This window comes from Eucalyptus grandis, chromosome 2, assembly GCF_016545825.1.
Source record: "Eucalyptus grandis isolate ANBG69807.140 chromosome 2, ASM1654582v1, whole genome shotgun sequence".
Taxonomy (NCBI): Eukaryota; Viridiplantae; Streptophyta; class Magnoliopsida; order Myrtales; family Myrtaceae; genus Eucalyptus; species Eucalyptus grandis.
The window spans coordinates 8,584,494-8,653,802 of NC_052613.1; the positions used below are offsets into that span (position 1 = coordinate 8,584,494).

General features: G+C 40.9%; 9 protein-coding genes and 2 long non-coding RNA genes across 13 annotated transcripts in view; 6 read left to right on the forward strand and 5 right to left on the reverse strand.

Annotated features, from left to right (window-relative positions):
• Nucleotides 1–1,083: 1,083 nt before the first annotated feature.
• LOC104456772 lies at nt 1,084–1,933 on the forward strand. Its single transcript, XR_005548337.1, has 2 exons — nt 1,084–1,160; nt 1,641–1,933. It is a non-coding gene; the product is annotated as an uncharacterized LOC104456772 (long non-coding RNA).
• A 231-nt stretch (nt 1,934–2,164) lies between these two features.
• Nucleotides 2,165–2,638, forward strand: LOC120290465 (receptor like protein 27-like). Its single transcript, XM_039306739.1, has one exon. It carries the CDS (start codon nt 2,165–2,167, stop codon nt 2,636–2,638), a length of 474 nt encoding a protein of 157 aa, XP_039162673.1.
• Nucleotides 2,639–4,133: 1,495 nt separating this feature from the next.
• On the reverse strand, nt 4,134–5,156 carry LOC104421376 (coatomer subunit beta'-2). Its single transcript, XM_039306740.1, has 5 exons — nt 5,088–5,156; nt 4,862–4,993; nt 4,622–4,770; nt 4,249–4,438; nt 4,134–4,184 (listed from the first exon to the last, which is right to left on the reverse strand). The coding sequence occupies exons 1-5, from the start codon at nt 5,154–5,156 to the stop codon at nt 4,134–4,136; spliced, it is 591 nt and encodes a 196-aa protein (XP_039162674.1).
• Nucleotides 5,157–13,136: 7,980 nt separating this feature from the next.
• LOC104421383 (hypothetical protein) lies at nt 13,137–34,253 on the forward strand. Of its 2 annotated transcripts, XR_005547783.1 has the most exons (5): nt 13,137–13,584; nt 13,683–13,804; nt 15,437–15,601; nt 15,748–15,912; nt 34,221–34,253. XR_005547783.1 is itself a non-coding variant. In XM_010033307.3 (4 exons), exons 1-4 carry the CDS (start codon nt 13,357–13,359, stop codon nt 15,857–15,859), a joined length of 627 nt encoding a protein of 208 aa, XP_010031609.2. In that variant the 5' UTR covers nt 13,137–13,356; the 3' UTR covers nt 15,860–16,107. The 2 variants fall into 2 exon arrangements, 1 of the variants encoding a protein (XP_010031609.2); XM_010033307.3 differs by lacking the exon at nt 34,221–34,253 and having other exon boundaries at nt 15,748–16,107.
• Nucleotides 20,432–25,229, forward strand: LOC104421400 (zinc finger BED domain-containing protein RICESLEEPER 2). Of its 2 annotated transcripts, none has more exons than XM_010033332.3 (5): nt 20,432–20,970; nt 21,058–21,387; nt 22,154–22,375; nt 22,687–23,564; nt 24,068–25,229. In XM_010033332.3, exons 2-5 carry the CDS (start codon nt 21,348–21,350, stop codon nt 24,983–24,985), a joined length of 2,058 nt encoding a protein of 685 aa, XP_010031634.2. In that variant the 5' UTR covers nt 20,432–20,970; nt 21,058–21,347; the 3' UTR covers nt 24,986–25,229. The 2 variants fall into 2 exon arrangements, with proteins under 2 accessions (XP_010031634.2, XP_018723284.2); XM_018867739.2 differs by having other exon boundaries at nt 20,432–20,655.
• On the reverse strand, nt 25,374–30,174 carry LOC104421391 (translation initiation factor eIF-2B subunit delta). Its single transcript, XM_010033320.3, has 8 exons — nt 30,058–30,174; nt 28,825–29,452; nt 28,117–28,251; nt 27,386–27,747; nt 26,310–27,054; nt 26,127–26,223; nt 25,988–26,042; nt 25,374–25,844 (listed from the first exon to the last, which is right to left on the reverse strand). Exons 1-8 carry the CDS (start codon nt 30,172–30,174, stop codon nt 25,782–25,784), a joined length of 2,202 nt encoding a protein of 733 aa, XP_010031622.2. The 3' UTR covers nt 25,374–25,781.
• Nucleotides 32,924–35,586, reverse strand: LOC104421407 (glutathione S-transferase U10). Its single transcript, XM_010033344.3, has 6 exons — nt 35,451–35,586; nt 35,119–35,300; nt 34,797–34,889; nt 34,633–34,650; nt 33,909–34,250; nt 32,924–33,421 (listed from the first exon to the last, which is right to left on the reverse strand). Exons 1-6 carry the CDS (start codon nt 35,584–35,586, stop codon nt 33,047–33,049), a joined length of 1,146 nt encoding a protein of 381 aa, XP_010031646.2. The 3' UTR covers nt 32,924–33,046.
• A 4,920-nt stretch (nt 35,587–40,506) lies between these two features.
• Nucleotides 40,507–40,941, forward strand: LOC104434395 (oleosin). Its single transcript, XM_010047332.3, has one exon. It carries the CDS (start codon nt 40,507–40,509, stop codon nt 40,939–40,941), a length of 435 nt encoding a protein of 144 aa, XP_010045634.2.
• A 1,797-nt stretch (nt 40,942–42,738) lies between these two features.
• LOC104421416 lies at nt 42,739–43,733 on the reverse strand. Its single transcript, XM_010033356.3, has one exon. It carries the CDS (start codon nt 43,629–43,631, stop codon nt 43,041–43,043), a length of 591 nt encoding a protein of 196 aa, XP_010031658.2. The 5' UTR covers nt 43,632–43,733; the 3' UTR covers nt 42,739–43,040.
• A 12,307-nt stretch (nt 43,734–56,040) lies between these two features.
• LOC104421424 (transcription initiation factor IIE subunit alpha) lies at nt 56,041–62,934 on the reverse strand. The gene is made up of 10 exons (XM_010033369.3): nt 62,660–62,934; nt 62,365–62,487; nt 61,453–61,573; nt 59,910–60,032; nt 59,642–59,751; nt 59,352–59,535; nt 58,159–58,356; nt 57,261–57,497; nt 56,970–57,165; nt 56,041–56,539 (listed from the first exon to the last, which is right to left on the reverse strand). The coding sequence occupies exons 1-10, from the start codon at nt 62,680–62,682 to the stop codon at nt 56,445–56,447; spliced, it is 1,410 nt and encodes a 469-aa protein (XP_010031671.2). The 5' UTR covers nt 62,683–62,934; the 3' UTR covers nt 56,041–56,444.
• A 3,747-nt stretch (nt 62,935–66,681) lies between these two features.
• LOC104421445 overlaps nt 66,682–69,309 on the forward strand; it is a 7,223-nt gene continuing 4,595 nt past the window's right edge. Inside the window, exons 1-2 of the long non-coding RNA XR_005548355.1 lie at nt 66,682–68,632; nt 68,725–69,033. This is a non-coding gene — a long non-coding RNA (uncharacterized LOC104421445). The remainder of the gene's footprint in view (nt 68,633–68,724; nt 69,034–69,309) is intronic.

Sequence of the window (69,309 nt, forward strand, 5' to 3'; positions counted from 1 at the left end):
TCCCGGTTCTAAGAGGGCCGGTTCCAGTCCGGTTCTCTTTTTCTGGGAACCGCGGTTCCAGTTCGGTTCCGGTTCCATAGGAACCGGAACGGCCAAAAAAAAAAAACCCTAATCCCCTCCACGTCATTTCCCCCTTTTGTTCAACCTTCCCCCTTTCCCTTTCTTTTTCTCTCTCCATCTTTTCTCCCCTTTTTCCTCCTCACGTCACTTCCCCTGTCCTCCAACTTTTTTCTTTTCCTCTCTCTCTCTCTCTCTCTCTCTCTCTCTCTCCTCCTTTCCACCTCTCTCGGCCGAAACCCCTTCTTCTTCCTTCCTCTCGACCGAAACCCCCCTTCTTCTTCTTCTTCTTCCTTCCTCTCGGCCGAAACCCCCCTTCTTCTCTTCTTCTTCTTCTTCTTCTTCTTCCTTCCTCTCGCCGGCCGCCGCTTCACCCACCACCACACCGCCGCCCCACGCCCTACTCACCACCATCTCTTGGCCACCGAACCCCCACCACCCACTGCTCGTCCGACGAGCCGTCTCGCCTTCCATGTTGTCGTGAGGTACCGCCGCTGTCCCCAAGCCACCGTCACCACCTCTTGCCACCGCTCGCTCGGCCGTCCGGGTCGTCGTTGCTCCGAACCGTCACCACCTCCGCCCGAACCGAGCTCTTCCCCCTTGGTCGTGGGTTGAGCTGCGACCGCCGCTGCTCTACCTTCGCCGTGCCCCCAAATTACTCTCACAACACTCAATCTCACTGTCTCACGACACTCTACCCTCTTCTCTCTTCGCCCTCTGCTCGACGCCACCAAGTAGCATCCCCGCCGCACCTCGCCTCGCCTGCAGCTCGCACCGACGTCGCTCCTGCTCCGCCCGTTGCTGCCTTCACCGCTGCTCCGCCTTCGCCGTGCCCCGAAGCCCGCGACGCCACTGTTCTCCCTTCGCCGTGCCCGAAGCCCGCGACGCGTCGCGCTTTGCCGCCATTTGTGCCCCGAAGCCCATGATGCCACAACTCGCCCGCCGTGCCCCCGAAGCACGCGACCGCAGCACCTCGCTTAGCTCCAAGCTTTCCCCAAGCGACGCTGCCGTAGCTCGCCACTTGCCCTCGACGCCATTGTCGCTCGCCCTCAACCACCGCCGCTCGCCCTCGCCACCGCTAACCTCTATGCTTTCCTCTTCTTGTGAGTGTTCTCTCTCTGTCATTTTGAAACTCATATTTGTTTGTTCTTTGTTGCTCATAAGTTGTGTGGAAGATGTTTGGGGTAGAACACATGTTATAATTTGTAACAGTTTGCTAGCCGGAACAACTCTAATAGTTCATTGTAAATCCAAAGACGACGATCTCGGGATCCATTATATAACGAGCAGCTAGGAGTTCAAATTCAGACCTAGTTTGTTAGGGAAAACTTTATTTTTTTGTAGCTTTGCATGGCCGAATAATTTTCAGCGGTTTGATATATATGAATGTGTCGATTTGTTAAGTGCCATTTATAGCTCCTAAGTGGCTCGAGTATGGGGAAACTCCCTGTTATGTGACATTTAAGCCAACAATGGTGGTGAATAAGGAATTCGTCTTATAGTGTCTGACTTTTTAATTGCATTCGTTATCGCTTATGATCGGAGGGGAAGAGGCTAATGGGTGCACCTGGCTAATTGAGCAGGTGAGGGTCTTGGAAGCTCCAGAAGTGGTATTGTTGATCCAATCATGGCTGGTGAAGTGAAGAAAAACAATTTGGGCATTGGTGCTCATAATTCTGGAGAGGTGGCGCCAGAAGATGATATATACGAGCAATTATGGTCACTTTGTTAGAGTACATTTCATCCATCATGTGCTCGAACTACTGGATTGTTCGTGAGTGTAAAAACAGTTTGTTTATTATTGCTTCTAAAATGTTGTTTGCTGGTTGTGTTATATTCTCTTTGATGAATGAGAAGTTTGTGTATTATTGCTGCATTTATTTCCATTTTTTTTAACTAAAAAAAGAAAAAAAAGAACATGTCGGAACCTGTTGGAACTGGAACCGACCCGGAACTGTGACGGGGTAGGTTCCGGAGTTCTTGGTTCGACGGGTAGATTCCGGTGTTCCAAAAATGAGAAACCTGTACCCAATGAGTAGGTTCCAGGTTCCAAGCGGAACCTGTAAGGAACAGAGAACTGCTCACCCCTAAAAAGTATGACTACTCAATGACAATAATCAACAAAGGCATTTTAATGGAGTACGAAAAGATATTGTCTTACCTCCACGTGATTGATCTTTCGAGCAATAACTTCATTGGGGAAATCCCAAATACTATTAGAAGTTTAACTAAACTTCGTATGCTCAATCTCTCCAACAATGCTCTTACTGGCTCTATCCCTTTGTCCCTGGCGAATTTGACCGAACTGGAATCTCTTGACCTTTTAAGCAATAAGCTCTCGGGAATGATCCCTCCAGCACTAGCCCAGACATGCGGAAATCCCGTTGAAGTGCCCCCAACACCACCATCTGATGCATCCACTAAAGAGCTTGACTGGAAGATTGTCCTAATGGGTTTTGGAAGTGGGCTAGTCATCGGCGCAGTTATGGGGCTACACACGACTTCCAAAATTGAGCATCGGTTCCTGAGGTTCTTCATGGCATGGCAACGAAGACGGATGCACGAAATAAGGTTTGTGTGACTTACGGTCTGTTGTGAAACTAAATCGCTCATTGCTAGGTGCGCATCATGACATACCTTTTCAATATGTTTTGTGCTTCACGATAGCATCCAAGTATCTACCATCTAGATATAAGATTTCAAATAAAGTGTCTCCAGTTTCACCAAGTAAACAATATATGAGTGATCATTTCCACGAAATTGACTTGATGTACTCATTAGATAGCTAAGAATACAATTTCTCATGCCGGCTAGAAAAGGTTTTAGCTTTATTCGTTTTGGACAAACCATTATGCATAAGTTTCCTTCGCCTCATTTCTCTTATGTCGATCAAACAAGGTAATGAGCCATGGCCTCCATGTTTTGGAGGAATCAGCATAACGAGGCCCTCTTTGTTATAAATTTGTCTAGTTTTCCGTTTAAATTCAAATCAAAAGAGCACACCAAAATTGTTTTCGGCCACAACCGAACATTGTAGTGGAGTATATGGATTGAAGAACTAGACTGGAAAATTGTCTGCTGTATCGCGGAATCAGACTGATCATTGGAGTGGTTACGGGACACAACCCAAACACGAGAGTTCAGCCTGGGATCGTGAAGAAGATTTTCAGGCAAAGGCAAAGAACCCGGAGGCATACTAAGAAGTTTTGTACAAATTTACACCTCAATAACTCAAAAAGTTGCAATAGCATTGCATTCCACTTTAGTCTTTTTGACTGGTGATGAAGCTCGTTGAAAGGCTTTCATCTCAGTATTAATTTAGCTAAATGGCCCCAAATATACGTTCGATAAGTCTTTTGAGTTGCTCCTGACGCTATCCGAGATCCCATCCATGCTTTCGTTCGCGCACAAAATGAATCTGCTTTTTCAATAATATTAGCATGATGTGAACCCCCTTCATATTCCATTTGCCGCAGATTTATTAAAACTTGCGTTGGGGAAATGGGACAAAGATCGAGTCAAATCCCTCACAGCTTTAGGAGTATCGCCTTGTTGTGGACATGAGTTATGCAGAAGCATTCCAAGTCATTAGAGATTAAGAATCGTTTCAAGTCATATTTACAAGTATCAACCTGCTTGATATGCATCTTCCTTGTTTTACTTGTAAATAAGGTCTTGAAACATGCCTTGCCACATATATTACTAAAGTTGTCTCCTAGATCGTTGCTTTCATGTTTCGAAGCTGCATTATTTCCCTTTTTTCTTTTGTTTTTTGGGTGATTTTAGTAATCTTCACGAAACATTTATTCCACAAGGAGCATGATACGCCGCAGATCATATTAACTTTCTCCAGGACACACCACAAAAGGAAAGTATGATATCTTTGGGTTACACGGGAAAATCCTATCATTGGCAGGACGCAAAGAGTATACACATAAACTAGTACAAAGCGACACTTTCTTCCTTTGACAGAAGAACGATATGCACTTTTATTTGAACTTCAAATTGAAAGTAGCAGTTACAGTGGTCGGGATCTGTTTTATTCAACATAAAATTTGGCTTATGGCTCCACGCTATCAACACACTATCTCAACCACGGCTATTCTCTTGTCACAAGGAACTGCAACCTGGCAGAGCAAAGGCCACGAAAAAGTGAGACAATTATCTTTGTACTTAAACCGCAGGGCCTACATGTATGTCTATAACAGCAATGGAAAACCCCAGGCCATCACAACAGCTTATTATTGTCAAAGCATGGATATAACGAGGAAATGAAACATTTTTAGCAGGCATGAATGGTACTGGTGTGATCCTTTCTGATCCTTTCTGATATGCAATATCCCAAATCCTTCCATGACCGAATTTCAGCACATGCTTAAGCCTGTATGCAACATAACGTCGAAGTTATTCATGAAACAGCAAAGATTCCAGGGACATAAAGTCTTATCCTATGGCAACTTTTGGAAAATCTGGGAAAGATAGAGGCGGTATTTTCATTTGACTGGTGTAATTGAAGCTGCATTCCACAGTATGCTATGACTGTACAAACTTCCACAATGCATACCCGAAGCCATTTGCATCCCATATGCATAGAGTCTCATCCTCTGAACCAGTGATTACTGTAGGCAGCTGAGGAAGGGCACGTACAGCGGCAACATTGTGCTCGTGTCCCTGGAGTGTTTGTACACAGCTTCTGCCATTATCGTCCCAAACCTGTACTTGTTATTTAACGGATCATATATCGATTGATCTCTTTCTAATAATGCACTGATATATTAAATTAAGAAAAATAAATTTTGCAAACCTTAGCAGTGTAATCATTCAAACCACTCAGTAAATACAGCATATCATCCCTCAAGAAGTCATCAACAAAGTTCAGCCCCTTTTCATGCGCACCCAAAGTAAACTTAGGTGCAGAGGAATAAACATTCCAAATCTGCAACTAATGGGAATCATACTGAGAGTATAAATAGCGTATTTGGAAATTGAAATATGTATTTTACTAAGAGCAAGACCTCCAAAATGAGTACCTTTATAGTTCCATCAATTGACGCACTTGCAGAAGCATTAGGATCTTGAGGATCAAAAGCTACTCGCATCACATAATGTGAATGTCCTTCAATTGTCCGAGTTCACATCCAGTCCTTCTCCACGAGACTCTTTATATTGCTCCACGAGACGTTCCCCTCCTCCTTCAAACACATTACAAATAATTCTTCATAAAATTCAGCTTAGTCACATTAGTAAGTATAAGAGAGGAAATATATTTTGTATAAAAACAAACCGAAAATAAGAAAGGGTAGTGGAACAAATAACATTATTTCGATAAAAATAGAAAGTCTAGTGCAATATTTGTATTTTCAATAAATACAACTTTATGCTGAGCTCTTGAAGTTTTTTTCGTCATTTAAGTACGTTAGTGTGTTATTACCATTTAGGGTGCGGAACTACATATATGTATAAATTGCCTTGATCAACTTGTCCTCTTGAGGTTATTAGATTGCGAAATTAACAAAGACAAGTTAGGGATTGTTGTTGATTTGTTATCATCATCAATGTCTAATACTAAGCTAAAGCTTTCTCCTCTTTTAACAAAGGCAAAGAGGATTTATATTCAAAATATTAGGGAATGCATACACTTTATCGAGATAAAGTGTAACGACCCGGGCTCCTCCAGTATTTACTGGTTAAGCAAGACAAACTCAAACCGGGATCGGCCTTTTCATCATTTGTTCTCAGCCGATAATGAAGTTCGCTCGTGGAAGATGATACGCAAGTTGACAAATACAGGAACATATGAGGAAGCTTTATATGTATCGAGATATAGTATATGATTCCTGCCATCTCTAATAGCTTAACCTTCCAAAGAGATGGCCAAATTAAATTTCTCCCGCCCTCTTTCACACATTTATGCGTCCTCTTCTCCGTCTCTTGGGTTTCTACAAATTCTTCTGCAATCTCTCTCTCCCCCTACGGTTTACTAAGAATTTCTACATACCTAAATATTTCGTGTGCTTATACTTGTATTGTATGTTTTTTGTTTTTGCACTGTCAAATTTCTACCTGATCAACAGAGCTGATTCTAGGACTCTTCAAATCACTAAGAGCAAATCAGGGGAAAGGGGAAACAGGGTATACAAATACTTCTCAATATTCTTGTCATTTCTGCCACTATCACTTAATTTGAAGATATTTAAGGAAAAGTGCAGTTGATTCTTTTCATTCCATGTTACCACGTATCTCAGATGACTAAGGCTGAGTCAAGAACTAACCAAAACACGAAAGCAATTCAGGGAATGGAGGAAAGAAGATAATACTGCTAATACTCGATATCTTTTTGTTTGAGATTTCTCATGTACTTTCCTCTTCACCTCAAAGCTGTTCGTATGTTTTTTTTTTTTGGTAAGGCGTTCGTATGTTATCTTTGATTCTGCGCCTTTCCATATTTCCTGGGTAGTTCCAGATAGTTGATACTTTAGCAGCAATTAGCAAGACGCATGTAGAAATCAACAAACGATGTAGAAAGCTAAAAAGGTGTAAGACGCATTAACTTTAAAATGTAGACAGCACTTCCTCATACTAAGAGCCCAGAAAAGAGATTTGGTTTCAAAGATGTTAAAAGCAAATGGATGAAAATCTTAAAGATGAATATCCATCGAATTTTATTTATTTTTTTTTTTTTTGACATTCCTTAGGATCTTATTACACTTTATGGGTTGTTTCTCTGTTCTTGCTTGACTTTCCAGATTTCACAATTGCAGAATGAAGCTCACCTAAAGACAAAAGTGGATGCTTGTGATCTTCCTGCTGAGGATGCTAACCATGTAGATGCTGCAATGAAATCGGATAAGAAGGTGAGTCATTAGCAAGCTTAAAGAGTTATAGGTTCTCTTTCATTCTTTTTTTTGAGATGGAGATGTCTTTTTTTTCCTTTTGGGTGGTAGCCTGGTTATGTGAAGGACGACTTTTTCGGCTTGCTTTCGACCGGTCCACCTGGGCCAGTTGATAAGGAGGGATCACTTCATGAAAAATATCTTGTTATTTCCAAATTTTCAAAGAAAGTATTTCCAGGGATCAAAAGAGAGGGAACATCAAGGCTTGGCAATGTCTTTTCTTCCAATGATTATAGGGCAATGTATCAATGTTTGTTAAGGAGGATCACTTCATGATTCTTCCAATGATTATCCAATGTTTGTTCTCTTGTTATTTTCCAACATTTTCTTGACTTGGTCCTCAGACATTTGGGTATTTCCAGGTGCATCAAAGAGTCACAGTAGCCGAACATCAAGGCTTGGTGGCAATCCAAAGGTCTTTTCCGATGGAAGAGAAAATGGTACCGGCAAATTGGAAGTTTATAGGGCATTGTATCAAATTTTAAGCGAGACGCCACTTAGCATTTCTAGAATGCAATGTCAGGCTGGGAAACCCAAACTCATACTGAGATGGGCATACTAAGATGGGCGACTGAGAAAATTCAACTAGGGAGGTACTCAGGTCTCTGTGAAAGGAGACTTGTCAGTGAGTCGAGTCGTGCATGATAGGAACTTCTGTGTGTTTCCCTAGTTGTTTTACGTTTCGAAACGTCGTTTGCTAGGCTCCTAGTCGAAAGACACTAGTGACAGCCTTCCGTGACAACGCTCGAGCGAAGGCAGAGTACAGTGAGACCGCCAGGACGCTCTGATAACATCTTGGGTCCGATAGGTGCTGTTGTTTCGTGAAAGCACGACAGCTTCACGAGCTGCACATCGGAAGTCAAGAGTCAATGCGTTGGCGTCTTATCTTTTTTACTCATTTTCACCGGCCAATGTAGAGTCTTAGCTGGTCCGTGCTATGAACTACTTTTATCATGTCGGATTCGTCACCAGAAAGTTTTTTTCCGGTTCAACAACATTGTTTTGATCACTAGGCACACGAATCCCTCTGCTTTTCTCTTTGTGGTAATTAGTCAAACACACAAATACATATGTATAGGCACGTTACATTTGTAGGAGTTGGTGAGTGTGTTGACCTTTCTATGCTCAAACTCATTTTATTTAGGGGCTAGCTAGGAGGACAAATGGAGGGAGAAAGAAAGGGAAAAAAATGGTTAATTCCACCAAAAAGTTGAAATTTCGCTCCTTGCAATTGTCAAAAGAGTCATAAATTCATTGTGTTTATGTCAATTCGGTTATAAATTATTTGGACAATTGAGTTACAAGGCTTTTTTATATTTTGTCAATGGAGTCCTTCCACTAATGTGGATGACGGTCATCTTACGTGGCATAATCAACAATTTTTAAGATTTTTTTGAATTTTTTTATTTTTCCTTTTTTTTTACGAGGGTGTAGAAGCCCTCACCAATTATGGTTATAAAAAAAAATTTATAAAAATAAAAAATATTAAAATATTATTAAAAATTATATACGTCAGCGCTGGTCATGCTATGTAGGATGCCTAGCATATGTATTAGTGATTTCCAAACAAAATTGATCAGATAAACTCAATTAGCAAACGTAAAAAGGTTTATAACTCAATTGACATGATAATTTATGATTAAATTGATAAAAATGTAATATAATACACAACTATTTTTTTTGTCTCAACCACGCTAATATCCTAAAACAAAAAAATACCTTCGAATCCTTTTAAAATCTTATATGGCGTCGTTGATATAAGTTGTCATGTCAGTTTTTAACAGTTATAATTCACAGTATTTCTAGGTCAATCGTGTAAGGTTAATGATATAAAATTGGTATATCCATGTCTCAGAAGATAAGTTTAGCATTTCTTGTGAAATTATTATAATAATAATTAATAATAATAATAACAGAGTACGAGAGAAGGGGGCTTTGTCCCCACAGCAATGTCTCTATTACCATAAAAAAACGAATCATAAACGAATCACTTCCTCAGTGGTGGTGGGAACCAAAACGGAGCGCAGTTTTTGAACAAAGTGTCGGAATCACTGTAGGGGCTTTTGTTTCAGCTGGGTCGTCGGATCAAGCGACCTGGTGGGGCCCGACGGTGACGTGGACTGCGGAGATACCCTCGTTTCGTTGAGCTTTCTATTTGTCTGATGATGATAAACTTCTGCCTTTTTTTTTTTTCTTGGGTTTGCACATAAAGCTCAGAAAGAACCGCACTACAACGTAAAGCGACATATGCAAGAAAACAGGGGAACACTATCATTTTCGAACTGAGGAAAATTCAAAACTGAAAAATAAATAAAATAATAAAACAAAGCCGACACGACAATACCTTTTTTAATTTTTTTATGACAATAGCATTTTTAATAATTGATGCACACGTATTTGCCTTGCCGTGCAAGTGGGACCCATGTGTTTGTCAGCTGATGACGCGACCCTCCCACTAACCTCATTTTCTTAAGAGCTTGCTTAAAGGATTTTCGGGATTTGAATTTTGATTCTAGACCGCTCCAATCTATTACTTTTTTTTACGTTTTGATTACCATGTCATGCTTCCGTAAATATTTTAGAATGGAAATGTAATTTTTCAAATCTTGACAAGAAGGTAAAGAGTTGCTTTTGGGAGTACAAAAAAGAGTGCTTTTGAGAAAGTATAAAGGTTAAAAATTACTAACTAACACATTAATGTATTTATCCCGAACTAATGTCCATCTCATTAAAAATCTTAAATCGATGCTCCATGAAGCATTTGTCTCAAATATAATTCCTATCGCACAAAACATTTCAAACCAGTATTTCATAATACATTCATTTCAAATCTACTCGCTATTTGTAATTTTAGATTTGAAGCAATAGGCAAATTTGGAGTCAAGGTAACCTTGAGAATTTTCGTGAGAATATCAATTTGGGAGTTTTCAAATGTATTAACTCAAAATTCAAGGCAGACTAAATGAATCGAACTCAATTGGTATTCCATAAAACATTTATGGCAAACCTAATTTTCATCTCACAAAACATTTCAAACCAATATTCCGTAATGCATTTACCTCAAATTTACCCTCTATCTACAATTTTAGATTTGACGTGGTAGGTGGATTGAGTAAATGTGTCGTGAAAACATCAATTTGAGAATTTTTTGATGGTTTTGACACGAAATTCAAGGCCGAAGCAACGGAGTGGGCGCTAACACTCTATTGATCTTTCTTATTGACTAATTGCCTGCTCAAGAAGTATTAGAGTGCGAAACGTATAAGCATCACTTGGGTAAAATTTGCACTCTTAGAAAGCATCATGAGAATGCGACAAGAGTAAGCCAAGAAGCCTTGGGGGCGTGTCGTTGCTTTTGTTGTTTCGTTGTCTCATTAAAAATGAAATTTGTAATATATTTGGGGTCCGGTAGCATGTATTAACTTCCCCAGAAAAATCATCATTAACATTTCTTTTTGAGCTGGAGATTTATTATTTTACTTATTTACCTATTTATGTACTTAATTAATTTATGATTTCTACGTTAATGAAATCGGAAAATTTAGTGCTCTCGACAATTGGCAACGGCAAAAGGACGGTGATGGTTGACTTAAGTATTGGCGTGAATCGAGTCAATCGAGAATCTGTACTTGAATCCAAAAATTAAAATGAAAATAGTATATTTATTAGGGTATCATCCATAAGTGATAGAATATTAAAATAAAATGAGAAAAAAAATTGATTACGTATACCGAGAGAATATTAAATATAAATTTTGTTATTTAACTTAATTGCTTGATCGGATTCTTAGGATGCTCTTTTAAAAATATCCTAATTAATTACTGCTGAAATACGTAATCCTAAGAACTGCCACTTGCTGTCTGTGTCTGGGTAACGGAAAAGAAAAATGAGTTGTCCTTTTTGTTTCCATCTGTGCAATTTCCGGAGTACATAGATTGTCGAGAGCCAATGCCATTTCTTTTTTCTTTTTCTTTTTTCTTTTTTCTTTTTTCTATAATTTATTATTAAGTGCCATGGATTATTCTTTTTGAGTTTGTACTTCTAATATTTATGATTGGGATCACAAATAACATTTATAATGGCTCGGATGGTATTGGATGTAATATACCCAACATCGCTCGTTTACAAAATTTATATCTCCTTTATGGGTGCGTTTATTTTAGTGAAAGAGATTTTCGAGAGTTAATTTTCCAAACTTTCATGCAGTTTGATTTATTGAAAATGATTATTCATTCAAAATTCTTTTATGATCAAAAGAAAGTTCACATTGTTTCCCCCTGTTATTAGCTCTCGATATTCCCTTCCCATTGAATTAATAACATTATCCCTTACGAGTGCCGTTGTTGGCTTAAGATTATTTCTTGCATTTTTTTCTTCTTTTTTCTTTTGTTTCAATTTTACTAGAGACAGAATTATCCATACTCCTCTCAAATAATATTAACTAAGGTTAAATGTGGGGTTTACTCTTGATGTAAGATTATCACTTGCCTTTTTTTCTTTTTTTTTTTTTTTTTTTTTTCTTTCTTCATTTGAAACAAAATTGGCATTTTTATTTTTCCAAAAAAAAAAATATTAGATAGATAATAACTAATTATTTGACCAAAAAGAGCTAATTATTGTGTTAATGAACTATACATTTTTTTTTGTACTAGGAAAATATTATTCAAAAAATAACCTAAGCACGAGTAAGAGTGAAAAAAACCAACTAGTTTTAATTTGCATTCCATTTAATTATAACTTTAATATGTCTCATTACATTGTAGTTTGTGTATCTCAATTGCTCAACTTTCATCTTATTTGGTGAATAATAATCAAATTTTTAATTATTTGTTGTGCGATGCTTTAAATATTTTAAGTGAACCCGATCCATGTTTAAAGCAAAAAACTTAAGAAGGTAGTCAATCAAACAATATCTGGTCTTTAGTCAATCAAACAATATCTGGTCTTTCTTTTTATAACGTGCAATAGAAATATTATGTTAATCACAATAGTTACCTCTCTTATCGCAACTAAGAAGAACATATTTGTCTCTCTTTAACCTTATTTATAGAGACAACATAACTTTGAGTAAGAAAATATATCCGCACACTAGTCAAAAGATCCTCTCGTTTTATAAAATTATTTGGTAAAGTTTCGAATGAACATGATAAATTGATGTTCTTCATTTGTACTTTCATCATTAAAAGATGCATTTAAGCAAAAAAAAAAAAAACAATGTTGTATTCCATAGTAACGAAAGATGAGTAAATTGTGTAAAATGCATACATCACCCATAGTATCGAAGTGCAAAAATCCACAATCTTGAGACTAATCAAGAGAAATAAAGTAAACAATTTAAAAAATAGAACTAAGATTTATTTACTAGATATATGATTAGTGCTTGTTCATATTACAACAATGGTGAATGAGTTTAGAAAAAGATAAACATGAAGAAAATATTGGAATGTAATTGGTGTGGAAGAAGTGGTTAGGGTGAAAAAAAAAATTGTTTGAAATGGATGTGTGTAGTTTTGTCTTTTAGTAAAATTGAAACGGAAGAAGAAAAAAATTAAGAAATAATCTTAAATCAAGAGTGAGACTTTGTGGTTAATTTGGGTGTAAAAAATTAGTGTAAATAGAGTGAGCCTCAAAAGAAATATCTATGCTTAGTAGAAAAAGGAATTTTTTATATGAAAAAGGAAAACATTTTCCCAAAAAATGAATTTCTAGGATACCATTTTTCTTTTTATCATAAAATCTTCTCAAAAACAAATACAGGTTATACACACGTAGTTTCTCTTCATTTATCCTCTAGACTATTTTGTGCACGCGGTCCCCTTGTTCATTGAAATCCACACATCATATCTAATCCAATTTGTTGAACTTTCTAACATAGCCAGCGTGAGCTCAATCTAATGGTCCAGAACAAAGTACATAAACTTAAGGTTAAAAAAAAAAAAATGGACAATAAAATCCATACCGTAAAAAGAAAAGGCAAGAACATCACATGCCATAAAATAAGGGCTTAATTAACGCCATAATCCCAAATTTAATCAAGAAGACAAATGAATAATCTACTCAAAATGGCCGGTTGTGGTACGTCACATCGCCCACTCGATCCAGCAATAATGCTTCATGCCAAGGTCACCCTCCTTCCCTCGTAGCCCCGAAAACATTAATTTAATGATCCAGTTCGATCCATCCTCATATAAACCAAACACCCCTCCCTCCTCAACCTCTCCAATCCCATCCTCGTCCCCACCTAGGCATCTCCCTCTTCCCTGTCCTAGAGATAGAGAGAGAGAAAGAGAGAGGGGCCGCATTGTCCTAGAGAGAGAAAGGCCGCAAGGTGTGCGGAGTTCGTGACGGACCCAACTCCCCAGAAGGGTAAAATTCCAGGGAGGGGGAGGGGGAGGGGGAGAGGGGGATGGATGTGAGGAAGATAGCGGTGGTGGTGGAGGACGCGGAGGCGGCGAGGACGGCGCTCGGGTGGGCCCTCCGCAACCTGCTCCGCTGCGGCGACGTGATCACCCTCCTCCACGTCTACTCCGCCGCCGCCGGCGGCTCCAGGAGCAGGAAGAAGCTGCGGCTCCTCCGCCTCCGGGGCTACCAGCTGGCCCTCTCCTTCAAGGACATCTGCAGCAGCTTCCCCAACGTAAGCTCCATTTTGCTCGGCTCCGCTCTTCCTCCTTATAAAAGTCCCCACTGGGTTCGGTTCGGTTCGGTCCAGTGATCGGAGAATTTGTTTTGCAGACCAATATAGAGATTGTGGTCGCGGAGGGCGACCAGGAGGGCGCGAAGATCGCGTCGCTGGTGAGGGAGATGGGCGCGTCGGCCCTCGTCGTCGGGCTCCACGACCGGAGCTTCCTCTACAAGTAAGCCTCTCCCTTCCTGCGGAAACTTCCCGGTTCCATCGCTCTTGCTCTGTTTCCCGAAGCAGAGCTCGTCGACTCTGCAAAATTCGAGCCCTGCGCTTGATGGGTTTTTAGCTGCGATCGATTTGAACGCCTGCGAATCGCGAAACTCCGTTCTTGTGCGGCGAATTGAGAGAGGAAGAGAGAGGGAGAGATGACTCGAGAACAGGTCAACCTACCCGGCGGACGACGTGCAATCTAATGTCAAGTTCGACCACCTAATCTTCCATCTTTCTCTTCTTTTTTTTCTTTTGGGTTTTGCTTGACTCGAACAGGATGGAGCCAATGATGGAGCAGGGCAAGCCCTTGTTGACCGACCATGTGCTTGTGCTCGTTCATTCATTTCGTTCTATTTTTCCCCCCTTTTTCACTTCTGTCTTTTTGTTCCATTATTGAAGTTAATTTGCACTCATGCTAGATTTTATCACGATTTCAAAATTGAATCTTTTTTTTTTTTTTTTTCATTTCGATGGAAAAGCAATAAATGGTTTTTTTTTTTTTTTTTTTTTAACTTCGAAAAGGGTACGAAAAAGGGCGTCGACAAAATGAGTGGGCAATGTCAGACATGAAAACGAAATAAGACAAAGCACGGCAAAAAGGTTCGAGTACCAGACGATGCGACTCGTCTGTTTTATATATTTGTACTAATCAACACATTCTCATCGATCATTAGAGGCCAATTGCTCGGCTAATGGAAGGAAAATGATGTTTGACTATGCCATCACCACACATCAATGGAAATTGCCATAGGCTCTTTTTTTTTTTTGGTGAAAAATGAATAATTTGAAAATTATTTTTTAAAAGTAATTGCTTGAAATAATTAGTCGATGAAATTTCCATAGTCAATAACAATTTTTTTCTTCCATTCTTTCACTTCCGCAAAAGATAAAAACCATCATTTAAAAAATATATTTTTAAATTATTTATTTTTCGCAAAATATAAAGGACCTTAGTATAGAATGTGCAGTGAATTTTTCTCTATAATGGGTTTGACCGAGGCTAGGGGATTAGGATCATGGTGGATGGCCTGATCAAACTCATACAGAGCTCACGTGTTATGTTCATTGGAGGCAAGCTAAGACACTGTGTACTGGGTTCCACATCCATAAAGGCTTTGTCAAGTGGGGGATTTGGTGAACCATCGTGAGCAACTGTAGCATCTTTTACACTGTTTGTCCATCATATTACTATCGTTAGCTTGTCCGAGAGCGGGAAAAGAGCTGATCGATTTGATTCTCATTCGCGGGACAAAGAGAACCGACTCGTTGTGTTTGGTTCAACATTTCCAAGAGGCTTTCAGGCTGAAAGTCCAATGCTGGACCGTTTGGTTCAACTTTGAAGTCAGCTTTCAACTTTCAACTTGCCTTAAAAATGCCGAAAGCCCAAAATGTCATTGTGTTATGCACCGAGACGGGGGATTAGAAGCTCTTTATTGCTTCTAAGTGGCCTGCTAATTACGGAAATTGGGTTTGGTGAAGCATCATGCAGAATCCTAGTACCTGCAAAAGGGCAAATGCATTGATTTTTCTTTGAGGTACTTCCAACTGCTCGAAAACCTAAAACCGGACATTCTTGTTTGGGCATGCGTTGCAGGTTGGCCATGACCCACGACGACATTGCGAGCAACTTCAACTGCAGAGTCCTAGCCATCAGGCAACCACCTTCTTCCCCGTTCAGCAGCACCAAGACTCATGTGATTACGACGGACGCTTCATCGATCAACTTGGACTTTTCCCAGGTCGATATGACCCCGTTGGAGTAAGATTTCGTCCCCTTAAAGTTCTTGAACGTATCGAACACTTCCATGATATCAATACAATAAGGAGAAAAAGAATCCTGCACTTTAGACTTTTTTCTCAGATGAGGTTCTAAACAGTGCATTTGCTTGAATGGACATATTGCAGCCTACCTGATATTCATCCGCCTAAAATCCCTTACCGGTTATGCCCAAATCCCTCGGCCATCATCTGGAGATCGAGGAAACCGAGGAGAAGACGAGGCGGTTCTTCAAGATGACCCTATCAAAGCTGGTCGAACCCATTTACACACAGTTCTCTCTATCTCTCTCTTTGTCCCCTTCCTCATTGGAGAGCTGGATGGACTGGCATTTAGTTCTGGTCCATGGCATGATCCTTCTCTCATCAACTCACTCTCACAGATGATACAACACCCTCAGATTACAGAAGACTGAAAATAGATGAAGATTGACAACACACCCTTACTGTTTTGATTGATTAGCTCATCTCACTTTCCTACTCTTCTCTTCATAGCCATTTAGACTCTTCTAATCTTTCACACAGTTCATCTTCATAGTTCATAACTCGAGATCGGTACTTTGACATTGCTAAGGAACTGACCTCTCTGTTCCGGGACTGACTCCTAAAGCGCACACCAGTAAGATTGCAATCGCACCGCAATCAGTGAACGCTTACATTAACCTGCACGCGCATGTGTTGGGAATGTGCCAAACGATGAGTATCGGTCGGTGAAAGCGTTGCTGTTCAACGATGCTCTGAAGAAAATCGAGTGGTGTTAGATTCTGCTATCAAAGGCAAGAATAACAGGAAGGATATCATGACCAATTGAGTCTTCTTGGTTCTTGGCCAAGAAAGGAGGACAAATCCTCTGAACTCTTGCCTGTTGCCTGAGTTTCGGCTTCCCTCTTTCTTATCCATGAGTTTAAGGTATTATTCACCGAGTTCGCGGATTTAAGCAAAACGCAGTTCCTCGTAGAATCGAGTAGTAATAACGCCGCAAGAACTTGAATTTTCGTATCTTATACAATTGAGCATTTAAAATTTTTGTTTGTTCAATCAAGTTACTTAAGTTTTTAAATTTGGGTCAAAATGAGACGTTCCTTAAAATCGCAGATGGAAAATGTTGACGTGTACAGTAATGCCGTTAAAAAGTCATTGACCATCCACATTGGCATTTAAAATAACCTCTTGAAATGATGTGACGTCAGTAAGACATCGGATGGCAAAAATCATGTAAGCCTACACTTTCTCCCTCACCTAATTACCCAAAAACCTCCACAGAAATGGTTGTTGGGTAAGAGATCCACATCATTAATTATGCGCAAATTTCGCTGGGTAAGTTTTTCAATAGATGCATCACATCGAGCTAATTTGAAAAGTTGAGGTTCTTCTATTAAATAAGATAAAAATTTAGATACTCGATTATAAGACAAATGAAAGTTCACATACTTACACTATTGCTACCCTAAATTGGTGCATCGCAACATTTTCTTACTACATAAATGTCATGCAAGATGAACAATGCACAAGTCTTACGAAAAAAAAAAAAAAAAAAAACTGCCATTGTAAGAAACAAGGATGAAATAAACAATTGAATCAATGACATGTTTCAACAGCATTCTCCATTCGGTAATTCATGCAAAAAAAAAAAAAATACTTCGTAAGACTCTCGATAAATTTCATACATCTAGCGATAATAATCCTATATCTCCAACCTCTTAAATTAGAGAGAGAGAGAAAAAAGCGCAAAGATACAAATGACAAAATGATTTTTCTAGAGAAAAAACAAAGGAAAAATAAAATAAAATTAGATACTTGATTATAAGAGAGATAAAAGTTCGTATACCTACGCTATTGTTGCCCTAAATTGAAGCATCACAATAAATGTCATGAAAGATGGATAATACACAAGTCTTACGAAAAATTAAACAATTGAATCGATGGCATATTCTGGTAGCGTTTTTCTCTTGCTAATACATGCAAAAATATAGTTCGTAAGACTGTCGACAAATTTCATATATCTAGGAATCGGAATCTTGTATCTCCAACCTCTTAAATTAAAGAAACACAAAACAATTCGGGAAATACAAAAATACCAAAATGATTTTTCTAGAGAAAACAACAAAAGAGAAAAACAAAAACAAAAAAAATTAGATACTGGACTATATGACAAATAAAAGTTTGTATACTGACGCTATCATTACCCTAAATTGATGCATCATAACTTTTTAAAACTACATAAATGTTATGAAAGACGGACGATACACAAGTGTTACTACGAAACAAGTAGTTGAATCGATAACATGTTTCAGTATCGTTTTTCGCTTGGTAATTCATGCAAAAAGATACTTCATAAGACTCTTGACAAATTTCATACATCTAGCGATTGGAATCTGGTATCTCCAACTCCAACCTCTTAAATTAGAGAAACAGAAAAAAAAATTCACAAAATATAAAATATGCCAAAATGATTTTTCTAGAGAAAAAAACAAAGGGAAAAGAAAGGAAAAAAACAAAAAAAAATTAGATACTCATTTATAAGACATATAAAAGTTTGTGTACTTACGTTATCGTTGCCCTAAATTGGTACATCACAAGATTTTATTATTATATAAATGTCGGGAAAGACGGAAAATACACAAATCTTACAACGAAATAAGCAATTGAATCAATGACATGTTTCAATAGTGTTTTTCACTTGATAATTTGTACAAAAAGATATTTTGTAAGACTCTGGACAAATTTTATTACATCTAGCGATCGGAATTTAGTATCTCCAACCTCTTAAATTAAAGAAACAGAAAAAAAAATTAAGGAAATAAAAAAATGCCAAAAATGATTTCATTTAGAAAAAAAAAAAGGAAAGGAACCAAAAAAATTTGGATACACGATTATAAAACAGATAAAAGTTCGTCTAATTACGTTGCTCTAAATCTATGCATCACAACATTTTATTACCACATAAATGTTATGAAAGACGGACAATACACAAGTCTTAGGATGAAATAAGTAATTGAATCGATGACATATTTTGCTAGCGTTTTTTGCTTAGTAATTCGTGCAAAAAAAAAAATTTAGATGACTCGACAAATTTCATACATCTAGCAATCGGAATCTGGTATCTCCAACTTCTTAAATTAATAAAACAAAAAAAAAATTGTGAAATACAAAAATGCCAAAATGATTTTTCTAGAGAAAAAAAAAAAAAATATTATATACTCAATTATAAGACAGGCAAAAGTTCATATACCTACGCTAAATCATTGCCCTAGATTGATGCATCACAATATTTTATTACTACATAAATGTCATGAAAGACGAACAATATACAAGTCTTACAACGAAATAAGCAATTGAATCGATGACATGTTTTGGTAGCATTTTTTGCTTAGTAATCCATGCAAAAAGATACTTCCTAAGACTCTCGACAAATTTCATACATCTAGCAATCAAAATCCTATATCTCCAACCTCTTAAATTAAATAAACAGAAAAAAAAATCAGGAAATACAAAAATGGCAAAATGACTTTTCTGAGAGAAAAAATCAAAAGAAAAAATCAAAAAAATTTAGATACTCTACTATAAGACAGATAAAAGTTCATATACTTACGCTATCATGGCCCCAAATTGATGCATCACAACATTTTATTACTACAAAAATCTAATGAAAGACAAATAATAAACAAGTGTTACGACTAAATAAGCAATTGAACCGATAACATCTTTCGGTAGCATTTTTCGCTTGTTTAATTCGTGCAAAAAGATACTTCATAGGACTTTTGACAAATTTCATACATCTAGTGATCAAAATCTGGTATCTTCAACCTCTTAAATTAAAGAGACAGAAAAAAAATTGCGAAGATACAAACATGCCAAAATGATTTTTTTTTTAATAAAGAAAAAAAAGGAAAGAAACCAAAAAAAGTTAGATACTTGGTTATAAGATAGATTTGTTCGCATACTTACGCTATCATTGCCCTAAATTAATGCATTACAATATTTATTACTACATATATGTCATGAAAAAAAGACGATACACACATCTTACAACGAATACACTAACAAAAAAATTGTCTGTCATTGGAACCAAATATATATGATATAAGTAAACCCACCCACGCATGTCTAGTTGAGGCCCGACCTTCTGACCGCCAAGTCAGGGGTTTGACTCTCAAAGTTCACCACAACTCCCAGAGCAGTTCTATGACTTAAGAGGGCACCTCGGCTGGTGGGTTGCTAGGCTAGTTTTCCTCGAGGTATAGTTGGTGTTATGCTCCCGTAAGATGAGCTAGGTCGGATCCTCGGCATAAAATATATATATATATATATATATATATATATATATATATGATATAAGTAATTGATACCATTGAAATGAGAATTGAATTCTTAATATGTTTCTGCAATGTTCTTTGCTTGTGCCAAAAATCAATTGTAAAAACTTTCAATAAATTTTTTATATTTAATAGTTGAAACTTGAAACCTGGTATCTCTAGTATCTTAAATTGAAGAAACTGAAAAAGGGGAAGAAGGCGTGAAGAGACAAATTGAACAAAATGATTTTCCTAACAAAGCAATAACAAAAAGGAGAAAAAAAAGGAAAAAAAAAAAAAACTAAAGATTGGCTCGACCGTTTAATTTGAATTGTTAAAAACGGAGTCAAAAAACGAGCGAGTTGAAGCTGAAGCTCAGAGCCAGCGTGGCAGCAAGCTGGGCCTGGGGCTCGGCAAACAGACCGAGCAAAGCTGAATACGAAAAAGGCTGAGCTGACTCGTCTCGACTCGACTCGACTCGAGTCCAAACCCATCCCCCTTTAGCCGCTGAGTCAAATCCGCCCCCGCTCGAGTCAACTCAGCCGCCGCCGCCGCCGCTCAATTATTGTTTTCCTCGTCGCCGCTCCAATCCTCCCCTTCCCTTCCCAGTTCGCGGCTTCACTCGGAGTCGAATCGCAACTCAACTCAACTCAACTCAACTCGCCGAAGCCGTCGACGCCGCCGCCGCATCGCCGCCGAGGATCGCCCCCCCAGATCCCGCGGCTCCTTCGAGCTGATCTCTGTCTCTCTTTCTCTCTCTATCTTTTCTCGGCTTCGATTCGGCTCGGTCGTTTTCGGTTTTCGGTTTTTTCTTCTCGGCTTCAATCTCCCTCCCTCCTTTCTCCTTCGTTTTCCCTCTCTTTCTCTTTCCCTCCGCCCTGCAAATTTTCCCGGAAAACGGAAGTCCCGACGATCCCTCGAATCTCTCCCTCTTCCCGAGCTCCGGCCGAGCTCCGGCCGATCGGGTGTGACCATCGTTCGGCTCCTCTGGAGAGAGAGAGAGAGAGAGAGAGGACTCCATGGACGAAGAGCGCTCTCGGTTGCGTCCGCCGGCGAGGTGAGCGCGCGCTCCGGCGAGATCGCGAATCGAAAGCCCTAATTTTTTTTGCTTTCGATGGACTTACCGTCGCTTGCCCTTTTGCAGTCGCTGCGTCCGACCGTGAGCTGCGCTGCCGCCGGAGCCGGCGCTCCGCCCCGCCAGTTCGATTTCGCGCGAATTTCTCAGTGAGGGATCCGAAATTCTCGTCCTTTTTGTCTGCGCGGTTCGAAATGTTCATGCTTTGAAGCTCGTTCGAGAAGTGATTTCGAGGGAGGCATCGGCGGCTTCGGATTTCGTCTCCTCGCTTCGCTTCCTTGTGAGGATAGATTTCTGGAATTGGCGCTGCGACTGGTCTGCTAGACGGGAGCTCTTGGTGGGGAAGAAGGGCGAATCAGATGGACTGGAATGTCAATAGTGCGTACAAAACTTACAAAGGTAACGATCTCTCCCATTTGTTCTGGCGGCAGTTGTTCTTTCGTGAGCTTATGGTAATCTGCAGATTGTGTCATATGGTTATCTAGTTCGACTTTAATGTGTACTGTCTTCAACTGAATTCGTCGAAACCCCGACATTGAAATCTCAGGTGTTTCGTGATTGCGTGTAAAACCCGAGTGTCGGGGCAGACAATTGCATTTTGATCTTACACATGTTAAGGACTGCATTGCATGAGTGTGGATCAGTAGTTCCCCTGCACTTTTACTGGGAGCATTACTTCCTGAGTTTAAGTTTTAGCAGGGCTCGATGGTTCGCTGCAGTGTCCGCGTTGTGATGTTCATTTAAATTCGTATGGAAATTTCACCACTTTTGTCCCCAAAGACTGAATTGCTATCGGTGGACTTGTTAACTGCGTTCTAAGCCATGGCAATGGACTGGAATTTTGCTTGCATTGTGAGGGACCGGGTAAGGGTGTTTTGGCTCAATGACATGTCCATGGTGGCGCGGCAAAATTTCTGCAGAAGCTTTTTGTCTGTCGCTTTATGCAGTTCATGGTATTTCTGCATCAAAGATCCATCTTCTTTACCTAAATCCCTTTCCATCCTTCTCATTTTGCTGAATCGATTTAAATCATTTCGGTCCTATCATCCCAAATGTGATTCTTTATCTCAAATACTTTTGGACATTGAATTTCTCTGTACCAGAAGAGCATCACTTTTGTTTTTCACTAGGTTTGTGATTCTCTTAATCTTGTTTCCTGGAATAGATATGGAGCCGAAATCCGTGATGGACATACCAGTTCCATCGACAATGGATTCACTAGATAGTGGGCTGGGTTCTTCAGAAAAGGGAAATGCTGTTCCTTCATCAAAACCGAGAAAGAAGACAATGACGTCGGTTTATCTCAAGTACTTTGAGACTGCTGCTGATCAGAAAAGTAGAAGTTGCAAATTCTGCGGGCAGAACTACTCCATTGCCACAGCCACTGGTATAATTACCGTATTTCTTTTTCAATTTCTTCTCAATGATGCAAAATCACATAGTTCAGGGCTCTAAAGTGTGATGTTCAAAACCATCATTTCCTTATTCCTTTTTAGCATCATCAGGACAGTCTCTTGCTAACTTGTGGTCCATTTTATTGAAGCAACAAGATCAAGCTTTTCTCCAATTATCTGTGTGGTGTAGACAATGGTTTAAGTCACTTCGTTTTTTATAACAAGCATATAGCAATAGTAGAGGCCATGATATAGTGGCACATTAGTCAAACTATCTCACCCATCTATCCTTTCGTTGGTGAAGGAAATTTGGGGAGGCACCTTAGCAATCGCCATCCGGGATATGACAAGGCAGGGGATGGTCTCACCAATTCAACCCCTCAGCCAGTTGTCACCATTGCTAAAAAACCTCTGCCCCAGGGGAAACCAACCATTCAGGTGGATTATGATCACTTAAACTGGTTGATCATGAAGTGGCTCATTCTAACTTCTCTACCTCCCTCGACCTTGGAAGAGAAGTGGCTTGTGAATTCCTACAAATTTTTAAACCCCTCCATACATCTCTGGCCTGGAGACAAATACAAAGTTGTACTTCGTGAAGTTTTTAGGAGCATGCAGGAAGATGTTAAGGGGGCTTTAGAGCAGGTTTCTTCTAAGATATCAATCACCCTTGACTTCTGGACTTCTTATCAAAAAATCCTCTATATGAGTGTCACTAGCCAGTGGATTGATGAGACTTGGTCCTTCCAGAGGATGCTTCTCGATATCTGTCATGTACCTCATCCTTGTGGGAGCACTGAAATTTACCACTCTCTGGTGAAGGTTCTCAAAACATATGAGATCGAAGGAAGAGCCCTCTCCTGCACCCACGATAACAGTACAAATGCCTTGCATGCTTGTCATACACTGAAAGAAGATTTAGATGGTAGGAAAATGGGGCCCTTCTGTTATATTCCCTGTGCTGCTCGTACTTTGAACTCGATCATTGATGATGGATTGAAAACAACCAAGCCAATACTATTCAAGGTCCGGGAATTTGTTCTCGAGCTGAATGCTTCTTCAGAGATCTCAGAGGATTTCATTCAACTGACAACTGCTTATCAAGAAGGAAGTTGGAAATTGCCCTTCGATGCATCACCACGGTGGAGTGGCAGTTACCAGATGCTTGATATGGTCCGCAAGGTACTATTCTGAGATTTCCTGTGCAGTATGAAAAAAAGGGTGAAAGGGGCTGTTAACGTATAATCCAATGTGTACGGATTACAACAATATTAAGCCTCGGTCTCGCCTATGATTGCTTTTAGGGATATGGCATTGTCTATCTTTGTCTGTCTAGGCATCTAAACACTATCCATATTTGAAGATGGAAGCATTAGGTCGAATTGCAGCCCAAAAAACTAATTTTTTAACATAAGACACAGTAAAAATCACATTTTCTTTTTGTCTTTCTTGACAATTACCATCACTTAGCATCATTATTGAAGGTATATTTCCCTCTGATTAACGAAATGGAACAATTAGATAGAGCTCATCACATTTCTCTTTGGCTTATGTTAGTTTAGGAATTCGGCAAAATTGTGCAGTGAGGTTGCATTGTGGTCCCAATTTCTTTTCATCCTATTGTTCCTCCAGCAGAAGTCCTGTATTCACATTGTGTTCTTTTTGGTGGTGCTTACAAAACACAGGCTAGTAAGGCTATGGATGCTATAATCAGAAAGCACGATGAAACTCTAGGCACTAAATTGCTGTTGAACTCTGCGGAGAAGAATGCTGTGAGCGTCGTCCATGCTTATCTCGAGCCTTTCTACAAGACCACAAACAACATATGCACGAACAAAGTCCCCACCATCGGGCTGGTTCTCTTCTTCATGGAGCACATATCTGAGATGATCGCTTCCTGCAGAGACTCGCGACACAACCCGGACTGGCTAAAGAGCGTGGCAGAGGATATGGTGAACAAGTCGAGGAGTTACAGCGGCCAAGTCTGCAACATCTTCACTTACATGACGGCGATTCTGGATCCCCGAATCAAGTGCGAACTAATTCCTGAGAGTCTCAACTTGGACAATTATCTAGAAGAAGCAAGAACCTACTTCATGAGAAATTACTCAGCTAGCCATTTCGCTTCTCTGGCTAGCGCATACGGTCCTCATGATGTTGAAGACGGAGGAAGCGTTTCTTTTGCGGAGGAAATCGCTCGAAAGAAACGGAGGGCAAGCATGAATGCCACAACTGATGAGCTCACCCAGTATCTGTCGGAATCTCCCGCTCCATTATCAACCGACGTTTTGGAATGGTGGAAGGTCAATAGTACACGGTATCCCCGTCTCTGTCTCATGGCGCGGGATTTCTTGGCCATCCAGGCGACCTCAGTTTCTGCTGAAGATATATTCTGCGGTAAGGGCGACGAGATAGATAGACAGAGGTATACAATGCCGCATGATAACACCCAGGCTCTACTGTGCATAAGGTCATGGTCTCAGGGTGGGATCAAGTTGAAGTACAAGTCGGCCGAAATAGATTATGAGAGGTTGATGGAGATGGCAGCCGCCGCCGCCGCCACCGCAGAAAGCAGCACCTGTATTGACAAGAAACCCAAATGATGACGAGATACGCAACAGCAGCATATGAGAAAGAATAATTAAGATAATGCCCAAAACGCCTTCGTGATACTTTCACATCATCAAGCAGGAAAACCCCAAGAGCTAACTTTTTTTTTCCACCCTTAGGTCTCTGTTGTATGCAAGAAGAGAATGGTGTACTCATACTGAGGAAAACTACTGATTGATGTACAGTGTTAATGTTATGCGAATGCTAACCCCCCAAGGAAAAACTGAAGATTTCTCATGCTCCTAATGGTACATACTCTGCTCTTACGATGTGAAATCCCCGTCAGAGTCTCCATCGCCGAATGGGAGAGACAAGGAGTAGAAGAAACCCTCTCTTGACAACCACACCGAGATTTACTAATTGAGTTCACGACACAGGTTCTTTGAAACAGAATTCAACATCGTATTCGCTGAAAGTTTTATTCACCTTACCGTACATACAGAGATCGAAAATCGACCAACCAAAGGATCTTTGACAAGCCTAACAAAATCATCGGTATATACAAAGAATGGACTATTCAATTACAAGACCTTAACTTCACTTCCAATATAACCCACAAGTAAAACATGGGCAGCTCAGCTTTTGCCAAACAAAGAAAAGATGACTTAGAAAGAAACATCATTTAGAAACTAAAAGCCACAACGTAAACCTAGAGTTAGCAAATCCCGCCATGCTTATTTACGCTTATTTCTGTTGGTGCACCGCTTGAGAGTCCAAATGAAAGCAAGAGATCTCCCCATTATCCAGCCTATCGAGCTCCAAAATTGTGGAATTACTGCTCCAATGAGTCTATATTAATAACTGCTCCCTCCGATATTCTCGGACAATCACAGGCACACTTGTTGGAGGAATCTGCGACCATAAAAATAAGGTGAATGGCAAAACTTTCCATAGCACCATAACTACGAGTTGGGGATCATGATTTGGACAAAATCCTTGAAAGGTTCTCTATTACAATTCGAATTTCAACAATTCAAGGAGTACATAGAACTTACCATGCCATAGTCTGTGACAATCATGGACACATATTCTGAAGGAGTAGCATCATACCTATTGAGCATCACATCAAAAAGCCAAGAATCAAATCAACCTATGACGAATGACGTCCTCACTCCAAAAACACTGAAAGCTTACATGAGATTCAGCAATTGAAGATTTTCCCTATTCTGCAAGTTACTCAAATAATTCACATCCATTCTTCCAGGAACCTTTAAAACGGCATCCGGGTCACCTGCAAGCAACTTAAGAGTTTCACTAGATGACTTTATGAGGAAATTATAGGAGTGTAAAAGAATCATAAAAGAGGCCAAAATGTACCCAATTCATTGAAGCAAATTGAATCCAGCTGCACTCTTTCGTGAAATTTATATGCTTCACAGCATATAATAACGGGAACACGGAAAGCATTAGCAACCATTGCCACACTTGCAGTTCCAACCCTTGAATATACAGTACCATTAGACAATACAGAAGAAGCCCCCAAGAAAACTCCTGTCACTTCATGCATTATATAAGAAACTGCATTTATATGTGTATATGTACAACTCAGCCCTTTAGCTATCAGCCTACGTAGTAATGATTGGCCTTCAAGTTTGGGGCGCGAATCAATTACCACTACACGGAATTGTTTCCCAATTTCATGGGCGTACAGCAAAATCATCTCAACGATACATGATGCACCGTATGTAAGAAGAACATCCCCATCTCTGATCTTAGTCGTCGCATGTCTGACTATTACCTGGTCCGCCACTATAATCTTCTCATTTATAAAGCGATCTATATCAGAGCAAAGCAAAGTCTTTGCGTCTGATTCGGAAAGAGACAATGGTAACTTGGCAATTCGATTCTTTATAAATCTAATTGCATTTCCCATGCTGATTGAAAGTGGTCTGCACTCAGTAAAAAACGAAACATAACTGCTAATTTTTGCTGTCAAATCTCTGTTGAGATTTTTCTCAGTTGGCGTTACATAGTCTTTGATGGCCTCTTGAAAGGCTTGCACCATTGCAATACAACGAGCATTGCCGCCCGAAATATCTCCTGCTAAATACTGTAACCCAACCTGTAAATTACATGAACAAGCTTAGCAGGACATTGAGCATATACCTATTTCTGTAGATAACCACTCAGTACACTTTGTTGCATAGAGTTCATATCAAAAAATAGAACCAAGCAGTGACATCCAATTTAAACAAGAGGACATAATCACATCTCTTGAGACACATAGGTCCCTAATAGTGGTGCTCTGGAGTTGCATAGCAAAACTGATTTTTATTACATGCTGCACATCTTGTCTAACTATCTTAAGGGTTTTGCTGAGATCTCAACAATATTCCAAGATCCACCTCCAAGAAGTTCAGGAAATACAACAAGCACTGTGTTCTTAGAAGTACCTTGTAAATAGCAGGATGCATAGGCTCGTGCAGAAAAAACTTTGACTCGAGATCAGGAAGTTGTGTTCCCTGTTCATATTGAGGCAAATGTCTAAACAACTCAACTCTATTTCTAGCTTCAGTTTGATTGACAACAGCTCTCCTTTTAGCCTTTTCCACCCGACTCTTGTCATCAAATTGCATGCGTGGAGCAGGGGCATCTTTCTTCTTGTCCTTCTCCGGTGCACGGTCACTTCCTTTCTTCTCAGAAGCTGCCACAGAGGGTGCAGCTGAAGCAACATCTTTCTTTTGTGTAGGTTGCTTTGCTGCTTTAGCAGAAGTGACTCTGCCAGATGCAGCGGCAGTAGACTTATTTCCCTCCACTGCAACAAAGAATTTCTTTTGAAATGAATTGGCTGCTCTATAAGTAATCACCAACAATAAATTGTAGCCAGGGAGCAAGACTGATGCTTGGAGCTTTGAACTTGTTACACCCTCTTTCTATTTCTCCTTACCACTCAAAATTGTTATAAAAGATAAAAGCAGCCTCAACCTGAAAGGTGCCTCCTAATGGATTATGCTACAGCTAAAAATCAGATTTAAGCAGTATTTCCATACATCATGTCATGGGCGCATTATGCATTATTCATGCAAAGCCAACCAATGTCAAAACTTGATTCCACGTGGCCCAAAATAAGGAGCTTGGCCTCTGCAATTCTAATGGTCCACAAATTAAAGGTCATAGAAATAACCTCTTCCAGCAACTTTTGCAGCTCGCTGAGACTCCTGCAAGGCCCGCCTTTCAGATTTTGTAGTTTTTGCCTTCAGCGGCTTTGAACTAGGTATTGCTTCATTTTTCACCTCCAGAGCACTCCCCTTACTCTTCTCTGCAAAAAGCCATGAATAAACAGAGGCGCGTCAGAGGTGAAGATTCAGGATATATACATACATACATACATAAATTATATATATATATATATATATATGGCCGAGACACCTTGGAAGGTCTTTTTACATCACGAGAAGTCTATATGATATATCTAATCCCTTTCCCAATGCCCCCAGCTTACTGCATAGTTCTGAAACATAACCTCCAGAGCAACCTGCCTTTCACATCACTTCCCATGACACCATACTAACTCCGCACCAACAGATCAAATGGAATTGGAATGTGCAGAAACTAGCATACGCTATAGCATCATGCTGCCGTAACACCTATGACCCATTAGGGACCAGGGAATTCCTAAATAAGCCAAAGACAAAAGCACGCGACAAACAAACGGGACTTGTCCATACTGCCTATGATGCTCAATTCAAACGCCGACATGCACGAATTGCAAATGCTGTCAGCCAAAAAGCAATCTTCCCGGTACAGAACCATCCTTGACAAGCTACTGATTATAGGACACAAAGATTCAAGAAAACAACGCATCAACTGAAAGACAGAAATCAAAACTCACCGGTCGTCTTCTTCACATTCGCATCGGACGCGAGGTCAGCCGCGGAGACCGCCTTCACGGCGGTCAAATCGAACCCCCCACCCGGGAAGCTCGACGCGAACTTCGCCGAGTTGCTCCGCCGCAGCAGCCACGACTCGTCCGAGAACTCCCCATCGCCGATCAGCCTGCCGCTCGACGGCGGCGACGGGGCCGGCGACGACGTCCCGAGGAGCGACTCCGCCGGGTCGTAGCTCCCGACGACCGGCGAGTGGCCCGCGCGCCGGCGCGCCGTCTCGGGCACGGGCACGGCGGGCGTGCGGTAGGCGGCGAGGTTGTCGGAGAGGTGCCGCGGCGGCGGGATCATGACCGGGGAGAGGGAGTTGCCGGCGGGGGAGTCGGAGAGCGGGGGCGAGCTGGCCTCCGCCGGGTAGGACTGGGACCGGGCCGGCGGCTCCGGCGGGGCGTTGCGGGGCACGAAGCCGACCTGCCGGACCTTCGGCTTGATGGCGGCGTGGGGATCCGCCGCGGATCCATCGTCGGAATCTGCTCCTCCGTCCGGCGACGGCCGATCGGTGCTTGAGCGAGAGAGAATTGGGATTGCTAGGGTTTGGAAAGGTCCAGGAATTGAAATCGATTTATGATCTTTACGCTAGCATAATCGTATTGCCGTGTAAGATTATTCGACTTAGGAATATTATTTATTTATTATAAGTAAAGAACCTTTTCCGCGCATAAAAGCGATATTCCGAGATTAAAAGTTTTATCTTTGGCAAAACAAAGATTAAAAATTTATCGAATTACTTTATAGATTGAGAGTGTTGACAGATCTTACACCAAATCCAGACAAACGACCCTTTTTAACTTTCGGGAAAATGACGCAACTAATTTCAATTGACTTTTAATTTTTAATTTATTCAACATAATCCTGAATTTTAACTTAATATACCAAAAAATTTAATATGTCCAATATGATTTGTAAATTTTTAGTACATATTCAATATAGTTTCTAAACTTATATGTGAACAATTTTTTTTTAAACTATTTACTTGAACTTGAATTAATGACAAATTAATATTGGACATTTTCATATAGGTGTGGGATTAGATTAAATATTTATCAAAAATTCATAGATTATAATGAATAAATTAAAAATTCAAGAACGATTTTGCATATTGATTTAAAGTTCAACGATCATTTATATAATTATCCCTTCAACTTATATTTCAGCATGGGAAGCGCAACATCGGAACTTACGTTGTAACTCAAACCAGCTCGGGCCATAGCCACCTCGTTCGCAACTTGAGGAGCAAGCTTTAGCGGCCAACCACCATGGCGAACCCCGATTCGCGGCGCGAGACTTGTAACTGCCATTCTCGACAGTTGATTTCCTCCATCATCTGCACAAAAATCTCATGGCTTGGCGGCAAAAAGATCTTCAAGGATTGAAGAAAGGATGGATGACACGGACACAATATCTACTTTTGCACGCCCTTCTTCTTCAAACGGAATTCGTCCAAAAGGGCATTTTAATGTTCGCGGTCCGCAGCGAAAATCAACCGCCGATTGGCGATGAGATTCGTCCGCATCAGCTGCACAGCAGATCGAATGAACGAATGGCAGTGTCATTTTCACGGCGAAACTGTGCAGATTGGAGCTGAATTCACGAGCTTTCCGAGGCCCCGTCGGAGGCAAAAAGCTGCCGGGTTTGCATTACATGATACTCAGAGCGAGCTTGCTGATTCTCGCCACCGTCGCAGCTCTTGCGGTCTCTGGTAATGGCGTCGTCAAGCCTTCGAGGAAGCGGAAACCGCATCTTGAATCATCAGGTCATTCCTTCTTTCTTTTCGGGAAATGATGGTGTTTGCATGGTTTCAGACGACGAAGATGCGAACCGGGGAAGTCGCCATGCTGAGGAAGAGGCGGAAGCCGAGGCTGCAAATGCAAACCGGCAACGGGTGATTGCCCGGGGAGATGAGAATCCAAATGCTGTCGACGAAGCGGAAGAGACAAAGCATCTGCTTGACGAGCTGAGGAGAAGAGAGATAGCAGTTGAGCATAAGCTCAAGGATTGGAGTCTCGGGTTGCGGCAGGAAGCGAAATCCACCGGCCATGCCGCATCAGACAGCAGTGGTTCATCCCAGACCTCCTTGGAGAGCCACGAGATCGATGACACGAGCTCGACCCTCGGAAGCACCTCGGGTAGCCAGAGCAGCATGAGCAAGAGGTCTAGCCTGATCACTAAGATAAAGAGGTGGAGGAACAAGAGCAAGAGGGACATTATGGTGGATCCATCACCGGAGAGGTCTCCTGGCAAAAGATTTCCAGCGAGGCCGGGATTAACCCGAAGGACTTTCGAAAGCGAGGTGGAATTTCGGCATCGATTCTTCCAGGAAGACGAGCAAGAACAATCTTTTAGAGTCCCCGACCCCGGAGATTCCATCCCGCCTGAGTAGAGTATCTTTCAACGATTGCATCGGCGTCAGGAATCTAGAACTGGCGTTTGAAGATACGTTAACGCCGGCTGAAACGGAACCCTTTAGCCACGGAAAATACGACAGGACCTCGAGTCGGATGCTCACTGCTACAGAGTCGAGGGACAATGCAGCGATGGTTACGGCGGAAGAAAAGGCGCGAAAGCATGGGGATGTAACCGCATCGGAGGCGACCAGTTCGAGTGAGCATCGGAGCGGGAATGAATCAGAACAAAGGGAGACGAGTGGAAGAGTGGCCTGACAAGATCGGGCCGGCCCGATCGCCGGAGGCAGCACATGGGCTGATGAACCAGATCAAAGCTCGCTCGCCGGGGCTTGTTTCTGCCTTCATCATCTTCATCTTCATGCTGCTGCTCGTACCAAGATTGTGCTCTTGGTTGTATTTCACGTTGATGGCGCATTGATCTTCTGATTATATGACTGTAAATTCTAGCAACATCGCAGGATGATGCTGACCAGGAAGTTCGTGGAGTCAGTTTTTGTTTCATTGGGCCGCTGGGAAGTAAAGCCATGGGCCCATGCGCTCTCTTGTAATAGTCCAAACGTTCTCGCTCATGACAGTCGTTCCACGTGGCGCGAATATATCAACCTGCGAACTACATAATTTCTCCAAACTTCTAAAACTTAAAAAGTTCTACCGTATACCTATCAAATGGGCGGATTGGATCCGGTTTGGGACAAGTCGGAAACGGTTTAATCCAAATTGATTCATTTAACATGTTTTAATCCATTTTCATATAATATAAATCTAGTAATTCATACAAAATCCATACTCAACTAGACTCATGTTATTAAAACATTTCCATATCTAACTCAATTTAAGAAAAATCATATCTAAACTAAGATCGTAGTGCGGAGTGAAAGTGAAGAGAGGGCCATAAAAGTGAATTAAGTTTGAATAAGTTATAGATCCATTTAACAACCAAATTAATTTTAGGTTTTATCATTCTAAATCTATTTATAATCATTTAGTGAATACAATTAACTCATATGATAATTCAACCCATCAATTATGGGTTAAGGGATTATTATATAACCTATTTTGACATGTCTAGTTCCACATAACATAATATAACAGGCTACACAAAATGATAAAATAACCTAATTATCCAACTGTGAGAGGATTTCGAAGTCATCAAAATAAATTAATCTAAGAGCAAGTACCTATCTTTCACATACGATGATGCTATGCCAATGCCACACTTTTGTAAGATCGATCTCTCCAAATCTCCGCAAATTACCACTCCACCTCGTGCCTTAGCAAAAGAAAAAAAATTAATTTCAGATTAGCTTGGAAAATGGAAAGAATGTTTTTGGGCAATTCACATTGAAAATATCCCTAGTGATACAAAGATCAGCTATCCAATAGCATGATCTAAATCGCCTAATTCATCTGACTTCAAGAAGAAATCTTCCCAGCAATGAACTATATTGATCAAAGCTATATCATTTGTTGTGTTTGGCCAAGTTGCAAGTTGCAAGCAGCCAGATTTCTATGCAGCTAGTAGTATCAATAATTAATAGCTACATAACGTAGCCCAGTAGGATGGATCAAATAGCTAGTTCAGTGTTATCGCAGTAAAATAATTGAAAAAGAGATAGAGACGTAGTGAAACATTTGAAGTAAAATTTATTGGGCATTAGCTTTTTTCTCAAATACATTCAGAAGACATAGAAGTGCAATCAAACATGATACGTAAGATTGACTGACAAAGTTCCCACCCTTATTATCAAGGAGACCCTTATATGCATTAAGCTGTTGCAGATTTAAGAGCCCTAGCCCTAAAAAACTGAAGAAAGCCGACCATCTTCTCATGAGGAGGCGCTGCCTCTTTCACCAACGGAAACTCAGTTAGAGCTGTCACCCAGGAGGTCACCCTTGGATACTTCTCCGGGTCCAGAAATTTTACACCAAGGACTTCTTCATGAACCTTATGAGCACCCAATATTGAGTGGACAACAATGTCTAGGAGTCCCACGCTGTCACCGTTGACAAATAGGGATCCTTCGGGATAATTGCCCTTGATTCCCTCTTCCAACACCTTCAGTTTCTCGTGCACTTCCTTGACAGCTCTCTCTTGCGCTTCTCCATCAGTTTTGACCACAGTGATTATGGCCTCAAACAACTACAGTTAACAACTTCCAAACTTAAAACTTGCTTGAACTATGGTTTCATCTTACTTTTGTTTTATCGCTCGATCTTGCAAAGAGAAATTATTTTGTCATGACGTAATTTTGAAATATTTTCATGCTTCATGAATGACAATTAGGCAGCAGCCTACCTAGGTAATGGCAATTAAAGACAGCAGCATGTGGATATAACTATTGTATTAGCGTCATCTTATGATCATAGTTACAGAAAGCTCCCTGGGTCATGGCCAGATTTTACTGGGAAAAAAGAAAACTTGTCCTCAATTCCTACTCCATGTCATTTAATCGATTATCACTACGGACAAGTGCGCAAACTGATTGATAAACAACATGGTAAATAATGTAGAGATGAGAACAAAAAGGCATAATCTATTTGTGCTGTGACGGTGGATTAATGCAAGATATGATTATGTGCACGTTGAGGAACTTCCTCAAACATTTTGCTAAAAAATTTGCACTGACCTGCTGCTGGCAAAAGCCAGCCCAGAAGCGAACTTTCGCTCTCTCGTAGGGATCTTGGGGCAAGAGGCGAGGACCATCCGTCCAAGTCTCATCGATGTACTCGATAATGACCAGTGACTCGGCGATGGGCTTGCCATCGTGAACAAGAACAGGGACTTTCTTGTGAACAGGATTGTACCTCAAAAGTGCTTCACTCTTGTTCGTCAAATCTTCTTCCACGAACTCATACTCGATCCCTTTCACTTTCAGAGCTAGCTCCACCCTGTTGCTGTACGGACTAGCCCACATTCCGTGAAGAACTACTTTGCCCGCCTCTCTCTCTCTCTCTCTCGGCGTCTCTCTCTGAATTTGAGATTGGATGTGGAGATCTCATGGGTTCAGTGCTTTAATATACTTGAAGCCGGAGGCATCTGGCTTGTTTTTCAAGAACTACCCCAGTTGGAAATATATCTTGAAGATTCCAATTTAGTCAATTGTGATTTAGTCAATTGTGAATTAGTTTGGTAAATAGAAAAATAGGAAAGTAGTGATTCATTTATTATTTTTTCCTATTTTATTCTATTGTCTCTTACACTATAAATTTACCAATGTAAATGTATACAATAAATAGAGAGAAAGCATTTTTCCAAATCTCCATTACGCTTTCTGTCATGGTATCAAAGCCGTTCTTTTTGGGCAAGCTTCCGCATCCTTAAGAATGGCCATCATTTTTCTTTTCTCTGACTTGTTGACGCAGATTTTCCTGCAAAGACAATAAGCCAAGCCAAATGATTAGGAATTCACTTTCTTGATACCATGGAGAAAGACAAGAACATTGAGAGTGCCCTAGTAGAGGAGTCTTCATCCCAAAACCAAACACCAATGCTTTCTGCTCCTGAAGATACTCACATTACTTCTGCTCCTGCTCCAGCACAGATCTCTGGCCCAATTCAATGGCCCATAATTCCATGGTATTTTGTCCCAAGCCAATGGGCCACCAGGCTGGGACAAACATAGATTGAACCACAATTTTCATACAACTCGTTTGGAGAGGAACTTCCTTGTAGCTTCTCGGCCTAGTGGTGGTGGGCCATTCTCTCAGTCAACCCAGTTTCAAGAGATCAACCCAAGAAGTGGGTCAGGCCAAGGAAACCCAAATCAAGGATTCGGGTCCATACCGAGTCAAGGAACGAATCCCAACCTGGTTCCTCAACTCGGGTACATACCTTACCTTTTTCCCGTCGCCGACAATGGCTGTCTCGAACCTAAGGATCCCCTCTACATGTCGCTGGCCGACGGACCCGAATTGAAACTCATCAGGATGCAGCTTACCAGACCGGAGAATTACACAGCCTGGGCTCGAGACCTCCAACGCCCTTGTCACCAAAGACAAGGATGGTTTCCTCAACGGAGCTATCCCATTTCCAGTCGACAAACGGCTTCAACGGTAGTGGCGCAAGTGCAAACAACTAGTTTGCACATGGCTTGGCAACTGCCTCACCCTAGAAATTGCAGCCAAGCTACCACCTACCGAAGACTCCCGAACTCTTTGGAATAGCATACGCAAGATGTATGGACGCCTTGACCGAGCAAAGATGTTCACCATCACCCAAGCTCTATCGGAGTTGAAGTAAAGGAACCTCTCGCTTACCTCTTTCTTTAACCACCTCTCAGCTCTATGGAATGAGCTTGAGGCCATCGAAGAGTGACTCAAAGGGCCCGAGAACACCCTAAAACAGTATCGCGAAATCAAAGAACGAGAAAAAACAACAAGATTCTTACTAATTCTCAATGAGTCATTCTCGGCTTTTCGGTCATAGATCCTTGCGATGGATCCTCCACCACCGCTCGGCCGCATCTACTAGTTGGTTGTTCAATAGGAGCACCATCAGATGGCCGCTACCGAACACGCTTGATTAGGTAAGGGCATGAGCCTTGCCATCCTTCCCTCCGGCAAGATGACCTATGGCGGAACTTCCCAGATCTGGAAAGACAAAGAGTCGTGGCTGCACCAAGAAGAAACGGAGGAAACCCTAAGCCATTACAAACGAACGGCTCAGATCATAGACCTGGAGTGGATGGCTGGGATCGTCAATCTAAAATGGACAGTCCAGATAAACACACTGGGTCCGACGACTGGGATCTCAACGCTAAAATGGACAGACGAGATCGACGCGCTGGATCAGACAGTTATCATTTGTCCGCGGCTTCAACAGAATTGGACGGATGGGATCGTGCCACGTCAGTGCCTCCTTACAACAGAGCCTATGGGCTGCGAAATGCCACATCAGCAAGAAAAGTCAGTGGGCAAAATTCCCGATTCAAAAATAAATATTGCGACTATTGTAAACATCTGCATCATATTATTTAAACATGTTGGAAGCTGCATGGAAAATCTAATGACAATGACAAAAAAAGAGAATTCACAGTTTCTCAGGTTTCTGCACAAAAGGCTGATGGATCACCTCATCAAATGATCAATCCAAGAACAATATCAAGATATTGTGTAGATGTTGGATCAATTCAAAACCAGCAATAAGGGTGCAGGATTCTCAGGTACCTTCCTCTACAACAAGAATTCGTTTTCAGTTGATGTATGGATTATCGATTCAAGTGCTAGTGACCACATAGTATACAACAAAAATTTGTTTTCTCACATATATAAAATACCAGATTCCCCTGTCACAGTGCGTCTTCCAAATGGGAACATCACAAATGTTACCACAATTGACACAGTACATCTTGTTCAAAATTTAATCCTCACAAATGTCCTATATATTCTAGAGTTTGAATTCAATCTTCTATCGGTCTCAAGAGTATGTGAGGATAACTCTTGCCATGCCATATTCAATTCAAACAATTGTCTCTTTCAAGACCATTCAACTGGCAAAGTGATGGGCTTGGGTAGTATGGCACACGGACTTTATTTATGGAACAATTCCCCAGGAGATTTAGAATTATTAAATAAGATGTTTCTTGTAATGCCATTATTAAAAATAAAAATCTCATTTATCATCAATGATTGGGTCAGAGTGCAATTTTTCCTCATCCAAAATGTTTAATATGTCCTTTAGCTAAGCAATCTCGAGCACCCTTTCCAAAAGCACATCTCATGCAACAAATCCTTTTTTCATTGCTTCATATGGACATCTAGGGACCTCATCATGCACCTCACCATGACGGATCTCGATTCTTCCTTACAATTGTTGATGATTATACTCATGCCACTTGGGATATATTCTATGCAATCAAAAAGCCAAACTTTTGGTCATTTATCAAATTTCCTTTCCATAATTAGGAATCGGTTTGGTAAATCTGTACGATGAATTCATATAGATAATTGGCATGAATTTTTCACTTCTGATTGCAACACATTATTATCATCTAATGACATACTTCATGAAAGCTCATGCACTTACACTCCACAACAAAATGGAGTCGTTGAGTGCAAACATAGGCACCTATTAGAGGTTGTCCGTGCTCTAAAATATCACACTTCTATTCCATAAATTTTTAGGGAGATTGTGTGGTCACAGCAACCTACTTGATTAATCGCATGCCAACTCGGATTCTTAATAGTAGGACTCCTTTTGAGATGTTTTATAACAGACAACATGATAATAATCACCTTAAAGTATTTGGTTGTTTATGTTATGCAACAAATGTAGGTCCTTGAGATAAAATGGGCCCTTGGGCCACTCAGTGCGTTTTCAGAGGATATCCTCCTCTTCAAAAAGGATATCGAGTTATGGAGATTTCTACAGAGACTTTCTTCATTAGCAGGAATGTTGTATTTCACGAATATGTATTTTCGTTTGAAGAAATGGTTTCTTCATCACAGCCCTCTTTACCATCAGGGCATGGCAGATATTTTTTGTCTAATGAATCTTTATTTCTAGCACCAAGGTTCCTTATCGCACTAGGACCATCTATATCATTGAAACCATCTCTGTATGTACCAATGGAATCTACATCTCCAGAAACAACATCGCCAAGTTTATCTAAAGACATTTCTCAGTCTCCTTCAACAATAGCTGCTTCACCAGTTCTTTCTGAATCATCGGATCCTCCAACACATACGATCGAGCGGCCTCAACATTTCGAACGACACACTCATCCACCTAAATGAAGCCAAGATTACATATGTTTTGCGACAAATTCTTCAAGTACACAATATCCCATTACCTCATATGTGTCATTTAATCAGTTATCGCTAGGACACGTGTTGTATCAGTCGTTTATCAGAAGAACAAGAACCATCCTCATTCGCTGAGGTAGCACAAGATCCTAGATGGTGACATGCGATGGAATCCGAACTTACTGCTTTAATGGAGAATCACACTTGGGATATTATCCCATTGCCCTCAAGACAGAAATCGATTGGCTGCAAATGGGTTTATAAGATCAAGTTCAAGGCAGATGGTTCTATTGAGCGCTATAAAGCTCAAATAGTCACCAATGGATTCACTCAAAAAGAAGGCTTTAACTACCATGAGACTTTTTCTCCAATAGCTAAAGAAGTCACTATACGTTCCTTCTTGTCCGTTGCAGCCATTCGGAATTGGTCTCTCCATCAAATGAAGGTGCATAATGCTTTTCTCCACGGTGATCTCGATGAAGAAATCTACATGGATATTCCTCAAGGATTACGCGATGGGGAGTCTCAATGGAGTTCAAAATATGTCGTCTTCAAAAATTGAATTTTAATAAATCATTATATGGATTAAAACAGACATCTAGACAATGGTATGTCAAATTCACTACTGCACTAACCAATGCAGGTTTTCAGCATTCTAAGTATGATTATGCCTTGTTTACACAAACTACAAAAGACTCATCAATTTACTTGTTGATATATGTCGATGCCATACTCGTCATGAGAAATAATGATTCTGATGTTGCCAAGTTCAAAAGGTATTTGCACTCCACTCATATCAAAAACTTGGGACCACCAAAATATTTTCTCGGTATTGAGATTGCCCGATCCAATGAAGGAATTTACCTTAGTCAAAGGAAGTTCATCTTGGAGATTATTTCTGAAGCGGGGTTATCAGGATGTAAACCAACAATCATTCCAATTGGGCAGAATGTCAAATTGACAATGCATGAGTATGACCTTAATTCCCCTTCAACCATCAAGAACTCAATGCTCAAAGATCCTTCTGAATATCAGTGACTTGTCGGGAAATTGATACATCTTACAATGACAAGACCTAACATATCTTATGCAATACAAATACTTCGTCAATTCATGCATATGTCAAAGCAATCACATATGAATGCGGTGTTGAAGGTTGTGAAGTATTTGAAGGGATGTCCAGGCCTTGATATATTTCTATCTCGTGACTACAATATGAAGATGAGAGCTTTTTGTGACACAGATTATGCTACTTGTCCAATGACCAAAAGATCCATTACTGGTTTATGCATAAAGCTAGGAAAGTCATTAATATCTTGGAAGATGAAGAAGCAGCCAACTGTATCACTATCATCTGCGGAATCAGAGTATCGAGCCATGGCAAAGGCTACTTGTGAAATAGTCTGGATACAATGACTTCTCTTGGATCTTGGAGTATAGGTTAGTGGACCAAGTGAATTGTTTTGTGATAATGATGATGCACTCAAATTAGTAGCAAATCTTGTTTTTCATGAGATAACAAAACACATAGAAGTTGATCGTCACTTCACTTGGGATAAAATCAAAGATGGAGTTATTGTGACAAAGGGAATTAGAACAACAGAGCAACCTGCGGACATCTTCACTAAAGCATTATGTCGGAAACAACATAGGTACTTATTGAGCAAGCTAGGTATCATTGACATCTACAAGCCGCCAATTTGAGGGGGAGTGTTGGAAATATATCTTGAAGATTCCGATTCTGTCAATTGTGATTGACTGTCAATCGTGAATTAGTTTGGTAAATAGGAAAATAGGAAAATAGTGATTCATTTATTATTTTTTTCCTGTTTTATTCTTTTGTCTCTTACACTATAAATTTACCAATGTAAATGTATACAATCAATAGAGAGAAAACATTTTCCCAAATCTCCATTACGCTTTTTGTCAACCCCATTATTGAAGCTTTCTGATGATAACAGGAGGCTTTCTCCGCAAGAAATGAAGAGAAAATATTGAACTGAGAGTTTCTTGGACGGTATACAATTGAGAAAAAATTATCTACTACGGAACTTATTCATTAAAAGATGGAAAAGAAAAGGAGAAAAAATGTCCGAAGATGAGATCCTTCTTCCTCCTCGTTGACCCAGATCGTTTCTTGAGCACGGCGAAACCTCCCGTCGAGCATGATTTGAAAATCGAATGGAGAATTGCACTTTGGTCCTCAAGTTAATCCTTCTAATTAAATCCTGGCCTTGTTCAAAAAAAAAAAATTAAATCCTGGCCAAAAAGGAAAAATATTCCCCTCGTCACAGGCGGGGCATGATCCCCATTCCCCACCGTGTGCTCCACAGTTCCCACACGTGTCGACTCGCATGCCTCCACCGGAGCGCCTCCTCCACACGTGTCCGGAAAAACCTCTTTCCGCCCCCCCTCGCCTCTTCCCCGTCCTACTTCGCTCCTCTCCTCTCCTCGAAGCTGCTAAGCTCTCGATCCTCGACAATGGCCGACCTCCACAGACCTCCCCGCCCCTCCGCCGCCGCCGCCGCCCCCCACGGCGCCTCCGTCTTCGGCAAGCCGCACGAGCGGGCCCCCGGCTCGCCCCACCTCTTCGGCTTCCTCGCCCTCGTCGTCTCCGACGCCGTCTTGCTCCTCCTGATCGGCCTCACCATCACCGCCGCCGTCATGGGCCTGATCATCCTGGCGCCGCTGCTCATCGTCTCGAGCCCGATATGGGTCCCCGTCGCCGTCGTCCTCTTCGCGGCCGTCGCCGCCGCGCTGTCCGCGTGCGGGTTCGGGGTCATAGCGCTGGCCGGCCTGTCGTGGCTGTACAAGTACTTCAGAGGGTCCGACCTGTCTGGCCTTGGCCGGGGGAGCAATGCTGCCGGGACCGGTCACGCTAAGGACTACGCCAGAGAGGGATATGCAAAGCAGTAAAAGGTCAAAGACGAGAGGCTATTCATGGTTTTCGGCCTGTCCTTTCCGGGGTGCTGCTATAGTCATTTTGCTTTCCTTTTCGTCGTCTTAATCTCGTCGCACATGCATCATGCATGGTTCCTTTCCGGGTTATTTCTCTTTCGCTGCTTTTGCAAGAGTTTCCTGCCCGTGATGGTAGGGGTTTGTCCTTGTGGAAATGGAGAAACGCAGCAAGGAAATGCAGACAAAGGACGTCGTCGCATCGACCCTGTCCTTGTTCTTGTAAGAAAAACAGGAAAGTCTTGACAATTGAGAATGTGAAAAAAGAAAGCATTTTGTTCTTGTCTGATTCCTAATCGGTTCTGTCCTGAGTTGACTCCGACCTCGATTTGTTGAACCTGCTCTAATGGCCCCATCGAGTCAACTCCAAAAAGTCGAAGTCAACCGACGAGCTGCGGCCGTGTAGGACCGAGGATAAACATTCATGAGCAGGCCCTTTTTTCTTGTACTTTGACTCGAATTCTGGGCTTGTTTGTGCGGTCAGAGCGTCGGCGAGTCCCACCGAAGCCCTCCTAGTTTTACCGCTCTAGAAGCTGAAAAAGCTGGTCTTCCCGCTAGGGTCGTGGAGGCGTTGAAGCGTATCGCAACCGCTGTTTACTTGCTTGTCGAGCTTGAACGAAATCATTTTCCATGGCGATGGCGTGAAACGCACTGCGTGGCTCGACGGAAAGATTGCTGGAAAACGTTTCTTGGCCGTCCTCCTGGTTTTCCACGAGGCAAAGGGTAGAAGAATGCGAAACCGGGTCGTTCTTGCTTAAGACCGCCATTTTCGCCGATTGAATGTAGAATCAGCAGCTGTTGAATCACAGTGAAAGCGCTCTGTCTGAAGATTCACGGGCCTTCCCGCTGTTCTTCGGCCGGAATTGCCCACGGTACACGCTTCCGCCGTTGGATCACGGAAGGGAAGATGTGAGCCGTTGAAATTATGACAGGCCGAAAACCACTCCGACCGTTCACACAAATCATCAACGTTGATCTTCTCTTAGTGCGATCTGAACCGTGTGTTCGTTAGCGACGGCGACATCACCAATTTTTATTTTTTTTCCAAATTATAATCACTTGTTTGGAGTAACCAAAATCAAAAACGCTATCGTCAATTGTTAAAACTTACAAATGCATTTGGAAATCATCCTTTGTCACCTGATATAATCTACCAAGGCATTTAAAAATTACCATCTAAATAGAAATTACTGCCGCGTTTGGAAAATTACCGCCATTTTGCTGACGGGATAAAATTTTGGAGGCGAATCGAAGATGCCATCGCCATGTACGTGATTTAGCCTTGGCGGGACACATAACAAAAGGGTTGGCAATTTGTGATTTTTGTAACTTAATCGCGTTTGCAATTCGCATAACTGCGACTCTAATTCAATTTTACCTAAATTTACGATGAAAACGTGTTAATTTTGACATTAACATGGCACGAATCTTCTCTGCAATTCGTGAGCAGAACAGTCATCCCTAATTCCCTAGACTTCCGGCCTTGATATAAATCATCCCACACGTCAGCAAGTATCGAATGGGTGTACAGCGCGAATTTTTCAATAGTGGCGGCGCTGGAACAGGAAATGTCGCCTTCTGGGGCTGTGCTCTCGCGCCAGTCTGAAACGAAAACCGGTCGTTTTGACTCGGTCTTTCTCGCATCCGGTTAAAAAAAAAAAAAAAAAAGGGCTAGGCTGAGGAACTTCTGCTGTCTCTTTCTCTGCTAATGGAAGCAACCTCGAGCTTTTGACGATTCGTATCACTCGGTTTAATCGATTGCAAACGAAAGCTGGATTATAGTTCGTAAATGGGTTCGAAAGAAAACAGAGATCAAGGTGAAGGGCTAGCCAGAAAAACACCATGGGAACTACCACAGTTCCTGTCTGAATCATTTTGTACAGACAAATCCTCAAAACCTCATCTAATCACAAGGCGAAACAGACGACCAAAGCTCCAAAACCCAAGACGGAAAAAGGAAGAAAGTTGAACTACAGAACAGCCCTTTGTCACCCTTTCCTGATCAAACGCTGACAGGGGATCGTGCTGGTTTCGGTATTGCTATGGAGCTTTTTTGGCGGCTACTTCCCTAGCCCGCCGAAGTCGAACTTGCTGACCGGCCTCTCCGCCGGGCGTGCGCGGGCGAGGTACCCGGGCATGGGGCTGGCGCGCGGCGACCGGACGGGCACCTGGTTGAGCTTCTTCCCGTTCTCGTCGTAGTAGATCACGCCGGAGAAGTCCAGCGGCTGGCACTTGTCCCCCATCAGGATGTTCCTCTGCCACACCCCGCCGTCCCCGAAGCCGAACTCCTCGGACTCCGCCTCCGACTCCTCCCCGCCGCCGCCGCCGCCGCCGCCGCCGCCGCGGCCCTGGCCCTTCTTGCCCCTGTGCACGAACGCGATCGCCTTGTTGCTTATGTTCGAGAGGAGCTTCTTCGGGCGCCTCAGCGGCGACGCCGTCCCCGCCGCCGTGGCCGCCTCCAACGAGGGCGATCGCGGCGAGAACTTGCACCGGTCGTGCCCGCGGTGCGTGAGCTTCTTGGAGACTTGGCCGGCCTTCTTCGCGCAGAGGGTCACGAGGGCCGAGACGGAGACGACGAGGCCGAGGCCGAGGCGCCGGTGATGGGAGGCGACGGAGTCCGTCTCCGACTGCTCCCCCTGAGCCTGGACCATTTTCCGGCGCCGGAGAAGCAGAGCGAATCGACGCTAAGGAAAATGGAGAGTGCGGAGGGGAGATTAGTATTAGGTTGAAGAGTTTAGGTTTGGATTTGAACGGAGTAGTGTTATATATATATAGGAGAAATGAGAGAGAGAGAATGAAGAAGGGTGTAGGTGACCGGCGATAACCGGTGCTTCCGGTTCGACTCCACCTTCTTGAAGGATTTATTTACTAATTTAGTACGATTTCGTGGATATAATTAGAGGAAGGTGAATAATCATAAGGCTACTATGAGAATAAGGCTTGTCATGACCTATAAATTTTCGAAAAAGTGGATTCTATAATAATTTATGATTATTTATTATTTGATTTTTGCGGTTCGGAATCGACCGTTATTGTCACGTTAAATCAAAATTATTTCTCAAAAAATAAATAAGAATTTTGATTTTCTATCCGTATGTTTTTTAGCATTTATGGGGGCAATAAGTTAATGCACAATCACATACCAAACAACGCTATAGAAACGACACGAACAGGAGCTGCGTTTTTCTTGGTGCGTGTTGACTCTGATGTTTGGGGTTCTCTAAATCTTGTGCCCAACTGCCAACTTAACCGGTGATGCTTGCATTAAAATTTTCTTTCCCAAGAAGAGCCGAGCCAATCCGACAATCTCAAAAAGTCCAATATGAAAATTTAATTGAGAAGTGACACTAAACGCTTTAATGCCTCGTCTTACGTCTAAATCAGATTAGGAATGATATGTGAAATTTGACAAACAGAAAAATGAGGCAAAAATTAGTTCTTTTACCTTGTTAATCAGTAGATTGACAATTAAGATGTTCCTAGCATTAATTTTAACTCTTCGATTAATCATTGCGACTGAAAATGTTCCCGATGGTAAATAATAAATGCAAAAAAAAAATTCTCTTTGAAGCATTTATGAAGGTTCAAATAAAGTAAAATTTGGGAAGTGGGGGCCTATCGAATTTTTTTTTTTTTTTTTTTTTTTTTTTTTTTTTTTGTTCAGTATTTTCCCCTCATGGTGTCTCAATAATTGTTTTGTCGGTCTTTATTTACTTTATCGGTGCTTTGACAATGGGTTATTGGTCGGGAACCTAATGGAGAAATTCAGTGCCACTTCGACCGCAATAAGGATTAGATGTTAAAATGTGGGTGGAAGTCGGCGTAGGCCACAAATGTTGCCAGGTAGGCTCCACGTGTTTGGGCCTGATTGGGACAGGTGAATTTCAAGAGCACACGGAAGCGAAGCACCAGAGATATAAGTGGTATTCCACGCACCATTAGCACTGACGGGGAGACTTCCATTTTGCGCCCAAAATTTTTAAGATCGTGGCAAATTGCCCATTGAATTTTATATTCTTGCAACTTTACCCCCAGCTTTTCAAAGTTGGTGGCAATTTCACACCCCCCCCCCCCCAAACTAGTATTCACTCCAACAAAATCTTTCTAGCATACACAACCATACGATTGCACACACATTTATATTAGGGGTGTGTAACGGAAACTACCCGAACCAGGAACCATTCGAATCGGCCGGTTTTTGGTAGTTTCTAAAGAGGGCAGTCCGATTCATGATTCCCACTTTTGGAACCGGTCACTCTGATTTTCAGTTCCAAGGTGGGAACCAGACTAGTCGAACCAAACTAGTTAATTTTAAATATAACATATATATATATATATAATTTTAAATTTCTTTAAAAACAAATCTTAATTCCTCCCAATTTCTCCCATTTTTTAATTTTATTTTTTGCCCAAAACAGCAAATTTACTAATTCCACTAGACCGAACTAGTTGGTCAGTTGGTTTGATTCCCGATTCTAGGACCAATTCGTCTGATTCCCGATCTCGGAATCTGGATACCGGATTAGATCGGGAATCGATCGGTCCTAATCGTATGCAAGTGATTAAAATATAAATACTAAAACAACATATTTATCTAATAACTTAAACTTTCGGAATAATAAGTAATATTACCACTAAATCTCACTTAATGAAATATTTCCACTCTTAGAATTAAGCATAAAGATCAGATTAAGTGTGATGCGAAATGATAAAATACTTAGATATCAAAACTACATCTTTATCTAATACTTAAGTTTTTAGAAGAATCATCAAATCTCAAAGTAAGTGACAATATTGATTATTAATATTTTTTTTTAAAACTATACCGAATTGCATTCGGCGTTGACTCCGGTCAATTCCCACTAGAACTTTAGTCACATTTTCTCGCTAGCATTATTTTCATGAACTACTCCTCTACTTTTGTACGTGTATACACCTATATGACAAAGTTGGCCTTTTTAATCAATTACATGCTTTCACGTGCTTAGAGCTCCAAGCAAATTTGATCGGAGTCAACGTCAGAAGACACGCTGCGACGGATTTCTGAAACGCAGGGGTGAAATTGCAAATATCGAAACGTCAGGAAGGCAAATTATCAAAAAACCCTACAATGCTGGGGGCATTCGCTGAGCACGGCGATTTTTAGGCACGAACTCGGAGGGGCAAAGTGGTGACCGAGTCAACGGATGGGATGGGATGAGGTCGACATCTCAAGTCAACCTCGAAGCATGCCTCCTTTATTTATTGTCCAGATGGTGGGCTCGCGTGGGTGCGTCCCGATCTTTCTTTTCCTTCGCATCTTTAATGTTTAAGGACCAAAATTCGGCAGCTTCCCAAGTTGCCCAATTTGTGTGCTCCTCGTTTCAAATGGGTCCACTAATTTATGACCAAATCTTTTGCCCTTTATAATTACCAAAAACTACAAATGATTTCTTGCGTATCGAGGGAATGAAAGTACGTAAATTTAGAAGAAAAGAGAGCCACGGTTATGTGTTAATGGTTCACGTCCTATCAAGTATCACAATACTCTCGGATTTATTGGGATGTTCCCGTGACACAACTTAATCAGTGCCCGAAAAAGAGCGACTCCAGAGGCCCGTCACGGCAGTCTCGCCCTAACCAATGGTCCCTCGGTGGTATGTCCCTTTCATCATGAACTCGATAGTGTTATTTTTTTTTTTTGATTGAATTGTCTATCTCTGCATGTTTTGCTTTTGAAAAATAGAATATAGAAGAAACATATCTGGTCTAGAGAAGTTAAAAGAAAAGAAGCTAACTACTCCTTTTCTACAAGTAGGAAGCTAACTTTTCATCTCTCATAAGGTTAGAAATAATTTAGGATTAGGTAATAAATAATGTAATTAACTTGACTTATGACCTGGTCTTATGCCAAGTTCTACTCATGATTAGGTTCGACATGATGGGAGTGCTTACATTTTATATTAAGGGGTGGAATGGGCCTTCTTTTTTTTTTTTTTTAATATTGGCATTAATTTAAGCATCACTTGATTGTCAATGTGACACGGTCTAAGGCTGACAATAGGATGGATTTTTCCCTCGGCATTGGTCAGTAGCGTCGCCTGCCCTTTTTTCGCCTCCGCATTATCAATTTGACTATCAATGGATGCATCAAAACTATATTACAAGATTGATTTTCACAAACTAGTGTAGACGGGTTTTTTTATTGGATATTGCATACGGTCGGTCTACTCAAGTGCACTTTTGAAATTCGTTGGATCACTTTGCATGATAAACTTTGCATATGCAGTATTACCATATTCAATTGTCACAGAATAATCGTTCGATTATTGGTCAAGGGTGAAAAGAACAAAAACTTCATTTAGAGCTCCAAGATTTCAACTTAGAAATTAAAGATCGCCTATTTAAATCGCATAAACTGCATGCAAATTGCATCAGATGGAGCCGCCAACACAAGTCAAAGGTCTAGACAATCGATTTAGGGACTGGCATATTCTTTCATGACTCTTCAAGTTGCCGGCTCTCTATGCTAGTAGCCTCAAATTTGGGGAAAAAAAAAGATCTTCTCTCCCTGAGTAAGCTGTGGCAGCCAGCTAGCTTTCCCCAAAAATCTTCCAAGTACATAATTATTCTAATGAAGATAATCAAGGAGGTTTAAACTTGGAAGTCACATTTCCAATCAATTAGGGTTTGACAAAGTGAAAAAACCAGCCTGCTGAGGTTTTCCAATGGGGAAGGGTCTCGCCCTCCATTGCATTTTTCTCATACGTGCTTGTACAATCTTTCTTCTTTTTGGTCATCAAAGTGGGCTTGCATTACGTCTCATTAGGGCTTAACCACTAAACACTGCTTATCCAGATCAACTTCATATTCAGTGCCAAATCCAGATCACTGCACAACCCATAATTATGCATTTCGTGCCCGATTCATCAAAGTTGGATTTGACTTGTGGAGAGATTTTGGAGGGGGCCTTCCGAGCAAACCGGTCGTCGAGAGATTGGTGGTGGCGTACCAACATGATCCAGACCACCCCACTTGAAAACGCTGTATTTCTCGCTGAACCAATGATGGCAAGTGGTAGGTTACCTTCCAAATCTCTAGGTGCTGCATATCCTAATCATCGGGCCTCGTTTGCTTACACTCTTGATTAATCTCTAATTAAATTAATTACCTAGTTATCGATTCTCTTACGGACGAGATATTATAATATGCTATACTACACAAAGGCGCATGATGTACGTTTGTATTTTCAATGGGATGGTACGGCCTCAAGTCATATATATGAAGTCCACAAAATTTATAACGCCTCAAAACGTCACACGCCACACATATTTTCCCCAAATTTCTTGTTGCTGTGTATCCTAACCGCCAAGGCTCGTTTGCTTACACTCTTGATTAATCTCTAGTTAAATTAATCACCTAATTATCAGTTCTCTTACGGATGAGAAACTATAATGTATCACAGATGTACGTTTATATTTTCAATGGAATAGTATGGCCTCAAGTCATATATATCAGGTCCACGAAATTTATAATGCTCCAGAACATGCGTAGCACATATTATTTTCATTTATACTCATAATTATAATTACACATACGAAAGCAGAATAAAATTTTCATGGACCATCCTACAAATTTGAAAAATAAAGGGTGAGCCAAAGTTCAATAAATGAAATCTCTAAGGTAGAGAATCAGCTTACTACTCAACCTGGTACCAACATATAACATGAGATTAAAGTAATACAAAAGCAACCATGTATAATAAATTTATAAACAAATACTCTTATCTTTACTATCATAATGTGTTAGTGAAAACTATTAACAAAATTGCAAGTTTATTCACTCAAAAACAAGCAAATGACATATTATTTTATAATGCACCTGTATCATCTAACAGCTTACCATTATACAAAGAAAATATATAGGCAAGTTTATGCTCATCACTGGGTTCATTACCATACACACAAGTGAATTCATACATGTTATTGGCCAGGACCTTTTCAATTCACAAGACATTTCGACTAATAAAGTATCGTCACCATTAACTCATAGGGGACATAATCATACATACCATTTGTCACACCTTAGCCAATTCATCACGGATGTCCTATACATTAATGAGGATAAATACACCATTGTACATTCGCATGATGATGATCACAAGCCATGCCATACCATGACCACAAGAGGCATATCATATCGGCCATATCATATCGTGACCATACAAGCCATATCATACTATGACCACAAGGGCTATGTCATACCATGACTACACGAGTCATGTCATAATAGGATTTCATATCATATCAACCTTATAGAGAACTGTCATATATAATAGAACATCCGACTAATTTCATAGTCTTATCTATATACTCATACAAGGGAATTTGCTTAGTTGCAAATAGGGTGTAGCAAAGATCTTAATCAAGTAGCATCAAGGACATACACATCATTACATGACAATTATCATATGCATTACAATATTTATTTCATTTCTTATGCAATTAATGATAAACACATGATTACATGCACTTCAACACATGCACTTTCCTTCTCTTGCCATGCTAAGCCATTATCATTTAATTGGAAGTCATAGAAAGATAATTGATAATTTAAGTCCCATACTTATGAACCACATCATTTCATTTAACCATCACCAATTGAACATATTCAACATCAACATTATATGTATTGCATCATTTCACATAATCATCATCAAATGAACATATTCAACATTAACATTTTATGCAAACCTTCCTCAAATATAATAGATATGCATTTATTAGATAATTATGCTTAAAAACACATGAAGTACTAAGAAAACGAGAGAATAGAAAACATGAGAAAAGATCTTTTTTTTTTTTTTTTTTGAAAATTGGTAGCCTATGCTAAAATTGGTGACTCCCAGATTTGGTAATCTGCTATAATCAATAAGAAGGACTAAGATAACTAGAGAATGGAAAACATGAGCCGGCCGTGCCATGTAAAATAATCGGTATCCATGTCAATGATTTCTAGTTAAAATTGACTTGATAGATTTACTTGACAAAATATAAAATGATTTATGACTTAATTAGCAAAATTGAAAATTTTACGACTGAAGTAATCCAAAAATAATAGATTTTTAATTTTTTAGACAAATTTTTCAAAAGTGCTATAATCATGCATCAGTGGACTCGCATATTGATTTAGCTTCTGCCCTTAAGTGGGTGCAAATCCCAAAAGGATGAATGAGGGGTAGGCTTTAGTTTAATGGAGGTGGCTTTGCTAGAATGACGTAAGACAAACCCCAAAGCCAGTGGTGCAATGATGTTGCTTGAACTCTTTCTTGCCTTTCCATTTGGCTCTAAGTTTGGCCTCAATGTTAGAATAAAATAAAATAAAATGATTTCGTAATTGGCTTTTGTGGTTGGTGATTTACCTATAAAGATCGCACTTTATGACCACATTATTATAATGAACCTGGTTTGTTCCTACGCGTGGTTAGTAAGATAAGGTTTCCAGATTGAGTTGAGCACTGAGAGTTGATTTGGAACGAAAAGCTTTTCCGATATTGGTTGGTCACGTTGCAAAGTCTGGATACGATGTCTCTGTTCATCCAAATTAAATATCACGTGTCTAAGTAACGAACTTTCTCTGTCTTTTCTTCTTCTTACTTTAAGTTGATGTCGCTTAACACTAAGATGATTTGTTTTAGCTAATGTAAATACCGTATTTTCAAATAGAGGTGTCAAATCGAACCGAAAAATCGAATAGCAACCGAAACCGAAATTTCATGCATTTTCAATTCAATTTGGGTTTCAATTCAAATAATGAAAAAAAAAAAAAAAAAACCTTTTTAATTCCGGTTTGGATAGTTTCGACCAAACCAAGCTAAAAATCGCCCCTCTTCTCAATATTACTATTTAAACAATTTCTCTCGTTTGTCACTAAATCTCTTTTTAATATTATAAAAAGAGAAAACTGAAAAATCGAACTGAGCCAAACCAAATCAAATCGAGTCTTTGATTCATTTCAAAGCAGATACACATCCAATCAATTTGGTCTAGTTGGGGTTTTCAGAAAACTTGAACCAAACCAAACCATTGACGCTCTTACTTTAGAGCACCTATAGAACCTTTCATTTTCGAGGGACGTCGATTTATATAAGTTGTGATTCTTTCCCTTTGCCAAAGAGCGATTGAAATTTTCTTTGGAATTCATGAGAAGTCAGCTGCTGATCCGGACAGCATCATCATCATCATCATCATCATTATTAAAGCTTGAGAATGAGATGATCATAGACGATGGTATAAACAATTATATCAGACTGAGTCTTATAATGCATGAAAGTGCCCTTAGCGCGACGCTCAAAAGGCCAGATTCGCATTTCTTGCTCTCCTGGATAATGACTTCTATGTGATGATATCATTGAGCGTTTGATTATCCTCTCCATCTGGGAATATTCTTTATGGGGTTGAGATGTCATAAATCACCATCCTCTCTCGATACCAAGTTCTTATGTCCCTTCTCTCCTTCCATTTTTTTATCTTTCAGAATTACCCGGTCAGTCATAAACGTTGATGTACTTGGTCTTGGTAGTATATACATACGTTGGGTCGGACTGGTCAGGAGGAGCTCGAAGAACAACTGCACCCAAAGGATTATATTTCACAGTCATAATTCAACTCAAATTTTTTCGATGCTTGTCGGAACCACTAGGTCCGATTGACCCGAGTGAACCGCAACTTGTCTAACATAGTGCCTTCCATTCGATTTACCTATTGATGACGGCACACGACGACTGGTGTGGTCGGGCCGCCGCCACGACCGCAGAGGCAGACGCGGCGGTGCCACTTCTCGGCACCACCTAAAAGGTTATTAGACCCGGAAAAGTTTCAGTATTGGGCCACAAGCCCAAGTGTTTCCTGCTGTCCTTGTCTCCAAAAGAAGCCTGCCCAAATAGGTCCAACTACTGGCCCAAGAACGGTGAAGTAAAGCTAATCATGGTTAGAGATTATACAATTCGGTGAATGCTGATCAGACTCTACCGTCAGGTGGGTTCTTCATTGGCTGAAACATCTCAAATTTCTGACTTCTGTATATACAGTTGAGCTCTATGTTGATGGTTCATCACTAGTATTTTAAATGCTTGGGGTTATAACAATGAGTGTGCTTTTGGGTACTAGGTATAGCTGTAAAATGGGTGGCTACCGCTTGTTCGAAGCGGTCGACAAATTGCAGCACTTCATACTTCATAGTAGATCAGCCGATGAACGGATCGGGCTTGGCTAGATCCGAAAGATCCTCACGCAGGCGTAGCCCATGACTGAAGAAGGAAAGAAGAATTCAGATTGGGGCACGTACGAACTTGAACTTGGTATACTCGTTAATACCGGCAACTTTTTTTCCGTTGGCATGTACCATGTATATGCTTTTCTGGGGATAAAGTGCAACTTTTTTCTTTGATTTTGCATTAATGTCCTTATTATTGAGTATAAAAAAAGCTAGTTTGAGAGAGTAAAATGAACTTTTTGTTGAAAGTTTGAGGTACAACGTGGACCGACCCTAGTCTCGGATACAGACCGGTCCAAAAAGGGGATGGCTTGCCCTGACCCACTGATCTTGCCCTTTGGGTCAATTCGGCTTAAAGCACTCAATGATCAGATCTACTGCGTTTAGCATTTTTAACAGCAATTTTTATTTTTATTTTTTTGGACAAACTGTCCTACCCAAGTCAAAAAAATGGAGATTTATGCAAGATATGACCAAAAACACAAGATTGTAGCATTTTGCAGTGTTCTTAAACGACATTGGAGAACAAGGAAAAGTTAGATCAAGCGAATTTAAACTTTAGAAAATCCATTATCTTCCCTTAATTTTCCTTAATGGAATCTTCACCCGATCATTCTATCTAAGAGGAGAGAACAACCCCAAGTGGTGTCGCCACTGACATTTTCGAGAGTCAAACCGGTAATCCTAAGCCAACAGTTTCACCAATAATGCCTAACGAGGCAGGCCAAAGTCAGAACCGCAACAGTGCAGATTTCTGAATTTTCAACCATGGACATGAACTTTCTCTTTTGGAAAGACTGATCATGCGGATTTGCCCAAAAAGACCCACAAGAACGCATCAACTTCGATCCACAATCGGCGTGAAATCTGCTGGGGAAAGCCAGCAGTTTTGACGTTTTCAGAGCACTAACATCACAACAACTTTGATGTTGAAATGATGTGAAGTTTTGGATTGTCAATACAACGAATGGCCATCTGGTTTGGTTTTGAAAAACGCCTCGGGACTCGGGAGTATCATAGGATCCGATGCTATCTAGCTGAAAGATGAAGCAAAAAGCATGAAAAAACTATAATCACATGGGGAGATTTCCTTCAGAAGTTTCTTAGCAGTACAGCACTCCGGTTGGCCATAACGAAAGCGAAAGTCAACCCTTCTTTCGTACGCTTGGCAGCATGTGAGAAGTCCCTCCTCCCCGGAGTTTCTGATGCCCATCGCCATCCAAGCTTCGTTTTCCAAATTTACCCGTCTCTTGAAATGCCGTGCCCGCTCAGCTACGCACATCGTTTTTTATTGCGGAATATCTGCTATTTTATTGAATAAAGTATTCCCGGCATGATCTTGAAGATGCATGTGGGTAGTGCGCATGTGAATCAGCGAGGCATGAAAAGAAGTTGCAGGAACCGAAGCTGACTGGTAGGTCTAAAAGAAAATCAAGACGTGCTCAATGATGGCCATCTAGAAAAATGATGATTGCTATTATGATATAAAAGCAGATATTTCTATATAATTTGATAACACCAGGGATCAAAATCGAGGGTTATCTCCATACTCACCTTCTAGTCATCATGAAGGGGATGTAAAGGAACTTAAAGAGATGGCTAAAAAGTTGGGGTTTGCTGCACATGTGCTTTTTCTTTCATAGAATTTCTTTGGTCAAGAATGAACAAAGATGACTAGAATTGATTACAAAGACGTATGAATAGTACATAAAAAAAAGAACCTCTCTCTCAGTGGTGCAATGGGTTTGGACCGGTCGGGACGAGGCGCTTTTCTGCCCCGTAGAACGGGTCAGGCGGCCCTGGCACCACGGGCGCGTGCCCTGTTTGATGATGGCGATGATGATGATGCCGTTGACGGTGGCGGAGGTACGGCGTGAAATCGTACTTGCTGGCCAGCGCTCTCCTGTTGCTCCAGCTCAATTGGTTCCTGGGTTGGGAGGAAGAATTGCACCAACCGTGGAAGAGGAGGAAGAGAGAGAGGAAAGCGAGGCAAAGAATGGCTTTATGGACCCGCGGGGGTCTCGGGAGCTTCATGGCAGAAAGAGAGGAGGCAAGAGAGAGCATGCATGGAGTTGGGGAGAGATTATGGAATGGTGATTGCCAAAGAGAGATGATGAAAAGGTTGGAGTTTAGAGAGATTTAGATAAATGAAGATGAAGATGAAGATGAAGAAGAAGAAGGTTGTGTGTATGGAGAGAGGGAGAGGAAGCTCTATATGTGGAAGCTAGAGATGACAGCTTGAATGAGCTAGACTATAGCTTAAGAAATGGTGGAGGAGAGGGTTGACATGGAAGTGGTGCTTGCTTCCATGAGACTCTGAGGTTTAACTCCACCTTCCGGTTAAAAAAATTGTTCAAACAGAGAGAGAGAGAGAGAGAGAGAGAGCAATGAGGTCCAAATGATGCGGAGAGGGAGCAAGGAATTGTCGACAATCCTTCCAACGGATCTTGCTTTACGTTCAAGGAATTGGCAGGGGGAGTGCATTTAATCGGTAGTAGAATGTCAAACCTTGATTTATATATATGTTGGGACGACCGAGGACATAAGAATTCATTTAGTTATATTTATATACTTGTGATTTATTAAAAGGGGCAAAAATATATATATAGTTTGAGTGTTAAGTAGGTGACATTGCTGTACACAAACTAGCTTAGAGACCCCCATCATATTAAAATGCTGTGCATGGAAACAAAGGTACCCAAAATTCAGCAATTTGGTCAGTCTTATTCCAACCCATTTATTTTGAAAAGAAGGGAAAAAGGAAGATTGAGGAGGGACATGGACGGATGTAACCAAAAGGCGACTTAGAAAATCTCTCATGGAATTTGAAAGACTGGGCATGCGATGTCGTCATATGCGAAATAATTCGTACATTTAGGCAAGCGAGGGGAAAGAGTGAATTTGAAGAAAGGAGACAGGATCCTAATACGACACTCTTGCTGTCTCGAATTGGAAAAACAGGGGATCGAGCCAAGTCTTTGATCTTAGGTACCTACGTGCTTGAACAAGAAACTCCCTGATTTCACGAAAGCGTTAGTTTGCTTTCGGAAGCAACTCTGCGTTCGAGCTCCATAGAAGATGACAGCCTTGATCCAGCGATACCCATCTTGCTCGACATGATTCGAAGGCTTAAACCACAGTACAATTTCCTATCCCAAATCCGAGTCGATGAGCGAGTCCCGAGTAGGAGAGCACCGGGACGAGATCGATTATTAAAAAAGGGGTACGTGACGCGGTCTTGACCGTGATTTTATATTAGTTGTAGGACGGGGAGGGGGGTTCGGTGTTCGCCTATGGGTGTGTTGGGACACGTTATTTTTGCATGGGAGGAATCACTTGCTTCCTTTAGACTCTTCCCTCTTCCGCACCGCTTTTTCCCCGGTTTAAGCTAACTCGGTTGAAAATGGGACTCGTCTCCCCTCTCTGGATGGCCGTATATTGCGGATACGAAAGGGGCAGACTAGCAAGCATCGAGAAGCTCTCTTGATGGGTAGATTTCACATGAGAAAGCTATTTGTTTAATGGCAGAGTCGGCAATGAGCTGAGCTGCACGTGGGAGACCGAGTTGACTCGGCAGTGCAAGCGGTTTGCATCGGGACGAACACCCACCACCACCACCACCCGATGGAAAAGGCTTTCCGAACATGAAATGTCAAATGGAGTAGTTGGCCACATCGAGACATTGTGTTGAATCATTGCGTGACCAACTTCGGAAAGAAAGTCAACCACACCCACTTTGCGTCGGCACCGGAACATGAAAAACCGGATCGAGCAAATGACTAATCTGAACTGGGAAGAGCCAGGAACTTCATGCACAGGTCAATCATAAATGGCTTCATTCTCTCTATCTGTTTAGTCTTAAATAGTCTTACACTTCCAAAATCCGGGTGTGTCGAGAGCTCGATGCGCTCAGAACAGGGAATCCATGTCAAGGTCATACATTTCTCCTGTTGTCGGTAAAAAATGACACGATGTAATGTATGTTCTTCATGCCGCGAGTCGAGAGCACGATTCGAGGCTCCTGAGCAGAACAATGAATGCAATGACTCTTATAACATCTTCCACCAAACGAATCTTGTCGGATCTTCAGAAAAATAATGTGGGCTACAAGAGTACAACACCCCATGGAATCACGCCACCTTGAGTTTTTAGAGCTTCAGCAGACGACAGGAAGGGAAGTTCGCTAGCTGAGAAAAGGAGGGACGCCCTTCTCAACCTTCCTCCCAGTCCACGTCATCATCGTCCTCACCCGACTCATCCGCTTGAACATTCAAGTCACCAACCCTATAGCTCTCACTTGTATTTCCTGTGTTGATGCAAAACAGAAGCACGTTCATAGTCCAAACAAATGAAACCTGAGTCAGCTATATAGGTGGGACCTTAATCAAAGTTTACCACCAAAAACCATAGAAAGGACTTAACTGCACCAGTTTCAATGAGAAGTGATCATAAGGGAAACATCATCACATAGATAGATATCCATGCTGATGCTATAAACCATGCAGATCTACAAAACATATTTATGAGCTGGAACTACAACACGCACGATTTGCACTGGAACAATTTCTTGGCTTTCAGAAGGTCTCAACTCGACTCAACATCAGTTTAACCTAAATTAGTCTTTTTTATGTGGGCTCAAAATGAGTAGCTATCTTGTTCCCTTACTATAGATGCTTGACCCCAGCAGTAGCCTATGAAGGCAGAGAAATTGAAAGAACGATGGCCCAACCGCTCACCTGCATATTGAGCCTCTTCCCAAACATCCTCCTCGGGATCGCGTTTAGACTTCATGCCCACTTGACGGGAGGAAGATGTATCAGAATGACCATTGGCAATATTGGAATCAGATAGTTGCTCTTGCTTCTTTGCAGATTCTTCCAGTTCCTGCTGTTTCTTGAGAAGAGCAGCGTAGTATGCTTTTATATACTCATCCTGGGTAGAGATAGTTAGGTTCAACACTGTCTTAAGTACAATGACAATGACTGTAATACTGTAAAATATGATGGGCAATTCAAAAACGCCCAAACCTGTATGCTCTTCTTATCATCACTCTGGACAGTCGATTTCTTGTCATCCGACAACTGAGAGGATGTTGAAGTACCCTCCATCTTTGATTCCTCCCCAACCTCTCCACGCTGTTCTTTTGTAAGGTTCATTCCTTGCTTAATCATCCATGGTGGTAAAACTTTCAGAGGTGTACTAGTTGCTGCTTCAGATTTGACATCCTCTTCCTTCCCCTCAAGACCAGCAAAGGAAACTTCAACCTGCCAAGATCAGTCCATGAGTCACAATATGAATAATTGCATTGAGGTGGTAGAGTACCCAAAAAAAAAGAGAGAATATGATTAATCTTCTATATTATCACCAGAATACAGCTGCATGCAGATCCAATCAGATAAAAAGTACACAATACCGATAGGCCTGGATAAAACATAAGAAGAATTCTGCAAATAAGGTCAGGACTAGATTGCTTACCAAGTGAAAAACAACTTGATGAGCCACACAGGCATAATCAGAAGCTTATACCCAAAAGAGTGACCAAAAATTAGATTCCAAATGAGATATAGCTAAAGAAATGGCAAAAAGAGTCCTCAAGTAATGAGTTAACTCATCCATGCTTGGCATAAATCTATCCTCAGTCATGCTTTTAAGCAGGCCAAGTTCTGAATTCCACCAGTAGGTTGATAGAAGAGGTTCTACTTAAAAATCTCTCATCTAGTTAGTTTATAGCATTTAACAGGAATTAATAAGAGGCCAAGCACCAAATATCAATTAGCTGTTATAGACGGACTGGTGTAACAATTTCAGGCCAAAGACACATAACAAAGATAGCTCAGAGCTGCAGCTAAAAAAAGCAGACAACTACATGCTCTAAGAGCCCATTTTCAATATCAAAAAAGAAAAAAGCACCAAGAAGTAAACAACCTTTGTGTCACCAAGAAATGGCATTGGTGTTCCACCATATCCTTGGGAGGATTTAGAGCCATCATTAGCACCACCATCACCACTTCCTCCGCGACCAGCAGCATGTGCACGAGCTTCCCATGCTAGAAGACTTCCAAATTCTGGAGTTGACAGATCTTTGACTCTGCTAAGTTGATCCATCAGTGGCTTCAACTGTACCTGGAGTCACCTCAGTGACTTCAATATGAGGAAGGGTTCTAGAGGATTTATACTTAAATTACAAAAAACAAGAAACAATCAGCATTAACTATAACTCTTCAAACATAGAGATAATCAACTTGATTCATCAAAATTTACCAAGATCATGTAGACAATACACTGTAAGAAGTTTCAAGATGATTTACTGCAGTAAGCGAGAGTCTAAATGCTTGCATATGTGAAGCATGCAGTGCTACAGATAAGTGTGCAAAAATTTGCCACAACAAGGAAGAGCTTCGGTCCAATCACTTATCATCTAATATAATTTCATGGAAAACTGTGTATAGGTTGCTCGGGCGTATATTTCACATCCAAAAGACATTTTGTTAACTACGACTGCACTAACAAGGTGTCCTGACTAAACAGGATCCCATTAGATAAGCATAAAACTAACTGGACTCACATTGAATAACAGATCCTAAACTCATAACAACACAAAAATCTTCAACTCGTAACCTCTTATGATGTTGATTTAACTTATGTTAGTTTATGTCCCTCCCAGTGAAATCAGTCAATTGCTCGTAGCTGTTTTAAAAATATACAAAAGCAGTGTTCCCAGAAGTATACGAAATGTTTGGGAAAAAAAAAAGTACATTGAAATGTGAATCAATTGGAAGAGCATACAGATTCAGAGTTAGCCTACAGTTAATACACCAAGTTCAACAACCTAAGGAACATCAAGCACGTGACAAAGACAATTCAATTTAGTAGGATCTGTGTTTCTCTAAAGTTTACAAATTATTTTTTAAAAAAAGAACTAGCTATGTAGTCCAACCACAGTTCTTCATAGGAGGCACTGCAAACCTTTACAGCTAAGACATGTAAAAGTCAGCCACCAATTTGCCATTGAAAATTATTTGCCATAAAAAATGCCTCAGAACTTGCAGGTAATCAATTCATTCAAAGTAATAGAGTACTATTACTAGTATTCTAAACAAATATATCAAGATAACAACCTCCATTTTCTGAAGTGTGTCCTTTAATTTTTCACGCCTACGCCTTCTAGCATTATCATCCCCATCCCCAGCTTCTTGGGCAGCTAGCTTGTCACTCTCTGCCACAAGCTCCCCATTGCAACTTTCACAATGGAAGTATTCATCCTCCATGGATACCAAACGCAGTGCATCCAATGCTGTGTACCTGGACAGATAATGTGGCAAGTTGAGATTTCTAAAAATGCTACCATCCAGAATGTTCACAATAACTCCCCCATAACTTGAAAATTTTAAAAAGCAGCAGTGAGAACCTTCTGCTACAATTAGGGCATATATACTCCTGAACTGTGTTCTTGTTCTCTAGCTCATCCTTTAACTTCTTCTTCAATCGATGCAGTCTGTATCTAACAACATCATGAATCTGCAAAACATTCTTTTTAGGCAATCATAAAGGACGATTGAAAACAGAGCTCTCTTAAGGGAAATAAATCCAGCAAGCAGGGAAAATGAAGATGTCTTCTTTTTTCCCCATCCTGTTCTGGCACTCGGGTTACTGAAATCAAGTTTGATGAGCAAAACCTGTGCATAATCTAGACAGCAGTATGAGTGTGTGTGAAGCTTAATCTTCTCCTCTCCGTCCTTAGCCGAACCATCGCCTGTGGCAGCTACTGCAGCACTATATATCTTTGCACCCTTAGCTGTCTGTGAAACAATGAGAATCAATCATAAATCCTAAAGATAATGATTTTTGTTCTATAAGATCACTTAAAGATCACGCATGCAACTATATTAAACAAAACAAATGATATTTTATGCAGCTAAACCAGAATACTCAAGAATCAAACTTCAAATGTTAAGTGTCAGCATGAATACTGTACTGAGATGAGTAGCCCAATGTATCAGAGGAAGCCTTTACTTTAAGGAAAATCCAAAAAATAGTCAAAGCTTCAGTAACTAACACAGAGGTAGCTAGACTGGCCTGACTAGTGTTTTTAAATAGCTGTCAGTAGCACTGTATAGTATAAAACAAGAAAGAGTTCCTCAAGGCAAAATTTCGGAAAATTATGACCATGCAAATCACAGGATAAGTCAAACACAGGTTATTCAATTCACAACCAACTTCCCCTCCCAAAAAAAAAATTGCCAATAGATTTTTCAGAACATAAATAGACACCTTCATCCATCTAATAAACATACAAGAGATGTGTTAAATATCGCCAATTGAAAATTGAAGTGAGATGAACAATATACTATCTGGAAGTTCAGAGTGATTTTAGATTCAGAAACTGTCACAGATTAGCATTTGGTAGTTTTTCATACGAGATGCCACAGATGACAGCAATTGGCAAGCGACTGCATACAAAAATAACTACCACCAATCTTATCCCACTAAGTGGCAATTGACTGCGTAGTTGGTGAAAAGAAAGATGCTATTTACAGGAAAACAACAGAATTACATTGTTCATCAAGAGAGAGAGTAAAATATTTCATGTGGAGGAGAATCTATGATTAAATTAGCATTTGGAGACATACTAGTGTGGTAATTCAGTCAGCTGTTATCTTGAAGACTTAATTAGATACTACAAAAACAAATTATTTCCGGACAAATGTATATAGTAAAGATCAAAGAGAACCAAAAATGTAAGAAAATATTCCTTTTAGATGTCTCCCTTTTTATTTTTATTTTTTCTTTTTCTTCTCAATTTTGCGTGACAAGAATTGTAATAAGCATTAACTATCTAACTAGGAAAGACAGTAATAAGAGGCAAATGACTTCAGATGAACTAAACTATCTGGCCTCTCTCTATCAGTTCAGTAACAACAACCACATCCTGTTGAAGTGAAGGACAGGGGAGAGAAAAATAACTGTTGCAAAAACAACTATCAAAATAAGGTATGCAAGTCATAGACTACAGGATAACAATCATGCACCCAAAGCCAAGTGAACAGATCATCCATGTAATCACCACTCATCGCCAATGCTTCCTTCACAATGAATTACAAACTTCAATGACAAAAAAATCATACGTAGGACATAACGGACCAACGATGATTCACAAGACCATCGCCATATACCAAGATTAGAGGCTCCAGAAAAGGAAAAATTGAATAAAATTCATACCTCTCTTCTATGATCTCGCGTAACTAGCTTTTCTTCTTCCAAGAATCGAAGCGTCCGTCTTAGTTGCTTGGAATGCAAACTTAAAGACTTCGCCAAATCCTCCTCTCTAACCCATTGTCGTCTATAACAAGGAACAGAATAATAATTGCCAACGCTCATGAAAGGAAAGAACCAACAAACATACCACACTTTACACCGCTAGGCAAAGACAGAGACTAGATCCAACCAAATCAGAATCACAAAATCAACTTAATTTCAGTACGCCCTTCTGCCCGCAACAAGATATCCTTGCTTTACCAGAGTCGGACACAATTTACGGAATCCAACTTACTGATTTTACAGATAAACACCGTACTACAGCAGATCATTAAAAGCCTCACCATAACTTCACCCTACACTTTCAACCCTTGCAAAAGAAGACTATTGACAACATCTGAGATTGCCAAAACAGTATCGCTCACCCATTATTCCGTCCACAATCAACTCAATCCCTGCTCTCTCTCTCAAACTTAACTTGACTTCAGTTGACCTCGAATTCTCCCATAATCGATCAAAAACACTCCACCCTCCCCAATTCATTAAAAGCCTCACCACAACTTCACTCTACACTTTCAATCCTTGCAAAAGAAGACTAATGACAATATCTGAGATTGCCAGAACAGTATCGCACTCAATCTGCGCTCGCCCTTTATTCTGTCCACAATCAACTCAATCCCTACTCTCTCTCTCTCTCTCTCTCACAAGCTTAACTTGACTTCAGTTGACCTCGAATTCTCCTAAAATCAACCAAAAACACTCCACCCTCCCCAATTCATCTACTTCCCCGGACCGAAAGCAACGCCCCATCTCCACCATTTCGCTCAAGAACCCGAAAGAAGCAAAACACGAACAACCAACCAACCAAAGCCCCACCTCGTGAGAGCATCGAGCACCACGACCACGATGCCGCGGTTGTCGCTGCGCCCCGACTTCGGCTGGTTCTCCCCCTTGGTGGTGAAATCGTCGTAGAACGCCCTCGCCACGAGCTTCACCAGCCTGCCCAATCCACAGCACCATGAGCAACAAAACAAAACAATCCCAGAAACCGAAACCGAAACCGATCGACAATCGAAGGAAACCCCAATCCAACGAACTGAAAATTCATCCCCAACTGAATCAAGCAACAACACAACATCACTCGAATCCCTCGAGGAATCCAAGGATCCACCTGTTGAATGGCTCGATGCTCATCCCTTCGGGCGGCGGTTAAGTCTCTCGCTCGCTCGCTCGCTCGTCGAAATCCTCGGTTGGGGAATGATGGCGGAAGGGTTTTTTCGGGTTTCGGTTAACGGGCCGCTTCTCTCGTCACGTGGTGGTTTTCTCTGTTCAGTTCGCTCGCGGTCTGTTCCGTGACGTTTCTTCTCCTCCTCCTCTCGGGGGAAAAAGCGGAGATCTGCTGCTACTGAAAGAATGATTCCTCCTCCTCCTTCCGGTTGGGCTGGCTGCGGACATTATAAATGGAGGGGGGCAGATTGCAGAGGAGCCCCTGGAGTTCTTGGATATTGCGGGGATGGTCAGGTCGGCGGCGGAACGAGAAATTTCGCTTCTTTTTGCCCGCGGTTGACCGGTGCTCCGTTAGTTTTGCTCCTGCTACCGTTAGATAGGATGGATAATTACACAAATGATTCCTAAAATGTGGTCCCTAAATATTTAATTTATTCATTTAATCTCTAAATTTTAATTCAATATGCAATATTATCCCTACCCAGTGTCCATTCCGAAAGATCATAAATACATTATACGATGGTTAATATAATCCTAAATCTTTTGACAATTTGTCGATCTAGTTATAAACTTTTCAATTGTACCAATTTAGTCCAAAATTTATAAACACTTTGTTAAACTAGTCCTAAACATTTTAATGAATTGTCAATTTAATTATTCCTACTAATTTTGGTTGAATATCGTTGATGTGGATAAATTTTTAAATTTTTTAAAAAATTCCAATTTTATAAGTTTTTATTGATGATTTTATTTTATTTTCCTTCTTTTCTTTTTTTACACGCAGAGCTAGCGAGCAAGGGCCAACAAACTAAGTGGCCCACAGGCCAATCCTAGGATTGAGCATAATTCTATGATAGAATTTGAAACGTGATAATCGAACCGATGGGAACTTTTTTGATTCCGAGTTTTAAGATATGGAAGATAACTTTTAGTTCCAAAAAATTGAGAACTTATTTCGATAGGTAAGTTCTAGTATCTTACAAATGTGTTATTTGATTTTTTTGTCTATGAGATTTAACGATGAGTGTATTAATTAGAACAATTATTCCTACTTTACTCTTACTCTAACTCTGCCTCCTTGTAGGGCGTGAGAGTCCAAAGTCCCATTTAAAACTAAATCGTCCACACCCTAACCCTCCCGAGAAAATGAGGATTCGAACCCCAGAAGGATTACTGAGGTAAATTATTAGTTTGAACTTCCATTTTATAATTGAGACATTTACTTTCAATCCAAGGATTGCCCATCTTCTTTACTTGTTGAATGGCTCGATGCTCATCCCCCTTGCTGCCTCCTTGCAGGGCATTAAAGTCGAAAGTCACATTTAAAACTAAATCGTCCCCACTCTAACCCTCCCGAGAAAATGGGGATTCGAACCCCAAAAGGATTACTGAGGTAAATTATTAGTTTGAACTTCCATTTTATAATTGAGACATTTACTTTCAATCAAGGATTGCCCATCTTCTTTACTTGTTGAATGGCTCGATGCTCATCCCTTTTGCTGGCGATTAAGGAGCGAGCACGCTCCTCGATTGGGAACGGCGACGGGAGGGCTTTTGGTTTTGGCTATCGATTCGTTGACAGACCGCTTCGGTTCTCCTCTCGTCACGTGGTGGTTCTCTGCTCAGCTCGCGATATTTTCTGTGACGTTTCTTCTCCTCCTCAAGGGGGAGAGGAGATCTGCTGCGACTGAATGAATGATTTCTTCGGGCTTTGCAGAGGAGCCACTGGAATTATTGGATTTTGCGGGATGGTCAGGTCGGCGGAAGGAGAAATTTCGCTCATTAGCCCCGCGATTGACCAGTCCTCTGTTAATTTTGCTCCTGCAGTTCTTAGATTAGAGGATAATGACTCGAGTGATTCTTAAAATGTCATCCTTGAATATTTAATTTAATTTAATGTAACCTCTAAATTTTAATCCAATAGATAATATCATCCTTAAACTTTTAATTTGTTCATTGCAGTTCATAAATTTTTCGTAAATGTTTAATCTAGTCTTGAGATTATTATATCCATGCATTCATTTTAGTCTATGGATTATCTAATTGGAGGACTAAATTGAACAGTGAAAATTATCCAAAAAATCTTAAATATATTATATGAAGGCTAATATAATCCTAAACTTTTTGACAACTTGTCAATTCAATCGTAAATCTTTTAATTATATCAATTTAGTGCAAAAATTTTAAAATAATTTACCAAAATAGTCCTAAACTTTTTAATGAATTGCTTATTTAGTCATTCTAACTAATTTTGGTAGAATATCGCTAATGTTGAAAATTTTATTGATTTTTAAAAAAACTCCTATTTTTATTAGTTGTTTTTATTGATTCTTTTCTTTTTATAAAGAAACGGCGAGCGAGGGCTGGCAAGTTCAATGGCCAACGAGGTCATTGACCCCTAGGCAAGGGTTTGCAAGCTCCCACTAGATTTGGCGAAGCGAGGAATTGTGACCTTCACCCAGGCCCTTGTTGCCACAGAAGGGTGATCAAGGGTAGTGACACCCTTGTTGTGCCGTGCGAGGGCCTTTAATTCCCTCACCAAATCTAGCAAGGGTCTTATATGTGGATAGCAAGAGTTTTGGGACCCTCGCGCAAAGATTAGTAGGTCAAAATTCATGAACTGCATTAAATGAACTAAAAGTTTAAAATAATATTGCACATTAGGCCATAGTTTGGAAATTATTTCTGTCATTTTCTCTAGATGAGATGAAATTTTGAGGTGATTTAAACTTTTACACTTTTAAAAGGACTCTATGCAAGCAAAGTTCACACTAATTTGACGGGATAATATATTAGTAGTAAAATTCCAAAATTTATGACGTGTTAAAACTAGATTGTAGTTTCTTAGAAGAAGTTCGTTGAGACCTGACAAATAGAGTCCTTGGCTAGCTAATTTTAAGTGAGATAATATTTTCGTCTCATTAGCGACTATTTATATATTTTTTAATTGGTGGCATGAAATACATTATGTCAAAATATTTATCTAAACCAATGAAATTTTTTTCTAAACTATTTTTATCCGTCAAATCAACATGGAAAGGAAATGAGAGAGAAGTGAAAAGAAGAATGTGGTCCCAGTAATCTTTTCGAGAAACTTTTATAACAGAATCATTTAAAACTTTAATAATTTGAGACCAAACGCCTTCACGTGTTAGTGTCATTTAAATTGTTGATTGAAAATAATTTAAAGACGAATAGAATAAACATGTCAGCTAAGGTCCTGTTTATTTCATGAAAAAATAAATGATTTAAAACACATTTTTCTAAAAGTAATTACCTTATATATCTTAAAATACTTCATCAATAAAAATATATTCATTATTGTTAATAATATAAGTTTTATTTAATTATTTTTGTAAGTAATATAAGTGATTAATTTTTTAAAATATATATTTTTTATTTTTTGAAATAAATGGAGCTTAAAAAATAAATGGATTTTTGAATTTTTGAGTGATATATTATGGAAATCAACGCAATCATCTTTGTCCTCTCTGCAGCCGTTCCGTACGATTGGTAATGACGGTCAATCCGTCGCGAGCGTGCTAGCGCCGTGCATTGCCCCTGGACCATCCCCTCCCCTCCCCTCCCGCGCGTGCCGTTCCTTTATCTCGCTTTCCATCACGTCCTGCTCCCATTCGAAACGCCGCGCCTCGCCTCGCCTCGCCTCCCTCCCTCTTCGCTGCAAGTCCTCCGTCTTCCCCGATCCTCGACCTCGCTTCCGCCGAGGCAACCGGCTCTCCAGCGGCGGCGGCGGCGGCGGCGGCGGCGGTGGCGGCGCTCGTCGTCCTCTTCGGATGCGCCGTCAACCTTCGGACGCGGCGCGAGGTGCGTTCCACGCTTCCGATCCCTGTTTCTTCGCGGTTCGTCGCTTCGTTTTCCTCTGCGCGTCTCTGAATAACGGACGACTCCGTGTTGAATGCCAGCTTTGCTCGCTGTCTCGTTCGTTCCTCACGTCCGTGAATGGACGGACGCCATCGTCAGTTTTGGGAGTCGCCGCGTCGGGATTTTCGCTGTCCGTTGCGATCCCGATGGCGGAATTCCGTGCGGTCTCCGTTTGATCCGCCGCGTTTTCCTGCTTAATGCAGCTTCTAGGACCGATCACTTCGAAGCTTGGATCGAAGATTCGAGGCGCGTCGCGTTGCGGTTCTGTTCATCTCGGTCGCTGCTTTGTTTTCGCCTCCGTATCTTTTGAATCGTCTACTGTTCCGCTGAGGGAACCACCTAGCGGCGGCGGCGGCGGCGGCGGCGGCGCTCTCGTCATCCTCTCCGGACGCGTCGTCAACCTCCGAGCAGTGCGTTCTGGCGGCGTCCCCGTCGGAGCTCGGATGGCGGCGCGAGGTGCGTTCCACGCTCCGATCGCTGTTCCTTCGCGGTTCGTCGCTTCGTTTTCCTCAGCGTGTCTATGAACGGCAGCTTCTCGTAGTCTCGTTCGTTCAGCGATCGTCTGTTTTCGGAGTCGGCGCGTCGGAATTTCCGCTCTCCGTATTCCGTACGGTTTCCGTTTGATCCGCCGCGTTTTTCTGCTTAATGCAGCTTCTAGGACGGATCACTTCGAAGCTTGGATCGAAGATTCGAGGCGCGTCGCGTTGCGGTTCTGTTCTCTCGGCCGCTGCTTTGTTTTCGCCTCCGTGTCTTTCGAATCGTCTGCTGTTCTGCGGCAATCTGCTAATCTGTGAATGTATGCTGCTTTCGCCTGATCTCGTCTAGAATCTTCATAGCGACTGATCAGTTCAGGGGGATTGTCTTCTAGGAACAATAAAACGATGTTGACTGCTTGCTGGAAGCTTACGGAGAGTTCTACTTTACCTGCATTTGTTCAGGAAGATCTGCGTCCGGTTGTTTGCGATTTTCCAAATCAGAACGAAATTCTAGCTGTTCAGTCTAGAGCGCTGCTTCACGCCGGAGTCGTTACGCATTTTGGTTCCTCTTCCTCTTCTGCTTCTTCCATTGCAATATCCTTGTGAGAGTTTTATTGATTTTAATGGTTTCCACTTTCGTTGATCTTTTATTTTGGTCTGCAACTATACCGATTCACATGCTTCGAGTTTTCTTCTATTATGTGGAAGGACAACTAATGAATTAGCAGAACACTTAAGTTCGCTCTCTGTCCGCGTATCTTTCTTCTCAAGTTATTACCGTTTGACCCGTTTGACTAGCAGGTTTCAGAATCCTTCTAAATCTGATCATATGTAACTACTGCTTGGACTTCGTAGTTCGGAAGTTGTCCATTTTTCGTCCTAATATGGAATTTGTAGTCTGGTTCAGAGTAACAATCAGAACAGAGTGTGGAAACCCCTGCTTGCACTTCCACTCCAGCCCAACTGCCACTGGCCGCAAATTCTTGTTCTTATTTCCGTCTGTCTGGGAATTGCTCTGAACAAAACCAATTGGAATTTCCAATCAATATGTAGTCAAAGATGGACCTTCTTCTGCTGCGGATGCTGGAAGCTTTTTGAAGGATGTATATTCAAGAGCCTCTTGATCAAACTTCCAGGGTTTCAGTCTTGAAAATTAATTGGAGGGGCCCAAGGGCAATTGATTGGGCAGCATACTCTCGTTTATGCATTAACATTGAGCATGGCTGTACGACATTTTAGTAACCTTGAATCTTATAGTTGTGTTCTTCTTATATATAGTTAGCTGCCTATAATTGTTGGCTCTCATTTAGGCCAATTTCCACAATTGACTTTGAATTCAGGATTTTACAGTGCAACGTATCTATTTTTGCAACATTATCCTTCTTTGGCTCTTGCCATCAAACTTTGACTGAGGCTCCATCAGATGCCTTGCACAATGGGATAAAAAATAAGATGTGCAGCCAGCCATCGTGACTCACTTAGCTGTTGTGAACTGATATTTCAGTAGCTCCTGCTTGCGACATGCTATTTGAGGTATGCATGTTCGAGGACAAGATAAGGTACACTTATGAGTAACTTGCCAGAAATTTACGATGTCAAGATTATGACAACAATATGTGGATCATTTTGTCGATGTTTCCATTCACTGCAGAAATTTTAACATCAGCCTTTCATAAATAGAGATGGCATTAACCGTGAGGACAACCTGATGAAATCAGACGATTCAATGATTTCAATCAGATGGGCAGAATTTGCTTGCAGCTGGTGTGCCACGACGATCTTCTCTCCATCCTTTCAGATTGGCATGATATATTTAGTTCCCGAATACCTGCTCTATTTGTGTACTGGGTTTCGTTGCTCTCTACTCTTGAAGCAGACTACATGAGGTTGGATCAACGAACTGTATCTTGTTGCCAGGGGCTGGCCGCTTTCAGCCTGGAGCAGGTGAGGTGAAGTAAAGGTACCGTCATGTAATGTAGAGCAAGGGACTGATTCTTCTATGTGTGAGTGACGAATTTTATTTTAATCAAGCACTGATATTTATCTTCTCATAGTTGAAGTGGCTTGCATCATTGTCTTGGAGTCTGAAGTTGCCTGTTGAATCACGATTGAATTGTTGGATGGAATGGCACTGACATGATGCCTAAGAAATAGGAACAGAGTCTTCTTGATTTCTTCGATATATGCTTTTAATTGCTTACTGAATTTTTATTTCACTTTTTTTCTTTTGTCACGT

Bases quoted from the DNA above. Each gene is read 5' to 3' on its own strand.
- LOC120290465 (XM_039306739.1), top strand. From the start codon at position 2,165: ATGACAATAATCAACAAAGGCATTTTAATGGAGTACGAAAAGATATTG.
- LOC104421376 (XM_039306740.1), bottom strand. From the start codon at position 5,156: ATGCGAGTAGCTTTTGATCCTCAAGATCCTAATGCTTCTGCAAGTGCG. The intron at 4,439-4,621 runs GTATGCATTGTG...TGTTGCATACAG, and splicing joins TGGGATGCAAATGGCTTCGG to GCTTAAGCATGTGCTGAAAT. The intron at 4,185-4,248 runs GTAGGCCCTGCG...TTGCTCTGCCAG, and splicing joins TTGCTGTTATAGACATACAT to GTTGCAGTTCCTTGTGACAA.
- LOC104421383 (XM_010033307.3), top strand. From the start codon at position 13,357: ATGGATGTGAGGAAGATAGCGGTGGTGGTGGAGGACGCGGAGGCGGCG. The intron at 13,585-13,682 runs GTAAGCTCCATT...TTTGTTTTGCAG, and splicing joins TCTGCAGCAGCTTCCCCAAC to ACCAATATAGAGATTGTGGT. The intron at 15,602-15,747 runs GTAAGATTTCGT...GACATATTGCAG, and splicing joins GTCGATATGACCCCGTTGGA to CCTACCTGATATTCATCCGC.
- LOC104421400 (XM_010033332.3), top strand. From the start codon at position 21,348: ATGGACTGGAATGTCAATAGTGCGTACAAAACTTACAAAG. The intron at 21,388-22,153 runs GTAACGATCTCT...TTCCTGGAATAG, and splicing joins TGCGTACAAAACTTACAAAG to ATATGGAGCCGAAATCCGTG. The intron at 22,376-22,686 runs GTATAATTACCG...TCGTTGGTGAAG, and splicing joins CTCCATTGCCACAGCCACTG to GAAATTTGGGGAGGCACCTT.
- LOC104421391 (XM_010033320.3), bottom strand. From the start codon at position 30,174: ATGGCAGTTACAAGTCTCGCGCCGCGAATCGGGGTTCGCCATGGTGGT. The intron at 28,252-28,824 runs GTGAGTTTTGAT...GGCTTTTTGCAG, and splicing joins GAATGTGAAGAAGACGACCG to AGAAGAGTAAGGGGAGTGCT. The intron at 27,748-28,116 runs GTTATTTCTATG...TCTTTGTTGCAG, and splicing joins TGCAAAAGTTGCTGGAAGAG to TGGAGGGAAATAAGTCTACT.
- LOC104421407 (XM_010033344.3), bottom strand. From the start codon at position 35,586: ATGGCCTCAAGCTCATTCCATAGAGCTGAGAGGTGGTTAAAGAAAGAG. The intron at 35,301-35,450 runs GTATGCTATTCC...GAAATGGGATAG, and splicing joins AAGGCGTCCATACATCTTGC to CTCCGTTGAGGAAACCATCC. The intron at 33,422-33,908 runs GTCAGTGCAAAT...TGTTAACTGTAG, and splicing joins CTGGCTTTTGCCAGCAGCAG to TTGTTTGAGGCCATAATCAC.
- LOC104434395 (XM_010047332.3), top strand. From the start codon at position 40,507: ATGGCCGACCTCCACAGACCTCCCCGCCCCTCCGCCGCCGCCGCCGCC.
- LOC104421416 (XM_010033356.3), bottom strand. From the start codon at position 43,631: ATGGTCCAGGCTCAGGGGGAGCAGTCGGAGACGGACTCCGTCGCCTCC.
- LOC104421424 (XM_010033369.3), bottom strand. From the start codon at position 62,682: ATGAGCATCGAGCCATTCAACAG. The intron at 57,498-58,158 runs GTTGTTTACTTC...TGATCTTGGCAG, and splicing joins CATTTCTTGGTGACACAAAG to GTTGAAGTTTCCTTTGCTGG. The intron at 56,540-56,969 runs GTGAGCGGTTGG...GCATCAACACAG, and splicing joins GGAAGAGGCTCAATATGCAG to GAAATACAAGTGAGAGCTAT.